The sequence below is a fragment of the Mus caroli genome, unplaced genomic scaffold, assembly GCF_978045245.1.
Source record: "Mus caroli unplaced genomic scaffold, Mus_caroli_1 scaffold_5, whole genome shotgun sequence".
Classification (NCBI taxonomy): Eukaryota; Metazoa; Chordata; class Mammalia; order Rodentia; family Muridae; genus Mus; species Mus caroli.
The window spans coordinates 133,338,816-133,398,701 of NW_028227260.1; the positions used below are offsets into that span (position 1 = coordinate 133,338,816).

The window sequence follows — 59,886 nt, forward strand, 5'->3', positions numbered from 1 at the left end:
CCAGAACAAGGGCTTGTTTTATTTTCCCATAGATCTTTTTAATATAAAACAAAGATAAAACACATCTCAATTCTGCAATCTCCCAGCATGTCTTGTTTCTACAAGGTACATGCTAGACTGAGGACTACCATAGCAAAAAGTCTTTAAAAGCATTTGGTGGGAAAAAATAGAAAATGCAGATCTCAGAGAAGCCTGGGCATGCCTGACCACCGGAGCAGTTCTTGTCTTTTCAGATCTTCGTATGTCTTCTTGTTCACAACATTTCCACTGGCATATTCATATTCGTCCTCAGTGTCAGATGGCCATAGTTCTGAAGCCTTCTGCAGTTTTAGCTTGGCCTACAAGGAGACAGCATCTTGAGTCTGTGTCACATTTGCAAAGTGAACAAACACTTCATGCCATGAACATGACACCATTCAGCAAAGTGCTGGAAGGCCTTTGGCCCTTGGTATGGTATGGTCTCCACAAGTCTCACAATTGTAGTTGATATCCAGGCCATGATGCTTATACAGCCAGTAGGGGATGGACTTGCCATCCTAGCCCAGAGGTGGGTTTTTGTGGTTGTAAATGATCTCATTCTCTTCATCCTCACTTTTTCTCTCTCTGACTTCCCCCCACCCCATCCTCACCCTTACCTGTACTGGCTTGCTTGCGGTGTACATTTTCATGAGTGAGCTATTGCTGTTCCCTGAAAATCTCCATGTATTCATAGATCCAGGCTTCCAGAAAAGCAATATATTTGTTTCTCTTAGTGGGAGATTTACTTTTTATGTGGATTTATTTATCCTTTTTTTCCTCACCTAATTTAACATTTCTTCCTGTATTCAACTTCATTTAAATTCTTAGTGCCCAAGGATACCCTCAAGCATATTGTAAAACAATATCACATTGTCTGCATGATATGTGTGTTTATTTGATTTATTTATCTCCTCTGACAAAAGGCATTTGTATTCAGTATCGCCAAGCTGATAATTAACAGTTAATTAAGATTAACAGTATTATTCTTTAAATGTTTCTCTTGCCTAATGGTCTCTGGATTCCTTAGCTGGATGCCTTTCATCTCTTGGAAAGATAAAAGCAAACATTGACCAGCAGAATATAGCTTTCCTAGGGCAACAGAAAAAGCATTATCTTTCAAGTTGAAATTTTAAACATGCCTTATGTGGATAAATATACCTATATTTCCCCATTTCTCTTTAAATAACTTTAAGTTGGGTGTTTATTTTTTTAATTGCTAAGGACATTCCTATTTATTATGAAGCAAAAACCTACATAGTATCTTTAAGGAAAAAATATGTCACTTAGTATTTTAGACTGACATTTGTGAGGAGCTATATTAGCAGAGAATCTCTCCCTGACTTAATTGTTTTGTGGGAACCCCTTGGCCATTCTGCTGTTCTAGCTCAGACAATCCTGGACTGCTTTCTTGGGGTTCCTGTCTGCCCACAATCTCAATCCCCTGTGTACTGCCGTGCTTGGCCAGGCTGGAGCCTGTATTCTCAATCCATGATGATAGTGGGCCAGTTGCAGGATGGGACTGGAGCCTTTACAGTCAGTCCTTCCAAACCCTTTGCATGGAGCTTCCCTGCTAGCATGCTCTCCTCTCAGAGAGGTACACAGTACCTCAGCAATCTGTTTGCCTCTTGTGAACAGCTTTGCTTTGGCCCACAGAAGAACAAATGGATGCAGAAAGGAATAATTCAACTGATGCTCAGAGGTACATAAAGTAAGGTTGTCTGCATACACTGTTGATTTATTATATTCAGGGTAAGCACATAAAATTTAAAAACTGAAAATTCACATCAAAAGGTGTGTGTGCCATCTTATTGTTTATGAGAAAGCAATATCGAAAATGGTCTTCCTGAGCAGAGACACTGACAGGTTCAAACTCATAAATGTTTCCCTGTACTGTATTCTAGACAATAGTGTCTGGAGTATATCTTAAGAATGTGCTTTTGTGGCTGGTTTGATGGCTCTGCCCAGATAAAGGCAGGCTCCAAGCCTGGTGACATGCTGTCAATCCCTGGAACTTGGCTGGTGGAAGGAGTGAACCCACTGTCCCAAGCTGTCCTCTGATCTCCACATGAGAGTTTGTTCTCTACACTCAACCACAGAAGAACAAATGGATGCAGAAAGGAATAATTCAACTGATGCTCAGAGGTACATAAAGTAAGGTTGTCTGCATACACTGTTGATTTATTATATTCCTATAATTATTCATTTATCTTCGTGTGTGTGTGTGTGTGTGTGTGTGTTGGGGTTGTGTACATGCCACAGCACACACGGATTTCAGAAAACAACTTTCAGGAGTCCATTCTCTCCTCTCTATCTCAAGGCCTCCCCAGATCAAACTCAGGGTGTCAGGCTTGGTGGCTAGAGCCCTTGTGCACTGTGCCATCTGACAGGCCCTGTGATCTGTTCTGGTCATCTGCTTCTCTTGCCCATCCTCTTCTTGTTCCTCAGTCAACTCTCATCTACATGCAGGCCTCATGGATTCCCCTAAGACGTATTACTTTCTTTCTGCTGGGATTATATATTCCTCCGCTAAGGCTGCAGCCCCAAATCCACAGTTGTCTGTAGCCCAAATCACGAGTTGACAGACTCACCATCTGCTTATTCAACAGGCTTTTGAGAATCTGGCAGGCTTCCTTCTAATCAGGGGGAAACCTGCTGTAATGACAGAGAAACAAGCACAGCAGGCTGAGCATAAGAGGCTCCAGGCTCCTTTGCAAAGGCCTTGTGCTGTAGAGGGCAGGGCTTGTGCCTGAGGAAGGCACCTGGGCATTGAGCAGAGGTCTGGCCTTGCAGTGAGACTGTTGAGCAGCCTGTGTCTGTTGACCCTGAGAGGGAGTAAGAGCTTGCACTGCAAGAGGAAGAAAGAGTGAGAGAGAATGCAGTCACCAGCTGGGAACAAAATGTGCAGGACAGGACTCCAGTGACAGTCCAGGAGATCAGTGCTCACAGCAGCCATCCTCTTGTCCACCACACTGTCTGCTACAAGTCAGGCTTTTCTCTCCTCCCCCAAAGCCAAACCCAAGCACTTGCAGGGGCCCTAATTACATGCCTTGGCCTCTCTGTTTATGGGCCACCATTGTTCTCACAGTGGTTTTACTATTTCCCCTGTTCCTACTCTTCCTTCCCTCTTTGGCGTGGCCACTTCCCAAGCTGTGAAATATTTTGGGACCACACTAGACTTCCATTTGACTCATTTCCTACCATTGGGTGTGTGTGAGTGCTGCTGATGTTTGTCCTTCCAGTTCCTGGTCCCAAGGATCTCTTACCTTTCACTTTAAGCTCACAGGAGCTTAGAATGTTTTGTTGCAGTAGGTGGTCTCCAAGTCTCCCACACTAGAAAACAGAGCTGTAAATCAAATACCCCTAGAGGCACCATGAGGTCATGAGATCTGTGTGCACTCAGGGGTGGGTGTGTGTGGGGTGAGTGAGAGTGTGGGAGGAGGGTCTTTGCATGCAATCTCTGTCTCTGTCTCTCTGCCACTCTCTCTTTCTTTGTGTGTTTATTTCTCCCTCCCCATCTCAGTCTCCCTCTCTGACTCAGTTTCTTTGTCTGTCTCTGGCTCTTTGTCTGTCTCTGTCCCTGCCTGCCTCTCTAGGTCTGCCTTCTTGCAGGCTCCTAGGCACAAGCAGATGGTGTCCTTGTAAAGGAATGCCCTGATTTACTCAATCCCCACCCTGAGGCTGACATTACAGGAAGAGCTGACTTCAGGCAACTGGGACTAAGGGCAGAGTTAAGCCTTTCCACAGTGTTTTTGTAGGAGTCTCCCAAGAAAAACAGGACCTAGAGAGACTGAATCATCATCATCAGAGGCTGCTTTGCTCTACTATTTAAACTTCTGAGGATCTGAGGATCACACAACTTGCCTGAAAGTTTCATCAATTAGAGGCCCCAGGTCACTACTTCCCTCAACCCCCAAATAGAAAATATGTTAAATTTGTTTCTGTCTTACTCTATCATCCTCCTCCCAGGTCTCAAGTTTCCCTAAGCTCGTGAAGCAAGGATCCAGGTTAAAGCTTGGGTGTCTTATAGAACATAAAAGCCAAGGAAAACTGAGTGTTACAAGTATAGTAGAGACTGGATTCATGGCTCATCCTTTAAGAACAAGCAGCCTCTGAGGACAAGTGCTGCTCTTCAGGAGGAAAAGGGTTAGTTCCCAGAACCCGGGTGGTATCTGTCAACCCTCTCCAACTTCAATGCCCTCTTCAGACACCAGGGACCTGGCGGAATGTGTTGAAGACAGACATGCAGGCAAAAATGCTTACTCTCTTAAAATCAAAAAGAATAGAAAGGTTTGAGGATAAGACTGTGTATCAAAGGGCAGATAAATGTTTCTAATTATAAAAATATAATTTTTATATGGTAGAAACCAGGATTAGCAGGTAAAAGCACCCATTGCTTTCCCAAAGCATCCACGTTCCTTCTGAGTACACACTTGGTTGCTCATAGGGGCTGTAATCCCAATTTCAGGGTATCTGGACCCATCCCCTGGGCTTAATGCATATTGCATGCCTATGGATCACAGCGACACATGATAGCAAAACACTCATAAAACTTTTTAAACGTATGTTTTGTTTGTTCCTTATTTATTGAGTCGTGCTCACCTGCACCTGAATGGTTGGTGTGGAGTGTGACTCAATGCAGGATATGTTCAGAATAAGAGAAGGTTTTGGAAGAAGGGGCCAGTGTAGACTAGAACATTCTCTGACTCAATCATTCAGGACTAAGGAAGGGCACTCACTGCACAACTGTTGCTTCAGCTGTATTGCTGCTGAAGAGGATAGGATTGTCCAAAGGGTAGATCTTGAGCCACCCTACTCACCTCTCCAGACAGCATAGCCCTTGGTAGGTCACACGGAATATGCCAGACTCTGACAGAGGCTTCCAAACATTTCCCAAATTGTCTAGGGGTATCTATTTAAAATTAAAAGGATGATTAAAATCACTCTTCATAACTCTTCAACAAGTTGAATGCAGGCACATATTTATTCGCCCTTGACCTGACTTAGGTTTCAATGTTTTAGGATGCTGTGGACTAATCCCAGGATCTCATGTACTAGTGCTCCACACTCTGATATTTCTACAAGCCTGCTTTTCAAACAGCAAACAACCAACCAAACCCAAATCTTAAGAATCCAGTACAGCATTGAGTCTATTTCATGAAACACTTTGGCTTTTCCATTTAATTTGAATAATACTATGTTTTATGTACATTTGAGGTGAATTTGCCAGTGGCAGCACTTCTGAGACAAATATGACATATTCTAATATAGAGTCGATGGAGATATGCACCACTGCATGTGAGAATGGCCAAAATTTCCCTGTTCCAAGGAAGGAAAGGAATAAACAGGAAGAGATGCACTACAGTATTGCGCAATCATATAGGTTCAGGAGAACCACCAAGTATATTAGCAAGAAGCAGAATACATATGATGCTGAAAGGTGACTCAAGGATTATCCGGTTGTATTGGGATACTAATTTTTTCTAGTAATATAGGAGATAGTAGATTTGTTTCAACATAATAGATTTAAAGAGCAAGGAAATATGAACAGTAGTTGTCCCTTTCCACTGGCAAAAAGGGCCTTGTATTACACCGGGGGTAATCAATTAGATCTGGATCTAAATGAATAAGCAGTCTGGCATTCAAAATTTCATATCCCGTAGAAGCATGTTAGCATGTATGTCCATGGTTTTATTAACACACCAGTTCAATTCAGCTGGATCTGTGAATGATGGATTACATACATTTTTAGACTTCAGTGACAAATTTGGTGGTGTTTGGTTTGCCAATTAGCTATTATTATCCCCGTGTCTTCAGTCTCTTTCCTATAAGGAACCATTTCAACCCAGAGATACCTTTATGACTTTTAGCCTGCAATGGGGAAAAGTAGATGAAGGTCCATCTCCTGAAGGGCATAAAGGTCCACCATCTGTGACTGCCTAGCAGTAAGGCTTCCACCAAGGTGGCTACCAGCTGAATCTCATATCTGCAGTATGCTGTGAGAATGAACATCAGGCCACGAACATGTCTTTTACTAGACATGGATCCCATGTGCAGACACCTGCAGGGGAAAGGTTGTGGGGGAGGGGTGGTAGGATGCTATACTAAGTAGGACTCCATTTCCTTTTAAATAGCATCTGATGTTTATTCAACGTGAGGAAAAGGCTTCTGTACAGGTAGAGCAGACAAGAAGGAAAGAGCACAGGGGCTACTGTGTTGGAAAAGGCATACACATCAGAGAAAGAGCTGCAAGCTGGTTTCTCAGGAAAACCAGCTAGTCCACAAGACAAAATGGGAGACAGCAGGTTTCTGGGAGCAGGGAGGGGAAGGGTCCCGCTGAAGATGAATCAATGTCCATGGGCCGTGGGCCCCCCAGGTACCTCCCAGGTGAGTCCAGATCAGTTAAGGGCAGCAGCCAGTCCACAGATGGTTTGTGCAGGGGCTTGAAACGGCAGCGTCAGCACAGGCCTTATGAGTGGAAGCTTGCAGTCTGTCCACCAGATAGAAAGCAGTGGACAGCAGCGTGACATGTCCATCAGGTGGCAGGTGATCTGTCCATTAGGTGACAGGAGCCCATCTTGCAGCTGGAGCCTGGGACAGTGTCCAAACCTGCCATGGATGGGCTGAGCTGTCCACAGTGGGAGGCCTTGTGCTCTCCAGAGCCAGGCCCAGCAGGGACAGCAGCAGGGGCCTGGGGAGCTATTCCTGGAACAAAGGCTAGGACACAGGAGGAGACAGGGGCGCGCGCATGCGAGATCTCCAGGCAGGGCTGGCGCGGGAGGTGGGGGAGTTCTCGGGGGGCAGGAGGGAGGCCCGAGGGGGTGGGGAGGGTGCACTCGGAGACCCTGGCTGCAGTCACAGGACAGCACAGCTGCAGCCCACCCTCCCGGAGCCCCAACCCCAGGCCAGGCTTGCCAGAGGCCTAGAAGTCCTCATCCTCCTCCCACCCGAACACCCGCTTCATCTCATTCAGGAAGCCGTTGTAATCATTGAGCAGGGGGCTGTCGATCTTGATGTAGGGGATCACCCACTGCAGGGCCCGGCCCTTGAGGCGGGTGATGAGGAACGTCACCTTGAGCTCGTCGGTGTCGAAGGTCCTGTCGTCCACCAACATGTAGGAGCCGGTCTGCACGATGAACTCCGGGAGCTTGTCCATCTCGCCATCAAACAGCTCTGGAAACGGGATGGGGTTCCGCCGACGGCGACGCCGGTTGTGCCTGAGCATGTAGGCCTTCGGCCTCTTTACCTTGCCTTGTTGGCCTTCCATGACGCTGCGCTCTCTGGGCTGATCTCGCCGCTTGGTGGCCGGGCTAGCTGACAGCTCTGCGGACTCTTGATGGGGTCAGCTGGGCTTTGCTGGATCTGCAGAGCACAGAGATTGTCAATTACAAGGCGTCGCCGGAAGTGCGTGGGAGAAGAGGAGGGACTTGTGCTAGGATGCTTGTGGGTTGGACCCCAGTTTGTCTGTACTGCTGCTGCTGCTGGGTCCACAAACCTTAGTGGTACCCAGTGCGCAGGCGTGTTTCTGGGGCGAACCAGGAGAATGCTTAAGGGGTGGTTTTATTTTGTTTTGTTTTGTTCACATGAGCACAGCCATGATGCAAAGCCCAGGGAAGAGGCCTGATTGTATCTAGGTTCTTATGAGACAGGCTCAGAGACTTTAGGAGGATGCTGGACTCCTAGCGTTTTTTAGGTGCTGGTGCAATTCCCTGTCACTGCAGAATAAGAGAGCGATTATGGAGTTCGCCCATGCCCATCCAAACCCCCTCCCTCTCCAGCCGCTGTGTTTTCCTTCCCAGACCCTAGGATGTGGACACCCTAGAGGGCTAGCTGCTCAGTGGCCAGTTGCCTGCCTCTCTCTGCCTATGTGAGAAGGAGTAGCTCTCACTTTGAGAGGCTGTTTTTGTAGTCAATAGCAACCCCTGAAATACTAAGGAGAAGACTACAGAGCTGCCCTTTCAGAGAAGGATGCACAGTGAGCGCGCAGTATCCGGAGAGTGACAGGTCAAGGAATCCCTAACTGTGATGCATTACGGTACCAAGAGATGGAAATTTAGGTAGAATGTCTACAAAGACTGGTGGGAAGAGCTTACACAGAGCTACATGATGCAAGGCAGTGTGCAAAAATAGAAGGGGAAAAAAGATTTTTCCAAATTTGGAGAGAAGGGGAGGTTGTGTGATTGTATGCCTTTTGTATGATCCCAGTTGTCAGCTGAATACATAAATAACATTAATTCCCCAGCGTCTTCCTTTGTACAGAAAATCACGTGGTACATGCTGTGATTTACTTAAAACCCTATCTGCCAGGCTATTAAAGCAGGGCATAGGAAGAAACCATAGGAATCATAAACTGGGAATTAATTTTGAATGCTTGAGGTCAGAGAAGATAAAGAGCAGTCAAACAAATGGAAAGAGACCCCTCTGCTGAAAGAGGATGGCTCATCATCAGAAACCTGGTCATTTCCCTGAGGTAAGGAGAATATGGGGTTGTGAATTTCCTAACCACCTGCGGAGTTGTGAATGATAACCCAGCAGCTAATGTCCCATACCAACCAGGTGACTGCAGAAATCTTCCTCTCTCTGTAGGTGTTTCCTCCTTAGCCAGGGCCACAGTGACCTTTTAAATGCTAATGGGAAACTTCTCCTCTGCCCCTGACTCTGTCCTCTGAAGGCAAATATTTCACAGGGCATAGTAATCTGCAGTGCACTAGATATCCTGCAATGCAGCCTTCAACACTCTGTAGTTCAAACAAAGCTGGCCTTTGTGCTTGTGCTTGGCTGCTTTCATGTCAGCAGGACACTGCTGGTGCTTAAAGCTCTGCTCAGTGGGAGGCAGTTAGAGGAGGACATGAAAGTGGCTACCTCAGGATGAGCTAAGGTTCTGCCTTTATCCTAAGGAGCAGCAGGGACCTTGCTCTCCTCAGAACCCTGTGAAGACATACCCTGTGACAGGACAGGGGGGAGGGGAGTGCAAGGCAGGAAGAGGGTGTGCAGGACAACCTAACTACCCTGGCAGGCTCCTCTCAGACATGCAGCATCAACAACTCTGAAGAATAACATCTCAGCTACCCTGTCTGAGCTAGGTTCTAGTGGCAGCCCAAGCCGACTAACACACTGCGGTTGTTTATGAGCATTTCTATTAAAAATATACAAGGAGGTTGCGGGGTCTCCCTTCTGTGACTCCTGCACTGGGAATCAGAGGAGGAGCCATTGGAGGAATGAAGGCAAGGCAGGCTCCACACTCAATTCTATGGTACCTCCGGCTACATATACTGTCAAGGGATCATAGGAGTCATATTACTAACTGACCTGAGACAAACCATGTTGAGCCAGTAAGGTATCCATGGCAGGGACAGTTACAAGGATTTCCAAGAACAAATAAGTACCCAGAGGAAGGGGAGCACATTAGTAGTATTCACTAGTAAGGTAAAATTACATGAGGGACTTGTTCAGATGACAGAGACAGTGCTCAAGTTACTGTGTGGTCCATGAGAACAGTCTGGCCCTGCTGCTGGAGGGAGGCAGAGGCAGAGGCAGAGGCAGAGGCAGGCAGGTCTCAGAGTTCCAGGCCTTCCTCCCTGATCTACAGAGTAAGTTCCAGGGCAGCCAGGGCTACACAAACACACACTGTTTCAAGAAGACAAGTGCAGTGGGAAGGGGAAGGGAAGGGAGAGAGGGACAAGGGAGGGGGGAGAGAGAGAGAGACACTTGCACTCTTAGACTGGCATGGCAGGCATATATCCTGACTTCCCGGATTTGGAATCACAGACCTGTAGATCTCTGAGTTCCCACCCAGACTGTTCTACAGAATGAGTTCCAGGAGACTCAAGGCTACACAGAGAAACCTTGTCTCAAAACCCAAAGGGGATTGGGGGAGTAAAACACTCTGTAAGGACAGTGTGCATCAATCTCATAATGGTGGCTTGGCATGATCTATCATTCTTCTCACATCCTTGGGTACTAGCTGTACAAGGTCCCTTGGCTATGCCAGGATCCATAATGTCTATTTGTAAAGCCTGTCAGACATGCCACACCTGGGTGTTGCAGCACCAAAGATTCTGATGGTATAACATGCTTGGCCACTAAAGTGGTACATTCTTGCCACTTTTCTGTATGTATGTATGTATGTATGTATGATTGTATGTTATGTATGTATTCAGCGACTGTTCTATAGCATAGACTCCAACAGAACATTCTACAGCTGATACTGTAAGCCCAACGAAGTTTGTCACTGGAAGGCAGCATGTCCATCATAAAGATCAAAACAGACATGTACAAATCTAGAGGCACATACATTTTTATAATTCATGAAGAACTTGCCACAGGGCAAGGGAGATAGTTTTGAAGGAGATAGTCTTGTAGGTCGGTGCCTGCTGTGTCATCAGGAGGATCTGAATCTGTCCATTTTAACAAAATAAGGAGAGTGTTGTAGTGGTACTCACTTGTAAGCTTTACTCTGGATAGGCAGAGATCAAGGAGGCTCAGGTACCTGGAGAGGGGCTGCCTCATGAAAATCAACAGCTCTCATGGAATGCCTAATGAGGCATGTCAGGAGAGCCACAGTTCTGTCCCCTGAATCCTCCTTAGTGTGTGACTTAAGGACTGACATCCAGGGATGGTGACAGCCTGCAGAAACAAAGACTTCCTTCTTTTGGACCTCCCCTGTTTACACACCACCCCAGGCAAGGGCACCTTCTGCCTGTGTTTAGAGTTTTAGATTAAAGGACTACTCTTCTAGGTTTCTTAGTTGTGTTCACAAAAGGGTGAATCCCAGCCTCTCTCCTTCCTTCCCCAAAACATACACCTAGACCCCAGAGGACAGTTGCCACACCATCCTCTTTGGCAGTAGTATGAATGTGTGCCTTTAAGTTAAAAGGAAAAGGGTAAACATTTTTTAACAAAATAAATTTTTATTTTGTATTTTAAAAAATTATATTAAAATTATATAAAAATTATATTAAAACCTAGTATGCTTCCCAAGGGATGACATCCTACAAGCTTCTACCATATCAACACCCATGTCTCCAGGCACCGAAGCGCGTGCGCGCACACACACACACACACACACACACACACACACACACGGTACACATATATATGGTACCTACTTGTAAGTGACATATCCTGGAATCACATGTAAATAAAACGATAATATATAGTTCTACAGTCTGTTTTATTCCATGACTATGGCTGTAAGAGAACCCCACTTTAGAATTTCCTACTGGACCTTAGGAAAGATCCCTGGGTCCCCCTTGCTGCCCAGCCAATTAATGAAAAGGTCACCAGAACCATCCCTCAATATGTGTCTAATTGCTGTTGCAATAATCTGCCCTCAACAATTTCATAAAAGGCTTATGAAAGAAAGAGAAGGGGTCACTTCTCCTGTGGGTGTGGGAGGACCCAAGAGCGCTGGCATCAAAAACGCCATTCTTGCGTCTCATTTCCGGTCTCTCAGTAGCTAAGGCTCACTTTGGGTCTTACCATTGCAAATACCACTCAGTGTAATCTTTTATTGGAAATAGAAACATATGGAAATTGTTCCTACCATCTGTCTGTATATGCAAGCAAATCAATGTGACACTGCTCCTCCACCATTCCTCGTAAGAATTCCCATGTTCACAGACCTTTTGCATTCCCAAGGGGCAGCTATGAAAATCTCTAAGGAACAAGATAAATTATGGGGAACCTCTGGAAAAGTTTCTGAGGGGATGACAAACGTGTTTACTGGCCAGCAAGTTTTGTAGTTAAGCCATAGGGAGGGGTAAAATAACTCTAGAGACAGAAATGGAGTTAGAAGGCCCAGGAGGGAGGAAGATGTGACTATCTATCTACACCCAACAAAGTGCTCTATGCAGAAGAACAAAGAAGATCTTCAACTGTGCTGCTTGCTGCAAAATGCAGACAAGTCAGGTGTTTGTGTGCAACCCAGAGTTGGTGTCTGAGGCAGGAGGTTCTCTGCAAGTTTGAGGTCAGGCTGGTCTCCAGGGCATGTGCCAGTGCTCAAGAATAATGACTTCAAATGTTCATGGTCACATAAAAAATAAAGTAGAAATAAACTGAGACCATCCAGTTTGCATTAGACCAAAGACTAAAAGGAGCGGTCTTGGACTGGAAATATATGTAGCAAACAAGGGCAGGAAAATATATTTACAACCGCATGTCAATAATAAATACCTGCCAAAATATTGCACAGCAGAAATATACAATCTCAGAATTCAATGATCTACAATAAGGCAGAGAGGTCCGTTCTTTCTACTGATAAGAAGTTGTGTTTAACAATATGAACTAACCAGTACCCCCACCCCCACCCCGGAGCTCTTGTCTCTAGCTGCATATGTATCAGAAGATGGCCAGTCGGACATTAGTGGAAAGAGAGGCCCATTGGTCATGCAAACTTTTTATGCCCCAATACAGGGGAATGCCAGGGACAAAAGAATGGGAATGGGTGTGTGGGGGAGTGGGTGGGGGAGCGTGTGGGGGACTTTTGTGAAAGCATTGGAAATATAAATGAAATAAATACCTAATTTTAAAAAAAAGAAGTTGTGTTTAGTGTAGGGTGCAATGGTCATTAGGATAAAGACCAGGCACCCAGCCTTGGGACCAGGATCCAGGAAAGGGTTAACTAGGTAGGGTCAGGAACCACGGAAACCAACTATGGACCAGCATGAAGGTGTGCATCTCCTGTACTGTGGGTGCAGCTGCAAGAATTTTTTTAAAGGTATTTAACCTCAGTCCCACCCTAAGAAGTTGTATTCATTTGGTTTTACTCATCCACTTTCTTCTTTTTTTTTTTTTTTTTAGATTTATTTATTATATGTAAGTACACAGTAGATATCTTCAAACACTCCAGAAGAGATCATCAGATTTTGTTAAGGATGGTTGTGAGCCACCATGTGGTTGCTGGGATTTGAACTCGGGACCTTCAGAAGAGCAGTTGGCGCTCTTAACCACTGAGCCATCTCGCCAGCCTCAGCTGCAAGCATTTTGTATGTAGCGTTGGAACAATGGGAAACCCACATGACTTCTGCCATAGTTCACCATCCCATTGTCACTTTGGGGAGGTTTCAGGCTGCCAGCATCTGAGGGCACTTCAGTAAAGCCTGGGGCTGGGCAGGCGTAACCCTGATCCTGGACACTTCAGAGCTTCCCCTGGTTAGCTAGTATTCTCTATTTCATGTCAAGCAGCCTACTAGTGGACAGGAGCACTAGTCCTATCATGACAGATGGACCCCTGCCAAGCATCCACTGGGCCATCCCCAAGGGCCACAGCACCCACAATTCAGGTGTAGAGAAATGTTTGGTTTCTGAGGCGGCATTTACCAGAGAGCAGCAAATGATGCCGCCAAAACTGAGTATTCATATGACGCTAAGGGAAACCCAGTCTAGCTCACCCCACACAAGGGTCAGTTCCGGGGACCTCTGCTGATCTTAGTGTAAGTAAGTAGTCTAGTTCATGGCTTTGAACACGTTCATGATCTGGGAATGGGATGAAACCTTATGTAACTGTACACACCCATTATCTCCTGAAGTGTTGAGCACTGTGCCAAGGGCCTTGACGAAGCTTGTCAAGTACCGCATCTGCCTGCCAAGTACATCTCCAGCCCTAAAATGTTTTTAATGTCTTAAAAAAAAGTATTAACAACCAATGGCCCCCAAAGGGTATGAATTTGTGTTTGCTGAAAGTTATTTAAAATGGAATTTAGATGTTACCGTGAGTGCAAGTCCTTGTATCTGAGAACAGAGTGGGAGACTGGGCCAAGCCAGTCACAAGTCCTGCAAGTAGAGAGGGATGAAATGCAAACTAAATGTGCATTGGAAGCCACCAGCAGATATACCTATGAACAGCTTCTGCTTGCTCTCCCCCATATATGAAGACGTTTCAAAGGAGAAAAGGAAAAGAAGCAAACACAGCAGTAGAAGAGGCTGCAGCGCTGAAGAGGATGAGGGTCAGGGTAGGAGAGGGGACAACAACCTAGAGGCTAGGCAAGCTGTAATCACCCAATGAGCATGTGTGGAATACCTCTCACCCTTATGGTTCATCTCCATAAATCAGTACAATTTAAAACCCAGAAACCAATCAATGAGGAAAAGATCAAACTTAATAGAAGCAAAGAAAGGGCTCACAGAGGGCCAGAATTTGCCTCCCAGTACCAATAATACCACCAAATCAGGTGGCTTTCAGAACTACCTCCTCCTGTCAACCAGTCTAACACAGTACATCCTCTGCCCTCTTCTGGCCTCGTCCGGTACTGCACCCATGAGCTCAAAAGGACACAAAACTGCACATCAAAGAAAGAAATCTTAACAATAAAGTAGGCCAAATACTTGAATGGGCAGCTTAAAAATCATGAAACTCAACTTCACAATGGAACTATATGAGGGATCTAGCAGCTTTTGTCTGAGAAAGATGTGAAGCAAAACCAAAATGAAGTATGTTTTTGCATACCTATCAAGACTAGCTAAAATTTAAAAATATTCACAACACAGGTGAGCAAATAAATGAGACATTTGAAAACGCTTTTAAGATAGGACTGGGAATGTTAATAATATATGCCAAAATGTATACCCATGCCAGAAAACTGTGACTGGACTCAGGGTGTAGCCCAGATGACAGAATGTTTGCCTCAAACCCTGGGGCCAAGCTCAGCACAATATTGACTTCAGGCTGGATGGTCTGCACCCGTGGTCACAGGGCTCAGGAGGAGAAGGAGAGGGAACCACAAGTGCCAAGTCCTCGTTGGTGCTGTGTGACAAATCTTTTTGGGGGGAGAGGCAACATGCACGCACACACACACACACACACACACACACACACCTATTCACTCCAGATAGGAAACCCAAGGGAGACTAGAGTACAGATACCACCAAAGGCCAGCCTAGGAAACGCAGTTTTACTGGGGTTACTTACAGGAATATGGGTCAGGTGTTACTAGCTCTAACAGAATGACGCAAAGACAGCTGCATCACCAAAGCCCACCCCAGCATGGATGAGACAGAGCTCCCAAGGCTGGGAACCTGGAGCACACAGCCTGCAGGCAGTTCAACAGGTTGGACAGAGTTCTGGCCTCAGTGGGTCTAAATGCCTTCCAGGCAGCTCAGCTGAGCTCTGCTTCTTCAAGGCAGCTGGTCTCAGAGCAGCCTTTGCAGCCTGCCTTGTCTGTGAAGGACTCTCAGCCTTTATTGCTTACTCTGACAGGTTGGGGGGCTCATGAATCTTTTCAGTTTCAGGGACTTCCCGAAGGTCTTTTGACTTCTTTACCTTCCTGCTTAAAGGGTTTCCCTGCATGTTGGAAAGGTTCAGTCTCATGTAAGTGTTATAAAACCCTTTGGTTTTGTTGTGAGTTTGCATTCGGCCTTAGCTTCTGGAGACTGTCTTTTTTTTTTTTTTTTTTTTTGTTTCTTTTTGAGACAGGGTTTCTCTGTGTAGCCCTGGCTGTCCTGGAACTCACTCTGTAGACCAGGCTGGCCTCGAACTCAGAAATCCACCTGCCTCTGCCTCCCAAGTGCTGGGATTAAAGGCATGCGACACCACTGCCCGGTTGGAGACTGTCTTAAAGGAGACTTGGAAACAAGGAGAACAACCAACAGCCGAGAAATTCTGTTAGTGTTTTATGCCTCCATAAACTGAAGGACAGCTCAAGCACTGGACTCTTTCTTCAGAGTCAGGCAATCTGCATATGCCTGCCCAAGTTGATACAGAATTGACCAGGAGACCACTGTGACCTCCATTTGTGGTGAAAATTTTTGTCGACCGCACCCTCGTGGTAGAAAGTTTTAAATGTGTATTAATAAGTGGTTGTCAAAGCAGGGTGAGGCTCATGTGTGTATTCAGCTTATACCCAAATAATTTAGGAGCATATCTTTTGAACTGCAGGGCTCCAACACAAGAGTCGAAGGATTATAGTCCTCTTGTTGGCATCAGGATTTATTTGGGGACGGGTTAACCTGAAGGAACCCTAGACCAGCCTTGCATGGTCTAGGTAGGCGATGGAAGAGCTTCATGTTCCTCCAATTCAAGGGAGCTGATGTTGTTAAAATGCCTTATGAATGAGTCTGTTTGCATTTGATGGAATTCTGTCTATACCTATTGTCATGGTCACCTATATTAAGTATCTCCAAGGCTACTAATGGGCTGCTGGGATGGCTGGGTCTAGGGTGAGGTTTTTGGATGCCTAGTACACAAAACCTCCCCAGACTCTCACCAATGGAGCGACCTTTGCCACAAGCTTTGGGGACTAATTCAGACTCTGCTAGGGTTTATGATGCTGCCTGTGAGGTTTTTACAGCATCCTGAGGCTGCTGCAGGGAGCCTCTGGTATGTTCTCAGGTGGTCTGCTTCCTGAAATCCACTAGTGTTCTGAAGGTAGCCCTGTTCTCCTCATGTTTTCAGGCTGTCCCTCTATTGGCACATGCCACTGATTCTCCAGAGGCCGGACATTCAGTGTTAGGTTAGAGGAATCCCCACTGTTCTGGCATCACTAACAGTTGGAGAAGCTGAATTATTTACCAGGGAGGAAAGGTTGCAGTCATCTTAGCAGCTTCCCAGGAAAAGTGGTGCTTCTGTCCACTGCACGAAGGCTACAACTGAACATTCCAAAAAGCAGAGGTGTTATGGGAAATTATCAGGCTTTAGCAATGGTAAGACAGAAAAAGCAGCAGCAGAGATGCAGCCAAGGTCTTCTTGACAGGAGTCCCTCATTCCCAGGGGACCAGCAAAGAAAGAGGAGCGCGTGACCTGCTGCAGAACATACAGGAACCCATGGCAAGACACAAGTGGACCCATGTGGAGCTGGGGAGTGACAACTGCATAGTGATTGCCAGGGAACTGAAACACTCCCTTCTGTAATGAGACTTCAGGAGTAAATAAAGCTAGCCTCACAAGGTGGACACTTCTAGTATGCACAAGGCTACTTCACAGGGTTATACAATATGTGGAGCACTTCAGGGTGGAAGAGCCTCTCTGGCCTACTTGCTGAGTTGCCTGCAAGTCATGCAGGAGGACACAGGGTTGTAGCCCTCTGACCTGTCACTCATGTGTAGGGGGCCTTGCGGGGAGGGAACAGCTGCCTTTGAGTCATTTATGCTCCTAGCAGTAACACGTTGCCTATGGACCTGGGTGGACCCAAACACAATCACTGGTTAACTCAGCTGGACTTGTACTGAATGGATTTGCCAACTATGGCTGCTGTCTAGACATCTGTTCACATCTCTCGAGGAAAGGTCATACAATTGCTGGTGACTGCCAGGTGGCCACTTGGGCTATGCGGGTGACACCATGCTTGCATAAAGGGCTGTTCGACCTTGAAGAGAGACTTGTGGGCTCTTCCTGATACAGAAATATTTGGGGCAAGGAGACATGCTTTACTGAGCTGCATGTAAATCCCTGCTGCTTTAGAGTCTAGGTCGGGAAGTTTGAGAGTTCAAGCCTGCCCTGGCAAATTAATGAGACACTTTTGTTAATATAAAACAAAATAAAAAGTTGTTGGATGCATTTCCCCCCTAGACCATGTTGTTAGGTCTCAAAAGGGGGACAGATGCCTTAATGAGAAGCTTACTGATATATCTAATCTGACTCTGGATGCCAGGTACTCCCTGCATCTCCCAGTTACTGCCTCTTACAGAGTCCTCATGGCTGCTGAACCCAGCCCCCTGTCCTAAGTTTCTTCAGAGCAGGGATTGTGCTGGCCTCCTCTTAGCCAGCTTCTCTTCCCTGTATAACCCAGATATCTTGTCTATGACTGCCTTTCTTGCCCATTGGGGCCCTTGGCCTCCTGGATCATCCCTCAGTCCTCTCCTCCTGGGTCCCAATTCAGTCTGATGGTCATGTCCATCCCGGGTGCTCCCAGTTGTCTCAAACTCTGGCCATGTTCTTCCTTGTATCTACAAAAGTCTTTCTCCTCTACCACACCTGGGAAAATTAATGTCCTTGTCTTTTCTTTTTGTCATTTATCTGGGACAAATCTACAGGCTGGAAGTCTGCCTTTTTGAACCAAGCTGCTGGCCTGGCTCTCTTAAGGTAACAGTTTCTGAAGGCTGCCTTCTTGGCTACTTCTCCCCTCCATGTGCTCTGACCATACCTCCCATAGACATGTCTGTTTTTAAAATCAAACTATTTCTTTGTGTGTGTGAGGCTTTTACTCTGCATTCCTGGCTGTGTGTCATATGAATTCAACACATTTCAAGGCCAGGAGAGGGTGGCAGATCATCTGAGTTTGGAGTTACTGTGTGTTCTGAGGATTCCTGGTGAGTGCTAAAGTCCCACCCAGGTTTTCAGGATGAGCAGTCTGCTCTCTTAACTGCTGAGGCCTCTCTCCATTACCCACAGTCCCTTCTCATGGGGCCCAGCTGCTCTGTTTGATGGCCACCCTCACTCTCTGGAGCCCTGTAATAGCTATTCCTTTGTATATCCTTGTGCCTCATGGAGAAGAACCCCAAAGAAGGCTGATAACTAACTAAACAGGGTAAGATCTGTTCACTGACCACACTGTATGACAGGCACTGGACTTCTTGGAACAGCATCCCACAGACTGTGACAGTGTGTAACAGTAATATAAGACCTCACTTGGAAGTAAGGTCCTTGGAAGTGTAATTTAAGTGAAAAGGAAACAACAGTGGATTAGAGAAGGTCCTAAATCCGATGAGTCAAAGTCTCAGGAAAGTCAGGATAGTCTCCAAAGTCAGGGGATATGGATATGGCTGAGCAATTCAGAGCGCCCTGGCTCTGTCAGAGGCCAGGAATCTGGGTCCCAGTGCTCACATTCAGCTGGATTACACACCCAGTGACTTCAGCTCCAGGGCTACTGATCCCCACTTCTGGCCTCAAAGAGCAAGCCCAAAAGAAAGGCATATCCCCACCACCACCACCACCTAGGCAAGAAAAGCCATAAGAGTGGGGAGAGATTAGCAAATTCAGAGTGCTGCAAAAGTGGGAGATCCTGGGAGGCCAGACAGAACATGGCTACACACACGAGAAGGTAGAAGAGGCAAGTGGCAATCGCCTCCTTGAGCTTTCCAGCAAGGTGATATAAATCACTCCACCTTGGAGCCAGCAGAGCTTGGAGCATATCATCTGCCCATTTTCTCAGTCATCTGCTTAGTCAGAATTTCTTTCCAGAGCCCTGAATCCTAGAGAAGCAGGGCTGGGCTGAAGGGTTTTTACACACATGCATCACTATCCAGACACAGGAAGGAAAGCCCACAGAGCGTCCAGATCATCCCGCTCATTATGAAGCAGGGAAGGTCATGCTTCCCCAATATCCTCCCCAAGGTCTTTCAGCCTGCACTGTGAGTTCCTCTTCACAGTAAGGCCTGGGCTACAGAGTAACCTGGACATGTCCAAACATTCTGGGGTCTTCTGGACACACTTTGGGGACTACCCAGCACATAAAAGTCCCTCACTGTGTTGTCTAAACATTCTGTGGTTCAGGCTTCATTGGGAATCAGAAAGACACAGGCATCTCTTGAGTATCTTTTTTTTTTTTTTTCAGTAAAATCCCAGCTCTGCCTATTTGTTTCAAAACACAAAACTCTATATCTCGTTGCTTGTGACTATGCAGAAATTAGAGTTGATCAAAGCTGTTGGGATAGCTGCTCTTTGTCTCACTCCTCAAGATTCCTTCTCTAGTCCCAACACTGACATCAGCAGCCACTCCCTGAAGGTCTCAGATCACAGCACAGGAATGAAAATGAGGCAGACAGTCAGGGGGAAGGTGTGGGACCACAGCTTCCCTGCTGTGATGTGCAGTCATGTGTCCTGTAAGAGCTTCTTACAACTGAGAGCCCTGGATACAGTGGACTCAGCAATGAACACTGCTTTGATCACCTGTGGGAATGCCGGAGAGTGGAGGGCCAGAGCCCTCAGGGTCTCCGCAATATGCTCCAACATCTTGTGAGCAGGAGTCCCTGGCCACCCTTGTTGTTCCCAGGACCTTGCTCTGCCTGAGCACAGGCAAAGCCTCGAGAACAAGAAAGTAGAAAGAGGTACCAGAGGCTGGAGTCAGGGTTGGGTGCCTTTCTGAGGGAGACTGATTTCACTGTGATCAGAAAGGCATTAAAGTTCTCCAGGTTACAGGGCTGTAAAATGACACTATGCAAACATCTGCTTCATTGTAGATAGCTGCCTAGCCTTGACTGGCACAATCAACTAGGGTCCTTGCTACACATCTCCCGAAGTCTCCTCTTATCCTGGGGGACGTGAAAAAGACACATCTCTGTCCAATGGACTCTGTACTCACTTCTGCAGTTGTGGCCTGTCTGGTTCTTCTAGAGTCATTTCCTCCAGAGGCAGCCATTCTTCCCATAGCAGTCCCTGCTTCACGGGGTAGATCTGAGCTCACACTGCTCCATACCAATTCTCAAGGCCCTAGATACCCTCTCTGCTTGTGTGTGCCTAGGACTCCTTCAGCTGGTCCCATGGAGGATCTGGGCCCAGATCTTACCTCAGAATTACCTCTTGAGAGTCACCTAGAAGAGGATGTGAGCCACCTTCAGGGTGACCTGGGGTTTGCAGCATTTCTGAGTTTGACTGGGTGAATTGACATGGTTACAACATATAGGGGAGCAGGAGAAGGCCCTGCAAGTGGCCAGCAGCTGGTTCCTGGGTGAGCTGAACATATGATCAAAATGGCATTGTTGATCACATAGTCAGCCTCTTAGGGCCATGTAGAATGCGTGCGCTGGTGGTCACCTTCAAGGGATCCTTCTGCTTAAGTTTGGGTGGTACTTCTTGGGTCAATTCCATGTCAGGGCCTCCTGGGCAGAACTTGGAGAGGCCCAGAGGACCAGGACAGAGGTCAAAAAGTAGCAACACTGCCACTATCATAGCCAGCAGGCCACACTGATGCATGAGTAACTCTCAGCAAGGCATTAGCATGAAGGCAATCTGCTCCATTAAGCACACAGAGCCATGAACATGCCAGGTCAGACCTGTGAGATGGCATGCCTCTGTTAATCTCAGTGCAGAGACCCAATCTGCTTCCTGTAAGAAGACTATGCCAGGGTAAAGACTGTCCACCACCAAAAATTGTTCTCATCGTGGGGTGGCTTATCCTCCATGAAAGACAATTTCTTTCTTTTTGTCTGTACTCGAAGGGAACTTGACTCGGAGGGTCATCTCTGTGTCTTCAACCTTATACAGGGATGACAGATCTCAGGCATCACAGATTCCAGGATAGATACGCCCTGAGTGAATACCATGCCTCTGTACAAAGTAAACAAGTGACCCACAATGAAGGTGGGACAGAGAATGCAGGCCACCTGACAGGTCCCGTGTTTTCCACCCAAGCTGACCGTCCTCTTGACATGAAGCTGCCAGACAAATGACCCTGCCTTTCCCCCTTTGACATCAACAGTGGATTTTTCAAATGTGTTCTACAGTTTAGTGTTGTGCAACAGGCTTCTGTGTGCATATGGGTCAAGGGGAAAGCGACCATATTTTCAGAGATAAACATTAGAGAGGATTTTAAAACGTCTTAACATGACGAGCTATTGATAGTGGAACACCCAGCTCCCATAAAATCCAGAACTGTGCCCTTAGCAGCAGACTGGGGGACAGGCAGTTTTGACTGTAACAGTGTTTGGCTACTGTCTGCTGGGAATTCAGGGGAGCTGGTCTAATGTTAGTTCCTGGTTCCAAAGGTCAGACTCTCATGGTGAACGATGCCCTAAGGCTCTGGTAGACCTTGGACCTCCACATTTCCTCCAGATCCCATGGCCTAAATCAGGCTGCACTTCCTGCAGCTCTCTGTGCCAGAGTCAAGAGGCAGTAGAGTACAGGATGGGACTGAGAGCTCTCAGTCTATGGTACTAGGCTTCCCTACACTTCCTGTCACATAAGCCACCCTGAACTAAATCATGTGATGTGAAACATGCTTGCCACCATTACCTGGTTATGAAGGGTCGGTCCTTGTATTCTTTCTTAGGATTGGTTTGAGATTCCTCAGGGAGACTCTTAGTGGATTTCACTGGAGATGAAGAAGGCTGCTGTGGGAAGCGCTCTTCTGACTGCCCACCTCCCCTGCCATCTCTCTCCTGTTGGCACTCTCTCATGAGCTTCCCTTTTCTATCTCATTTTCGGTCATTCTCTCTGCTTGTTGAGAAGGAGTCTGACTACACAGGCTTGGCTGACCTGGAATTCACTGTGAAGACCATGTTGGCCACAAACTCCTAGAGATCATTCTGTTCCTGTGTTGATAGTGCTGGAATGGCAGGCATTTACCCCCACATCCAGCATCTTCTCACACTTACGCAGGTCCAGCACATTCCTGCGCTTGATGAAGCTGTTCTCTGGGCGTTAGAGGGAAGCCTCCCTACTGCTTATTGCTCTCCATGGATTCCTTTTTCCCACCTGTCTAATGCTCTCCATTCCACATCAAGACTCAGTCATGACCTTTAAGTCCTGTTGTTCTATCAAACCTCATTTCTGAAGGGAATTTATGGTCAGCTTTTAGGACTTAACACTGTGGGCCTTCTCTTCTTTTAGTCACCCTTAGTATCCAGTGGGCTTTCTTTGGGGTCTCAGGAAGTTAAAGCCACAGGGCCAAGACTATCACCTATTTAATTCACTGTTTACATGTTAGAGCCTTGGAATTAGTGGCCCACAGGGAGTCAGTTGATAAAGGAATGGGTAAAGGTACATGAGGTGTCTTGCATACTAAGGCTACAGGTGAATTGTGGTAGCAATGAAGATTAGGAGTTTCTATGATAATGCAGGACTGCCCTCCTTCAAAGGAGCTCTAGTATGAACACCGAGTGTTAAGATGATTGTGACCTGCTAACAGGACCCCAATCCCAGTCATGGTGAAGGGCCCCAATGTGAACTACATCCAGGATCCACACACTCTTCAAGAAAACACTACCTTGCCAAACACTCCCCGGCTTACTTACAGGAACCCCACCACCATTGTTGACACCCTCAACACTACCACAGAAAGCCCCTGTTGAACATTGTCTAACCACTGTTTAACCAGTTTTTATTCTGAACACATATTGGATTTTGTTTGTCCACACAGAGACACATTGCTTCCACATAGCCTAAGCCAGAGCTCTAGTTCCGCCCGCCGCCCCCCCCCCCCCGGCCCAAATCATTCCAATAATCTCTTTCCAGCATTCAGAGAACACTCCAGGCATCATCGGACAGTACATTTATATGTTCTTGCTGTGCTAGAGACAAAATGCATAGGAGGATCCATGTTTCTCCTCCCCATGCTTGCCATTGGCCAGAGGAGCATTGTGAGCGCATGCTGCGCTCCCATTGGTTGGTTTGTGGAACAATGCCTACTGGTTACCAAGCTCTCAGGAGAGGCTGTGGGAGGGACTCCTGCTGAGCTGCTGGGGTGGCAAGATGAGCTGGGGGTTCCTGTGAGTCATCTGGTACCACTTCCCAGGAGTGAGGCAGGTCTTCAAAAGGTGGCACCATGGAGGTCACAACATCCCAGCCTTCATGCTCCTGCTGCTGCTGTTTCTCCAACTGTGTTGGCAGATGTTTACTCAGGATGATACTTGGGGTAGTGCACTACTTTCAATGGGAAGTGCCATCCGTGGAAAGAGACCAGATACGCCAGGAAGGTACTCCTCAGGTCACTGGTCTTCTTTGCATGAAACACCTCAGAAAGGCCCTTCCTTAGCTCTGAGCACAAGGCGGTGTGTGTGTGTGTGTGTGTGTGTGTATAAGATCATGGCCTGCAGCTGTCCTCAGTGGCCGCTGAGCTGGAGGGTGTCCCCAGGTGCCCATGAATTGGGTGAAATTGAACCTCTGCCAAATTCTCTTGGTAGGCCAATGTGGGAAGGGACTTTGTCCAGTTCCCACCATCAGGGATACAAAGGGCCCTTTAGAGTCTTTCTTCTCCTTCCAGGAGCAGGGAAGCACTCTTAGTCTGAACAGGGACTGCCCCTTGCTTCCACTCCCAGCCTGTATGTGGAAGCAAGAATGAATTCAGTCCAAGTTGTTTGCCATGGCTGGATGTTCAGGGGCCATGATTTCACCTAACTCCCTTTGTTCCCTTCAAGTCAGGTCTCAGATTTAATCAGCCCTCAAGAGGAATGAGTAGAAGGCCTGTTGGTGGGTGGGAGTCTAGGGCAAGGTTGCCAAGGAGTTGTCACGTATGTGCTGGTTAATGTGCGCAAGAGAAATCAGGAGACACCGATTGCAAAAGTGGTCATAGACTTTAAGAAATGTACTTGCCCTTATGCAGAGCACCAAGGAAGGACACTGGGGTGGTAACTGAGGCTCTCTGGGTCTCAGCCCTTGCTCTTCACTGGGATCCTTCTGTGAGGAGCATGGCAAAGCCAAGATTGAACCTTGACATTGTGCCTCCAGGATCCTGCAGACACAGACCCCATAGTGCTTCCAGTCCTAGCCATGTGCTATTTGCCTTGGAGATTAATTCATGGCACCTGTGGTGTCCTCTCTTCACAGGTGAACTGAATACTAAAATTGTGATGGGCACCGTGACGAGTTTTGGGAATGATTATGGCTGGATCGAAGACTGTATCTTCTTCAGCACTGATGCTGTAATTGGCTCTATTCCCCTGCATGCTGGAGACAAAGTCCTTGCGTTTGTGGAGGAAGACCCACTCTCCCATGAATTGAACGCAAGAGAAGTAAGCTTTGCATAGATTTGGGAACCCATGGGGTTTTTGTGTGGTCTTGTGGTGCCCTGGCCCAGACAAGCCTAAAGTGCAATGGATCATGGCCTGGGGAGTACTGGGAGTGGCAGTAGACAGGTAAGTGCCTCGTACTTCATGCCTCAAGGAAGATCAGTTTGAGAGAAATGACCATGGAATTCATATTGACAGCTAGAAAGGCCCCAGAGGAGAAAGAATTCCCAATAAACCAAGCTGTTTTGCAACAAAGACTGATGACATAAACCTGGAAGGTTGGGTTTCCAAAGGGTCATTCCTAGCACAGTCCTTCTATGGGCAATGTTTTAGACACACAGATTTACATTTTATTTTTGATCAGTTTTTTACAGCTGCAAACTTCTCTTCTAGGTTTGTGTTTCCTCAGAAGAGGGTGTGTCAAAGGACGCTGTCTCCAAGGTCAAAGATTTATCTGTTTGTGTTTCCCAAGTGACAAAAAATACTATCTATATTGGAGATGAATACTACTTCTATCTAGACAGCATATCTAAAGGTTTGTTTCAAATATTAAATGTGTAATAGTTAAGAGCACATATTTCTCTGGCAGAAAAACTGAGTCTGGGTTCCTAATGTGTGTGTGTGTGTGTGTGTGTGTGTGTGTGTGTGTGTGTGTGTAGAACTGGGGACAGAGAGAGACCTGCATATAGGCAGAGGATGCAATGCATACAGGGACAGGGGCAAGAGAACAAGAGAGAGGAAGGGAGAATGCAGTGGAAGAGATGGAGTGTGTACGGGAAAGAGAGGAATGGAGAGAGAGAAGAGAGAGGTATGGAGAGAGGGGATGGGCAGGAAGGGAGGAAGAGAAAGGCAGGTAAAATTAATGTGATTGAGGGGGAGAGGGAGAGAAGGAAGAAAGGGAGAGAGGCAGTTGATAAGGAGAGAGGAGGAGATGAGATAGAGGGGGGAAGGATAGAGAGAGGAGACAGAAATTAGTAGAGAACAAAAGAGAGAGGAGAGGGGGAGAGAGGGAGAGAGGGATGTAAAGACAGAAGAAGGGGAGAGGATAGACAGGGAAGGAGACCGCAGAGGAGAGAGAAGGGAAGGGGAGAGAGTTTGCTAGCTTGAAGTCAACCTGGGACCCTGAGACCCTGTCTCCAGAAAAGGACTCTGAATGTGACCAATTAAGCAATAAGTCCTCGGGGTTCTCGAAGAAACACCTGTGATGCCATTTTCCATTTGCCCAGTTGACTTTGCCAAGGGAGTGGAGGAAAACCAATGTCTAAGAAAGATAAGTTTCCATTCTGGGCAGGAAGTCTCCTGCACTTTACACACCCAATGCTTGCTTGATCCCAGTCTTGCAAGTCAATGTAGCCAGTGCAAATCTACTTGACAAAAGATAAAACATAATTGCTTTTATCCAGAACACTGCAAAGATGAGACTGGAGTCACATGTAGAATTTTCAACTCGATTTTCTTTTAGCCATCTTAGGTTTTATGCCTTGTGAAGGGGACTGGTTAGATATTGAATACTCTGTGGAGCAAGGATCCCCCAAGATCACAGTGCACTCAGTGAAGGCCACACAACGTAGGCAACTGGAAAAGGTAATCGGTTTCCACATCGTTTGGTTGCTGACAAACTTCTTGTGGTGATATGAATGACTAGCTATCTGTTGGGTGTGCTGGCATATGGAACTATGGAAGCATGCATCTTTGGGCCATTTGCTTCAAGGGTAGACTTTGTAAGGGAGTAACTAGGGGTAGCAGAGAACATACATGGACATCCTTCAGTTCTGAGGCACAGGGATTCCTCTCTTGACTGTTACTTTGGATATTCTAAAAACAACAGGAAGAAATAGGAGCAGTCCCAAGAACATTGCCAAGAAGGCTGGAATGCCAAGGGGGCAGAAGGTAGGGGTGGGCCAGTGGCCAAGCTAACCTGAAAATGAGTTTCCACAAAGGTACAGAGGAAACCACAAGCTTGAAGAGTGTCGCAGGGGCAGGGGGAGAAATAGTCCACTTTATGCTGTCTTTCTGTTTCAATCAATCCTTGATCTGACAATATTCAGCTACTGGGGCTAATGGCCACAGATGATTAACGTTTAGGACAAGGTCTCTCATGAGCAGGACAGCTCGACCAGAGAGCCTCCTCTTTAATTGGTTTGAGGTTGGATCTGGGGAGGGCAGTGGGGGGGGGCACAGCAAGCCAGTGTTGTCAGTATAGCAGGCAGGACAGGAAAGCAGAGTGTGGTCAACAGGAGGTTCCTGTCAGTGTGGACGGGCAGGGGATAAGCAAGAACTCACACTCACCTCCACCCTTTCTCTGACAGGTGTGCGTGACCAGTATCCACAAGAGAAAAGGAATGTTGAATCACACAATCTTTTTCACCTTGGACTCCCTGAATCTTCCCTTGGGATACACCCCCATTCTAGGCCACATGGTCAACGTGGTGATAATTCAGAGCACCCAGCACAAATACAATTGGAGAGCAATCTCCATGACCCCAATTTCACGAGCAGTAGACGGCATAGGCCCTCGGAATTCCTCCTCATTGTTATTTTTATACCAATAGAGGGCCTCATTTAGTGCAAATGCTTAGGTTAGGAATTCTAAAGAAAATGTCAAACATGAACTTTCAGGACAACCGCCTGCCTAGATCCATCTCCAGAAGGCTTGCCTCAGTGTGGCAGGGGGCAATCGTCCCATGCTAGACTCTGAACTTACTAATCATCGTCTTCTGGGGAAAGAATCCCAGACAACCCTCCACCTGCAGTGATAGATAACAAGGGCAGAGTTCATGTTATTCATTTTAATAAATGAAGTTTTGGCGCAGCCACAGTGCTTATCCATGACTATGTCCAACTGCCCATCCAGTCCCCAGGAATGGAGTTGGTCAGCATCCCAGTAGAGCCGAGCTTAGTTTTCACAGGAAGTCGTCCATAGGTCTGGCATCTGGTTTGCAGGGACTGTGTGGTCCTGTTAAAATCGGAGGGACACTGGGGACCTGGCCTGAAGATTGGGACAGAGCAGCAGAGCTCAGGAGCTTGGGTATATGCATGTCCTGGCAGATGGTACAAGAACCACCACCAAGGCTGCTGGGAACACTTTCTTGTCAGTGTCTCCTGATCCCCAGGGAGCTCTTGGGGACAAGCAAGTGTCACTTGAACACAGAAATCCAGGCTGTTTTGGAAAGCCAGGGCCTACCTGAGTCCCCCAGGAAGCCCCCTACTTGGGAAGTATTGGCCCCTCTTTTCACATCCTCCCATTTTTTCATGGCCTCTGGTCTTTGTCACACATGAAACCGACTCATCTATCTACCCAGTCTTCAACCTTTACCCTCAGCCTTCTGGATTCTTCCACACCCTTGTGCTCTGTTCCCTGGGACCCTAGCTTCCTCTCAAACCCTCTGCCCTTCTATCCAGCCATCTCCTCATCTCCACACCATTTCATGAATTCCCTTACACTCCTTGGCTCCTTCCTGCCCTGCTGCTCTTCAGCCTTTTGCCTTCTTCCCCTAGTCTCCTACCTGCTTTCTACTCCATGTCCTACTGCCCCTCTCCCAAGTCTTTTCTTTCCTTCAGATGCCCTGCCCTGCCCTGCCCATCTACCCTGTGCTCTGGCCCTCAATTGAGTTCCCAACTTTTGAAGTCTCCAATAACTCCTCCTAGCTTCCTCTCCCTTGCTCTCTCCAGAATCCTCTTCCCCTACCCTGAGCCTCCTGTCCTTTGTCACTATTCCCCTCCCCTCAGCATTCCTCCTAAGCCTGTATATTCCTCACATACCTAGGACATCCTGAAGCCTCCTGCACTCACCCTGGACCTGCTTCATTGCTTCCCATACCTTCCCAGGGGGTTCCTGCATTCCTCCACAGCACTTTGACCTCCTCTTCAACTATCAAACCCCTTCCTAATGCACCCTCCCTCCTCCACCTCTGACTCCTATACCCTCCCCAGCCCACCTGGCACCCTAACCATCCTTCTGCCCTCTCAATACTGCTGTCACTATTCAGACCCATTCCTCCCCATGGGGCCTTGCTTCCCCAGCCTGGAGACTCTTGCCTTCCTCCTTGCTTTTATGCCTGTACCCACACATCATGTGTCTGTCTGCTTTCCTACAGACTTCTCCCATGCCCAATCCTTCTCACATCTATCTTAGCCTTGTGTCTCATCCAAGCCTCTTACTGTCTCTTTAACCACTGCCCCCTTCCCCAGTGTGTTGCACTCCTCCTGAACCTTAAACCCTGCCCTAGCTTCTCCCAATCCCAGTGCCTTTTGCTAGCATACACACTCCTAGGGTCTCCCTAAACTGGTGCCCAGATTCCCACTCTCCTACCCTTCCTTGAATACCTTCCTTGAGCTGCACTCATAATCTTCAGACTCCTAACACCTAGATGGACCACCTCTCCTGAACCCAGCTTCCATTCCTCCTCAGAGACTTCTGCCCTCCCCAATAAATTTGTACTCTACCTCCACTCTAGCCTCATGAGCCTCTGCCTCTCCAACTTACTTTCTTCCCCCAGGCACCCACTGTCAGGCTGAGACTCCTGTCCTACTCTGAGACCATCTGCTCTGAGGCTCACATCATTCCCTAAGGCTCATGCTCGATCTCCTTAGTCAACTTCCGGCATCCTGCACAGGTTCATGTACTGCCAGAGTCGTCTGCCCTCTGCCAGACACAGGCTTACCACAGAAACCTGTTACTTAGGCCTTCTGGTTCCACCCAACACAAGGCTACCAGCTCCTGTCCTTCCTGGGCTCCCACACCAAAGCTATCTATGGCCCTCTAAGACTTCCACATCATCTTCCTGCCTTCCTCCTCAGTCTTCTGTCCTCTTTCACTTCCTGTTCACTATGGCTGGCTGGGCGCACACTAACCCTCCTGCCCTCTTTTCCAATCTCCTCACTTTGTGGAACCTGCAGCCTTCATCCACAGCCTTCTAAGTTCCTATTCTAGATCCTGTGGTAGTCTCCAGTCTTCTGCCATTCACTAGCCTCCTAACATCCCCTTGAACTTCCTGATCTCCACCTCAGAGCTCTCTGCCTTTCCCATATCCTCTGGTCTTCGTCAGCCTCCAGCTCTCCTACTTAGGCTATGTCCTCCCGTCACATCAGGAATCCCTGATCCTCCTGAGGGCCTATCTAGCCATCAATGGTTTGCTCGCTTTCTCCTCCAGCCTCCAGCCACATGCCTAATCCTTACAACAGATTCTGCCCTCCAACTGAGCTTTCCACCCAAATTCATGTTCATTTGCCCTCTGAGACTTCTGGCCCCTTCTCCAGTATCTTCTATTTTTCTCTCAGACTGCTCTCTCTCTCTCTCTCTCTCTCTCTCTCTCTCTCTCTCTCTCTCTCTCTCTCTCTCTCTCTCTCTCTCTGAGACAGGGTTTCTGTGTGTAACCCTGGCTGTCCTGGAACTCACTCTGTAGACCAGGCTGGCCTACTTGAACTTGAACTCAGAAATCCGCCAGTCTCTGCCTCCCAAGTGCTGGGATTAAAGGTGTGCGCCACCATGCCTGGCCAGACTGGTCTCTTAAGCTGTGCCACTTTGTAAGCACTTTGCATTCCTCCTTGGGTTTATCTTCTCTTACAGCTTCCAAAGTTCCCCTGAACTTCCTGCCCCTCTCCAACTCCAACCTCCCCAATAAGCTTCTTCCCTGCTCTTCCTAGTTCCTAGTATCCCAGGCTACAACTGAGCTTCCTTGAGAACTTCACGTTCCAACCAACAGGAGAGTAAACAAGACAGTTCCCAAGCTTCCTATCCAAAGTTCCCACCTTGTGTCATGGGTCAGGCTCCGCCAGCCTCCTGAACCTCGTGTTGTAATCAGCACCATCTTAGACAACCATCAACCATTCTGGCAACTGCCTCTAGTTTCCAGCACTCCCTTGACCTCCTGTCCCTCCTCCCCAGCCTGCTACCACCTTCTTCATCCTGCCCCATTCTCCAGACTTCTGCCAGCCCTGGCCTCCCACCATTCCAGAGCCTGCTATCTTCTTCACTAAATCCTTTCCTACTCCATGTCCCTTCTGCATGTTCCAAGCTTCCATGTGCAGTCTATTTCCTCTTCAAAGTACACATCACTCCCAAGAGGCTTCTTACTCATCGGCTCATTACCTCATCGACACCTTTGTTCTGTTTACCATACTCCTTCCTGAACTTTGGTCCTTTGTGAAAGGCCTATGTGAATGTTCTGACAACCAAGTGACTGCCTGCTCCTAAGGGAGGCCAGAAGAAGGCAAAGTGTTTGCTCTCCGGGCCTTTGGGAAGGACTTGGAACTGACCCTGGGTTCTGTAGAGAAGCAGACAATTGTCCTAACCACTGAGGCATCTCTCTGGCTCCAGACTGTTCCTGTTCAGCAGACAGTTCTTGTTTTGGCACCATACTACATCCTTCTTTCCTCTCTGGCTCCAAACCTTTCTACAAGTCTTCTGTGCTTCCATTTGTCTTCTACTTACCCATTTCTCATTTCCTAGCCAGCCTCCTGCAACACTCAATCTCGTCAAGTATCTCACCACCACTGCCACCCCCATTCCCACCCCCACAACCCCCTGCCTGTTGCTATGATGCCCTAATGCATCCCTAATCCTGCCTTCCCCTAGACTATGTAAATACTTGAGAATGCCACTGGCCACCATCTTTCTGAACTCCTCGATCATCCCCTTTGCTGTTCCCCTGTCTTCCTGATGAACTGCCAAACATGCATCCCTCCTCTACAGTACTGTACCCCCTTCCTGTAGTCTACTCTACCACAGCCTCCCCTTCTCATTCCTGGCCTCTGTCCTCTTCCTGACCTTCAATGCTCCTAGTCATCTCAAGTGTCCTTAAGCTTCATGTCTTATCCCCCGTCTTTTGTTCTTATGTTGTGTGTCAACTATGTATGCCCTCGGAGAGCCTTGAAATTTCACCCAGGCTTTAAAGTTTCTGTGAATATCCTGCTCTTCCATAGACTCCTAAACTCTCACTTATCTTCCACTCCAGAGACCTGAACTCAGCCTGTGATCCTTCTAGCCTCCTACCATGCCCCTCTAAATCCTGACTTACTCTGTCCTTTTAGGTACACTCTAGCCAATGTCCACCTAAGCAGACATTGCCATCCTCCCAAGATGTCTCCCCTCCTTCATAGTCTTCATGGTCTTTCCCCAGGAACCTTCTAGCTGTGTCTGCCGGTTCCACCCAACACAAGGCTTCCAGGTTCTATCCTACCAGGGCTGCTACACCCAAGCTGTCTTCTGCCCCCCAAGACTCCTGCATCCACCCTCATCTTCCTGCCATCCTCCTCGACCTAGTGTTCTCTTTCACTTCCTGTTCACCTATGGCTCTGTGGCTCTTCACAACAACAACCCTAATACCTAGATTCTGAGCTGGCCTCTGACCTAAGAGTTCCTTTCCTCATCTTCTCTTCCTCTCCTGCAGTTTGTTCTCTTGCCCCAAGAGCCTCCTGTATTTCAAAACAGGAATTGGTCTTCACCCAGTCACCTACATTGTCCTAAGTCAATCTCTTTCCATCTTCCTTCTGCTTGCTTAGACTCTAATGGACCCTCCCTGGTTGATGCCCAGATTCTTAAGCATTCTGGGACTACTTCTAGAACACAGCATCCCGATCTCTTGCAGAAATTTCCTTTCCTTGTCCCACCCTGCTCATATGCTCCAAACAAACTATTCCATCGTGAGCACTCTTCACCCACACCCAGCATTTTTAGCCTTCCAGACCTCTGCGATCACTTTTGAACTCCTGCTCCACCCGTGAATTCTGTTCAGTCACTGTCCTCCTGCATTCTTAGTTTCTTGTAATTCCACTGTGTCTTCTCTCTCCTCACACTTTCCTCACCTGTTCCCCAGGACTCTGCTTTTCTGGACTTTTTCTCCTCCTTTGTAGAACTCTTCACTTACCTTCCTTCTGCTTTCCCAGGGCACTGTATGGTCCTTTTGAGCACTGAGCCCTCAGACCTGGCCTCTGACACCCCTGATACCCTTCCCAGTCTACTCACTTCCTAATGTCCCTGGGGAGCTATGAGGCCTATCACTTTCATTCCAAGCCTTCTGCCCTCCTGTGTAGACCTTGTGCCCCTCCAGAGATTCTGGACTCAACTATGGGGCTGTTATCCTCTTCCACAGGTATCTTTTCCCACAGAAGAGCCTCAAATCCCAGCTTTGATCCTCAAACCTTCCTCCATAGGCACCTACCCACCTTCCACCGTAGTCTAAGATCATTACCTCAACATTGACTTCACACTGCCCTTGACCTCCTCCCTTCTCTCCAAGTCTCCTACCTCCCTAGATACTCCTCTATCCTTTATTTAGAAGCCCTCCCTCACCAGATGCTTCTTTCAGTACTCAGTTCTCCAACCATCACATGTGTAGACACTCTCCCAAAAGGATTAAAAAAATGCCTCTCTGAAGCATCATTACACAGTTTTTTTTTTTTTTTTTTTTTTTTTTATGAACGGCTGTTTTGCCCGTGTGTGTGTTCTAAGCAGCAACTGCATTCCTGGTCCCAGAATACGGCAGAAGGGTGCCTCATGTGCCCTGGAAATGGAGTTGTGGACCACTGTGCATCCCATGTGGGTATTTAGCATCAAGTTCTGGGCCTGTAGAAGAGCAGACAGATGTCCTGAGTGCTGAGACACATGACTAGCTCCAGAGTCTCCCAGCCTAACAGAACTTGTGTCCCTACTCTCCAGCCCATTTTTCTACAGCAAGCTTCCATTTTCCCATGAGCCTTTTCCCCTCCCTCTTACACCTGTCTTCTCCACTGTTCACCACGATCCCCTCATTATCCTGCCAAACCCGGGCCTCCTATCACTCCCTCATCTTCTGTCTTTATCCTTCCCCACATTGTCTTTTGTTCACCTGCAAATATTCTTGTCCTCCTGCATAGCTTTGTCTCTTCCAGCCACCTTACCATATACACAAAGCACTTCCCCTCCTGCAGAGAGCATAGCAGAGAGCATAGCAGAGCTCCTGCTCATCCCAGGTTTTGACAGTTCCTGCACACTGGAGCTCTTGTCTCTACCCCTCATTTTCAACACTCGTACCTAACCCAGCATAGTGCCTACACCCCCTGGTTCATGATCCTCTCTGCAACATACATCTTACCTTCCTCTCAGACTACCTCCCCGCCTCGCCTTGTACAACAATGGAACTCCCCTGGCTTTTGTCTTTCATCCCCTTGACTACCTCACTTCTGAAGCCCTGTTCTGCTGTCCTGCCAAGCATGTGGCCCTCTGTCCTGTACTCTGTCCCATCTTAGCCTCCTACTGTCTCACAGTCTTCTCTTCTTAACAGCCCCTGACCACTTCCCTGTCTTTTGCTAACTGATGTCCTCTCTTCCTTTCTACCCTATATTTTAAAGCCTCCACTGAATTTCTGAACATTTTGTTTACTTTCTAAAACCTCCAGAATTGCTTCTGAAGCCCAGTGTCCTTATCCTCCACAAGAACTTCTAGCCTTCTCACCTACCAAAACCCCCTTCACTCTCTTGAACATCATTCTCCTAGATGCAGCATTTCTAGACCTTTGCCATCACTTCCAACCTCCCCCACATGACATTTCCCCACCCTGTCTGTCCTGCATTCCTGTTTCCTGCTTTCCCACTTTCCTCCTACCCTGTTCCCCTCTTCCATTCCATATTTTCCAATCCTTCTCCTCTCTTCTAGCCAAATATCTTCAGCATTTTTCTGCTTTCTCATAGCCTTCAACCCTCAGGAGCATTCATCCTTCATATCCAGTATGGAACACTCCAGACATTCTCCATATAGTCTATTCATCTCCCCCATGGCTCTCTTACTTTCACCCTGAGACACTTTTCTTCTTGCCTAGACTTTGTGTCCCTCTACAGCTTCTGGATCTACCAATGGGCATCTTGTCCTCCTCCAGATACCGTGCCTACCCCTGAGCATCTAATTCATACTCTGATCCTGAAACCGTCAGAGTTATGCTTTGCCCTTCTGTTTTCTTCTTTGTCAATCCAGTCTAGTTTCTTGTCTCCCTGGTTAGTAACCCTTTCTGTAGGATGCATCTTGCCTTTCCTAACATCTTCCTACAACATTCAAAATCACCTGGTCTTAGTCTCCCCATTCCCCAATCCTCCTCTCTACTGCAACCTTATTCCCTCCCTATCTTGCTAAGCATGAACCACTTTCTCCAAGACGTCTGCAAGCAAAATACCCATGGCTTCCTATTTTCACGTCTTCTCCCATGCCTCTGCACTACTCTCTGACCTTCTAGTCCCTGAAGCCTCTCATGTCTCCCTAGATACCCTGCCTTAAAGCCCAGTCTTTTGTCCTCCCTGTGCAGTCCTGCCCCACCCCTACCCCCAAGTAGGTCTGTGCCCTTGAACAGTCTTTTAAGTTCCAACACCAGCTTCTACACTACAGGCAATACCTTATGCTTCCCACAGCCTCCTAAGCCTGAAGATATTTATCCTACAGTTTGGGAACATACACTGACCCTGGCTACGACCCTCTCTCCCAGGTTCCTGAGTTCCTCTGTTCTCCCAGGCACACTCCTCTCCTCCCATCCTCCTCAACAGACTTTAGTTATCTTCCACAGACTTCTGCCCTCCTTTACCATCTCCCTGTCCAGCCCTGCATGACACATCAATTTCTGCTTTACCTCAGCCTCCAGCCTAGGACTCTGGAGACTCGTACTCTTTCCCGCAGCTATTTGCTCTCTTGCCCCCAAGCCTCCAGTGTTCCATGCAGACGCTGGCCTTTACCCAGTCACATACTCTGCCTCTAGTCAAGTGATCTCTTCCTTTCTGCCTTGAATCTGCTAAGGCTCCACCCAACTCCTAAGGCTTGGAGCTGAAATTTCTAGACACCCTGGGGCTGCTTCTAGAACCCAGAGTCCTAATTTCGCAAGGAACTTCCTGCCCTCCTCACAGCCTTCTCAACTGCCCAAGATTCCTACCCTCTCTTAAGCATGCTGTCTTTACAGCCAATATTTATAGTCTTCTGGGCATCTGCCACCACTTCCAACCTCCTACACATCCATACCTGCGGCATCTGCTCAAATCCTCCTGTGTTTCCCCCTTAGTTTCTTTCAGTACCTCTGTTGTCTCCAGCCCTCCTCCCCATATCCTCCTAACTTGTTCCCTAGGATTCTGTTTTCCCCCTCCTCCCTCATTATTTATCATCCTTCTGCCTTCCTAGGCCCTCCTCAAAAGCATGAGTTCCATCGTGCCCAGACTGCAACTGTCCTGGTATCTTTTTCAGTCTCCTCACTTCCTCATGTCTCAGGACTTCCTGGAGCATCCTACCTTCACCCCAAGCCTCTTTTCCTCTTTCATTGACTTTTCCCCCTTCCATAGCTTCTGAACCTACCAGTGGGCATCTTAACTGCATCCAGAGTCCCGTGCTGACACAGTGAGCCTCCAATTCTGGCTCTACCAGTGTAATCTTGCTTCCCGGGCACCTGTTCTCTTCTCTAGTTTGGTCTATTGCCCTAACATTCTATGCTAAGGCTTCCCTTGACTTCTTCTCTTAAGACTCCTATCTTCCCCAGATGCCCCTCGAAACCTGATTTAGAATCCCACCCTCAGCAGAGCCTCTTTGCAGTATTCAGTTCTCCAGACACCATACACAGAATCTCTATTCTTTTCTATTAGTATAAACAACCCACTCTTAAACATCATTACACTTCTCTTCGAGTGGCTCTTTGGCCTATGTGTATATTCAAAGCAGCAAGTGTACTCCTGGTCCCAAATAGGTCAGAAGAAAGCATCTGATCCACTGGGATTGTAGTTGTCAATTGTTGTGAGACGATGTGGATGCATCAATTCAAATTTCCAGCCTGTGCAGGAGCAGGCAGTTGTCCTGAGTACTGAGACAGATGTCCAGCCCCAGACTCTCTCAGTCTATATGTCTCTCTGAACTTGTGGCCCTGTACTAGAGCCCATTTTCCTCCCAGCAAGCTCCCACTTTTCTGTGAGCTTCTGCCTCCCTTGACCCTGTCTTCTCTTCCACAGTTGATCCAGATTCCCTCATCCTCCTGCCAACCCCTGGCACCTCTTACTCTCCTGCCTACATCCTCACTCTCCTTATCTCCCACAGCACCTCCTGCTCATCTCCACATACTCCCACCCCTCCCTTGGGCTCTGCTCTGTCCCTCCTGCCATCCTACTGTATCTCAGAGCCTCTTCCCATCTTGCGGAGAGCCTCTTGGCCTCTCATCTGGCTCCTTGCCTCCTGACCACCTGTGATCCCCCTTGAGCTTTTCCAGGCACCTGTGCTTTTCCCAAGTCTCCGACCCATGCCTTGATACTGACATCCTGACTTGCCTGATACTGACATGCCTTGAGAGACACCTGCCCTCTTCTCTAGGCTAGTCTTCTTTCCCTTACATAGTATCCTAAGCTGCCCTTGATTTCCTGTCCTCATTGCCAGCCTGCTCCCTTCCTCTATCCCATACTTCGTACCTCCACTATGTCCTCCTCTACTCCCTAATTAGTACCCCACCTTTATCAGATCTGTCTCCTGCACTCTTGTGTTTCCATCATGACTGGAGTAAACAACTTCTTCCCTATTGTTAACAATTCCCCATGCTCAACATTTTACAAAATATTTTTCTATGAATGGATGTTTTGCCTGTATGTGTTCTGAACACCAAATGCATCCATGGTCTCAGGGGAAACCAGGAGATGACACTGGATCCCTGGGACTGGAGTCACGGATGGTTGTGAGCCTCCATGTGGGTGCTTTGAATAAAACCTGTTTCCTCTGGAGGAGCAGAAAGCTGTCATAACTGCTGAGTCATGTCTCCAGCCCCAACTCCCCCAATTGACCTGAACCTTTGGCCCTATTCTGCAGCTTTTTCCTGCAGCTGGAACCCACCTTTTCATGAGCTCACTGTCCCCTGCTCCCCATCCCTGAATGAGCGCCTCAGCCTGTCCACCAAGGCTGGCTAACAAAACCTCCTTCTCCATCCCACACCCTTCCCCTTCCTATTGTGCCTTGTGCTCACCTTCACACCCTTCTGCCCTCTCCACTAGCCTTCTTTCTGTCTCTCCTGCCATGCGCCATCCATCTGAGCCTTCCTCTATCCTTTACAGAGCCTTTTGTCATTTTCCCTGGCTTCCTGACTTCTTCCTCAGCCTTAACTCTCTCCCCAGCTGCCACCCTTTCCTCCTCTGCACTTCAGCCTGGCAGTTAATGTCTCTGCTTCAGTATCCCGTGAGGAGAATTCAATCCTGCTTTTTGCTTCTGACTCTACACCCCCTGGTATAACACATGGCCTTCCTTGCCCTTGTGTCCTGTCCACTTGCTATTCTGCCAAAAAATGCTGCCCCATTCTCTAGCACTCTGCCTTCTCTTGGGCTTTTACCCCTTAGCCTTCTCTTCTCCTCCCTGCCCGCACTGCCATCTTCTCTGCCCTTCTTCCCTCCTAGGCTTCTAATGTCTCCCTGAACTTCCTGCTTACTCACCAGTCTTGTATCCTCCCCATGAGAAGAGTTCTGCCCTCTTTAGCAGCACTGTGCTCGCAGCGACTCTATGACTCTCTGCCCAGGCTTCTGCCCTCCCAGGAACTCCCTCCACTTCTCTGTAGCCACCACTGCCTTCAGCCTCTCCCCTCCAAGGTAGGGACTTACCCTCACTTTAGCTATTCTGTTATCTTCCAGTCTACTACCCTCTCTCTCAGCATGCTGACCTCCTCTGGCCTCACAGGCTCACCATGAGCTTCATGTTCTCTTGAGTAGAAACTTGCCAGACTGCTCAGACATTTGCCCTCCTGTGCAGCTTCCACAGGTAGTCCAGGTACTGAGACATCTGCCTGATCAGTGTCCGCCCCAGCAGCCCTGCCTCCTCCCCAGCCATTTCCACTCTTGCCCGTTGTCAGCCTGCTCAAAGCTCACACTGGGTTTGACTTTTCATCAGCTAGTTAGTTATGTGTGCTGTCACTTGACCTCCAGTCTAGACTTTTGCTTCCCTCTCCCAACCCTCCACTGGCTCCTCCAGACTCCACACACTCAGATTCCTATACACCTTGGGACTACACCCAATGTCCTGCCCTTGCCAGTCCCTCCTGGTCTCTTTCCCGTCATCATTCCCACCTGTCCCATCTCCTACTGTTCCTAGCATAGCCATTTCTGATCCTCCAGATTTGTGCCATCATTTCCAGCCTCTTGCCCCTCCTCATGACAACTGTTCACACTCTGCCGCTCCTGCATCCTTCTCCCTCAGCCTCTTACCCTGCTATGGTGTCTCAGGCCCTCTTCCCCTTCATCCTCCTGATTTTCATATTCCCCTTTGGCCCTCCCTTTGCCCCCTGACCTCATCATCCTTCCACCTTCCTACAGCCTCCTATTCTCCCCCTGGTCATGTGGCCCCCATCGCTAACCTTCAACCCTCCTGAGAGCCTCCTCAGCCTATCTGATGCTCTACTGCTGACCCTTGGAACTTGGGGCCACCTGGTACCCTCCCCAGGAACTTCCTGTCTTCTTCTTTCCAGACTTTGTACCTTTCCTAAGTCTCATGACCTACCAGTGTGTCTTGCCCTCCTCCCTAGACACATTGCTCACCGGGGCCTCCGACCCTCACTCTGACACTGAAATCCTCCTCAGCAGGTCCCTTTCTGCCTCCCTAACCTGGGCTCCTCTTACAGCATTCTAAGCTGCCCTTGGCTTCCTGCTCTCCCAAGGCCCCTACCATCCCCATAGCCTTTTATTCCCTATTTATTCTCCTGCCCCATCCCAGAACACCCCTCCAGTACTCATGTTCCAACTCTCACTGCAGTAAAATGACTTCTTTACTGTTATTAAAGAGATTGACCATTCTTTAAGACAATTAAAAGTGTTTTGTGGCTAGCTCTTCAAGGGCCTGTGTTGTAAGTAACAGGTGCACTGCTAGTCTCAGGGGAGGCTGGAAGAGAACACTAGATCCCCTGGTACTGGAGATGCCAGTGCGTTTGAGACTCCATATAGGGGTATGGAATTGAACCTTGGAATTCTGAAAGAGTAGACAGCTGTCCTGACTTCTGAGCCACGTTTCTAGCATGAGACTCTCCCAGTCTGTGTGTACTTTTGTGCAGTCTTCTTTCCTATCTTCAGTTGGCTTCAAACGTTTTATGAGGCTTTTCCTTCAATCTTGGCTTTTTTCCTTCCTTCCTTCCTTCCTTCCTTCCTTCCTTCCTTCCTTCCTTCCTTCCTTCCTTCCTTCCTTCCTTCCTCTCCTTCTTCCTTCCTTCCTTCCTTCCTTCCTTCCTTCCTTCCTTCCTTTTTTCTTTCTTTCTTTCTTTCTTTCTTTCTTTCTTTCTTTCTTTCTTTCTTTCTTTCTTTCTTTCTTCCTTCCTTCCTTCCTTCCTTCCTTCCTTCCTTCCTTCCTTCCTTCCTTCCTTCCTTTCTTCCTTTCTTTCTTTCTTTCTTTCTTCTTTTTTTGCTTTTTCAAGACAGGGTTTCTCTGTATAGCCCTGGTCCTAGAACTCACTCTGTAGATAGCCCTGGTCCTGGAACTCACTCTGTAGACCAGGCTGGCCTCGAACTCAGAAATTCACCGGCCTCAACTTCCCAAGTGCTGGAATTAAAAGCATGCACCACCACTGCCCGGCTCTTTTAACCTCTTGTGTTCCCCAACTTCATCATCAGCCTCCTGCCAAATGCCAGACCTTCTACCATGTTGTCTATCACCCTGTCTGTATCCTCACCATCCTTTGCTCCTGCATGCTCACTTCCACAACCTCTTGTCCTCCTTTCTAGCTTCTCCATCTTTCCTGCTATGCTACCATCCATCCAAGCCACCCCCTTCCCACTGGCCTTTCCCCTGGCTTCCTGCTCATCTCTCCCTCCTCTAAGGCTAGGACTCTCCCCTACAGCCCTCATTCCTATCCTTCCTTTCTAACCCACCCTGCTGGAAAACTTCCTGGGTTGTTTCTAGATTATAGGTGATCCAACCTACCACATCCAATTCTCTATCTCCCTAAGACTCCTAACCTCCATGTAAACCACTTGTGCTCCCCTGATATTCGGTATTCTCTCTGCACCCCTGTAAGCAGCTGCCCTCTGCCCTGCTGTCCTGCCCTCCTCTCCAGCATTCTGCTCTCCCTTAGCCATCTACTTTTCCATTAGCCTCCTCGTCTCTTCCCTGACCCTTGCCTTCCTTCCCTCCAAGCCTTCCAGTGTCTCAGTCTCCAGCCTTCCTCCCCAGTCTTCTGTTCTAGGAGTGACTGCCGTGCTCTCAGCAGCATTGCTCCCTCAGACAGTCTGCCTTTCCCTCAGGATTCTACACTCCCACAGTCACTGCACATCTTCACAGCCTCTTCCTCTCCAGTCTGGTAATCTACACTCCCAACAAGCCATACTGTTATCCTCCTAGTGCTCCAATCTCTCTCTAAACCCTGACTTCCTCTGTCCTCTCAGGCACACCCTGAGAGGACCTCCTGTCCCCCTGAGTAGAGTCTTACCATCCTCCCCAGACATTGGCCCTCCTCTAAGTCTCTTTACACAGAGCTCATTCTTACACTTCTGACTCCTCTGAGCCTCTGGCCAACAAGTCCTGAGACCTTAACCTTCCACCCCAGCCATTTGCTCTTGTACTACTGAACCTCTAACATTTCAACCCAGACATTGGTCTTCACCCAGGCTAATGTAGCCACCTTCCTCCTTCCTGCCCTCTGCCTCCCAAGCTGAATTTGGATTCTCAGGCTGATATCTGGATTCTCAGGCTGATATCCAGAACCTAGACACCCTGGGACTGCTTCCTCCTCTTCTCATGAACCTCTTTCCGTCCTCACAGCTTGCTTGCTTCCTTCCTTTCTTTCTTCCTTTCTTCCTTCCTTCCTTCCTTTCTTTGAGACAGGGTTTCTCTGTATAGTCCTGGCTGTCCTGGAACTCACTTTGTAGACCAGGCTGGCCTCGAACTCAGAAATCCGCCTGTCTCTGCCTCCCAAGTGCTGGGATTAAAGGCGTGCGCCACCACGCCTGGCTCCCTCACAGCTTTCTTAACTGCCCTAGATTCCTACCCTTGATCAAACCTCCTACCCTGACACTAAACATCTCCAATCTCCCAGAATCTTGTCATCACTTCCAACCTCCCAATCCTATAAATCACGTGGATCATGTCCTGTCCTCGTATATCACCCCCCTTGGTTTCTTGCAATCCGTGTTTCTCCTGTCCTCCTCCCCATCCACCCACCTACTAACATATTCCCCAGGCCTCTGTTTCTCTCTTTTCAGATTCTTCTCTTTTCTCACCATTCTTCTGCCTTCCCATAGCCTCATACAATCCCCAGGAACATTCACTCCTCATCCCCAGTCTGCAATTTCTGGATATCCGCTCCAGTCCACTTACTTCCCCTGACCCTAGGGACCCCTTGGAGCTTGCTACCCTTACCTCGATTCCCCTGCCCTCCTGCTCACACTTTGCATCTTGCCTTCCTCATAAGATTTCTTTGCCCAAACCCAAACCTCCACTTCATGCTCTGTCCCACCTTCATAGGCAACTTCCTTCCGGTCACCTCCAGGCTTCTTAGGTTCACATAGCATCCCAAGCTGCCCATGACGGCCCCTCCCCTTCCCTACATCCTCCTCTAGCTGCTCTTCAAAATACCACCATACAACCCATCCTCACTCCAGTACTCTGTGTTTCAAGCTTCCTAGGCATAAACTACACTCCCCATTATTAGTAAAACTTTCTCATGCTTCAAAATCATGAAGTTTCCTTCAATAGCCATTTTGCCTGTGTGCATGATTTTGGCGTAGAGTACACCATTGATCCCAGGATAGTGTAGAAGACATCGCTGGCTCCTCTGGGACTGATGTTGCACAGTGTTGTGAGCCCCATGTGCATCCTTGGGATCAAACTTCGGGCCTGTGGAAGGGCAGAGTGGTCCTGAGTGCTGAGCCAGAAGTCCAGCCCCAGATTCTCCTTGTCTATCTGGAATTGTGTCCCTATTCTTAAGCCAACATCTCTACAACAGGCTCCCTTTTTCTGTGAACCTCGACCTTCTCTGCTACGTGTCTTTTCCCTCTGCTCTTCACCCTGATTCACTCAGCCTCCAGGCTAAATCCTTCTGTCTGTCATTGCTTCCTGCGTACTTGTACACAATCCAGTCCTGCCTAGGTCTCTGTTTCCAGACATCTTACCATATATGTGAGCCTCCTAGTCCCCTGCAGAGAGCTTCCTGGTCTCTTCCCAGGCTTCCTGCCCCTACCAGCTTTTGACACTTTTTCTAGACTGGACCACTTCTCAGCATTCCTCATCTTCATCCTTTTTATAAATCCAGCCTAGTGTGTACTCTCTGTAGTTCATGGTCCCCTCGGAAACATGCAGCATGCTTTCCCCTAGGCCCCCAAATTACATGAAGAACATTGAACTTCACTGGACTGATTCCTCTCCATCTCCTTGAGTCTCTTCTCTGCTGCAGCCCTGTCCTCCTGATATCCTGCGACACCTCTAAACTTCCATTCTCCCACGGCCTTCTCATCTCTTCCTTGGCCCTTGTGTAGTACCCTGTCCTCCTGACCACCTAGGCTTCCCACTTCCTATCTTATTCTCCAGTCTTTTGTATTCCCTGTGAGTACCCTGCACTTCTCAACAGCACCATGTTCCCTCCACAAAAGCCTGCTCTTCTTTACAGAGTAACCTGAATTTGGTCTTCCACCCTAGGAGACCTATGCTCAGCCTAGCCATCCTCTTCCTCCTAGCCCCCTCCCCTTCCTCTTAAACTCCTGGATTCCTCTGGACTCCAAGGCACTCCCCGAGCCTCCCATTCTCCTGAGACATCATGCTGTAATCCCCACACTTCTCCCCGCTTAGAACTCTGCCTTACCTTCACCTCGGAACCTCTACTCTGGAGACCAATCCCTCCTCCCCAGACACTTGCTCTGTTACTCACAAGCCTCCAACACTTCAAACCAAATGTTGCCCATTACCCAGCCAGCTACCAAGCCCTTAGCCACATTACCACCTCTCTACATGTCTATCCTCCACTGCCAAGCCACCACTGGAGTTTGCTGGCCTGGGGAATCAGGATTCCTAAGCACCCTGGAAACCAGTGTCCTAGTCTCTTCGGGAACTTCAGTTTTCTCCCATCTTTCCCACTTGTCCAAGACTCCTACCTTTTCTTGAGAATCCTACCCCAAGACAGATTATTTCTAATTTTCCCGACCTCTCCCATCACTTCCAACCTCCCGCCCCTCCCCATGACATCTGCCCACCCTGCCCCTTATTGCATTTTGCCTTCATTTATTACAATTCCTGTCTCCTGCCCTCCTCCCTATGATCCCACTAACACACTCCCCAAGATTCTAGTTTTTTCTAACTCATTCTTCGCTAGTCTAGCCCTATATCCTCAACATCTTTCTGTCTTCCTGGATGCTCTTAAGCTACTCAGGACTATTTAGCTCTTGTTCCCAACCTACAACTCTCTGGATAACTTCCCAAGACTAGTCCTCTGCTCATGGCCCTTGGGACCTCTTGGAATCTGATACCATCAATCATAGTGTTGTATCCTCCTGCTCAGATTTTCTGTCCCTCTGTTGCTTATAGTAAAATAATAGAAATTATTATTATTGTTGTTGTTGCTATTATTTTGCTTGTTTTTATTTTCTTATCTTTTTTTTTTTTTAACTACATGGTTTCTTGGTATAGCCCTGGTTATTCTGAAATTTCTCTGTAGACCACGTTGTCCTCAAACACAGAGATCCACCTGCCTCTGCCTTCTATTTGCTGAAGGACCTAAAGACATGCACCACCAACCAAACCTGCCTTCCTCCACTGGGTCTTGTGTCCACTTGGCACACTCTGAATCTCCTGATCTCTTATAAAGTCCACCCATCCTCCCAGACTTCGGCTGTTTCCAGTCTCTGTATGTGGCCCTGACACCTAGATTCCTACCTTACCTCAGCCTCTGATCCACACTTCCTAAGACTCTTGCCTTCATCTCCAGCCATTACTCTCTTTCCCAAGTTTTTGACATCTTAACCCAGGCATTGGCCTTTGCCCAGTCACCTACACTGTTATACACCCTTCTAACAAGCTACTTTTCTGTTCTCCCTTTTTTGTTTTTTGTTTGTTTGTTTGTTTTTGTTTTTTTCAGAGACAGGGTTTCTTTGTATAGCCCTGGCTGTCCTGGAACTCACTCTGTAGACCAGGCTGGCCTCGAACTCAGAAATCTGCCTGCCTCTGCCTCCCAAGTGCTGAGATTAAAGGAATGCGCCACCACTGCCCATCTGTTCTCCATCTTCTCAGTTTCAGCTGGACCCTCTTGGTGTGGGACTCAGATTCTAAGAAAACCTGGGACTGCTTCTGGTCCTTGGTGTCTTGCTCTCCCTGGGAATACACTTCCCTCCTATCAAACTTGTCAGCTGCAGAAGGCTCCAACCCCTATGCACAGAGCTGGCACTTCCAGTATTCTAGACTTTGGCCATCTGTTTCCTACCTCTGGCTTCTGCCCATGCCATGTGCTCACCCCATTCCTCCTGCTTTCCCTCTTAGTCCCAGCAACCCTGCTGTGTGCCCTGCTCTCTTCTCCATCATCCTCCTAACCTCCTCTCCAGGCTTGGTCTCTGGATCTTCCTCCCCTTCTCTTTTAAGCCCCTGTCCTCAGTACCCTTCTGCAGTCCCAGAGCCTCACACTATCAAGAACTGTTGAACCCCATTCTCAGTCTCCATCCCTCATGACACCATTCCCACATGCTTCTGTCTCTGGGGACCACCCGAAGCTTGACATCCTCACCCTGCACCTCCTTCGCTTCCTGTCCAGACTTGGTGACCCTCCATAACCCTTAAGACATCCCCTTGAGCCTCTCTTCCCCAGACTTCTCCATTTCGAGAGCCCATGGCCCCCATTCACTAGTCCAACATAACAAACAGTTCACCTCTTCCCAGGTCTCCTCTAGTCTAGGATACTCTCCTACTCTCCTTCTCTTGTCTAGGATACTCTCCTACTCTCCTTCTCTAGTCTAGGATACTCTCCTTACCAATGGCTGCCTGCTGTGTCTCCTGACATCTCCACTTATCCCATGTCCACAGTATTCTGTCACCTCCAACATCATGGCCTCAGCTCCATCTTCTGTCTGCCCATATCCCTCTAACTCTGCATAGCTACTTGTACTCCTTACCCCCTCCAGTGTCTGCCTTCTTGCCTGCACCTCTTCCTTCTCCCTGAGCTTCCTGCTCTCTTCCCCAACCTCTAGCCTCTAGTTGCTCACCATTCTCCCCCTGTGTGTGTTCCTTCTCTCCTTTTATTCACATGTCCTCTCTTGTACCTCTCTCTAGTGAGCCACTCTCCCCCTGTGTGTGTTCCTCCTCTCCTCTTCTTCACATGTCCTCTCTTGTACCTCTCTCTAGTGAGCCACCAGCATCCTCACTATCCGCCACCCCTCCAGTATACTGTACTTATCTGTAACCTCCACTCTCACCTCCAGGCTCCATTTTGTTTTCTCACCAGAAATCTGTCCATCTGCAGAGATTCTTGGAGTCTTCCTAAGACTTATGCCCTCTTCATCCTGCAATGTTTGCCCTGAGTCTTCTGCCCTGCTGCCTCACCTTCCCATCCTACTTCCTACTCGCTCCCCTACCATCTTCTGTAGACATTGCTCTCTATTTCCTCCCCTTATGCTGAGTCTCTGACCCCCTCCTCAGGCTCCTACAACCCTTGAGTGCTCATTCTCAGGCATTCTGACCTCTAGACCCTGTTGCCCTCCCCAGATTCCTGTCATGCCCCATGCTCCCTGAATTCTTACCCTCACACCATCCTCCTGCCCCCTGCCTGGATACTAGTGCCCCTTGAGCCCTCTCATTTCCTAGTGTGCCTCAGCTCTCCCATAGCTTCCTGCCTCTCCTGTAACTTTCTACCCCATCCTGATCCTCCTACCTTCCTCCCCAGATTCTTACCCTCCACTTCCCATTTCACCTCAGACTCTTCTCATTTGCATGTGTGCACTATAGCCTTGGACTTCTTCCCTACCAGTTGCTTGGCCTCTCCCTCTTGCCCTGCAATTTTTGCTCCTAGTCCTTACAGCTTCTGGTCCTTCTCCTCCTTGTCCTCCTTCCTTCTACCAGCTTCATGCCCTCCCTTGAGAAGCCTGCTCTCCTCACTATACACACCCTCTGACCCTGCCCTTGCCTCCTTTCTTTCCTCTTTCAGGCCTTCCTGTAGTCCTCTGTGTCGGTCACCTCAGGTCCATCCTCTGCTCTCTTCTACACAGCCCTGTCAAGCCAGCTCTCTCTGTTTCTTCTTCCTTTCCCATGAGCCTCTTGCACTCCTCCTCATTCCTGGACCCTCTTTTAGTCTCCTACCATACCATATGCCTTAGCTGCTGTCCTATCAGCAGCTTCTTCCAAGGCTACTGATATATACATCTTCTGGATCATCCACTCAGCCTCTTCCCTTTCTGTGCTTTGACCCCTCCACCTAAGCTCCTGCCTTCCTCCTCACCATCCTTCCTCTGTCAACCTCCTTATCCCGGTCAGCATCAGGCCTGTGTTCCCAGACTATTGCCCTGCTCTGCCCACATATCTCCTCATATATCCACCCCCTCAATTCTACCAGACCCTCCATTCTAGCCTACCACCTTACCTCGTGAGCTATCTGCCTACTATAGCATCTATCTTTATGTGACCTGCTTGCTATCTCCCTGATCTCTACCCTGCTTTTCCAGCTTCGGTCCTGAACAGCCTATTGCTCCCTGCCAGAGTCTCCTGCGAGTCTACCTAGGTCCTGCTCCATCTTACCCATGCTTTCTGCCTTTCCAGAACCTCCTAAACTCTCCTAAGCCTCCTCGCCAGCCTTAGCTCATCATCCTAGGTCTGGGCATTCCTCTAGCCTCCTCCTACCTCCTGAGTTTCCTGCCATCCTCCCCATCCTCTATGAGCCCTCTTTCCCTCTACCCCATAGCCTCCTGTCCTTCCCCTCAGCAGCTTGCCTTCTCCCAGCCTCTGGCATCCCTCAACCTTCCTCTCCAGCCTTCTACCTACTTCAAGAATTTCTGGAATCTCCTGAACCTCTGTCCTCAGCCCCCTCATCCTTTTATTGCCCCAGATTTCCCTACTGTTTCCTGGGCATCGGACCTTTCTCATCAGCTTTCTAGCCTACAAGTGCACACCTGAGGTCCTTTAGTGTCCTGCCCTCCTCTCAAGGCTTGCTGTCCTTCTCCTCCTAGAATGCCTGCCCTCCCTGAAGTCTCATCTGCTGCATGTGCTTTCCCTTCTCTGATGGGAACCACCCTATCCTCCCCCCTTTGTCTCCCATCTTGCTCCCCGGCTTTCTGTTCCTTGTCCCTAGATCTCTTGCCCCCTCTAGCCACCTATGTTCCTCTAAACTCCCATCTTCCTTTGCCATGTATTTTCTTTCTGCCTTCCTCCTGAGCCTGCTGCCCTCTTGCTCTGCCTTCTGGGTCACACAGACCCTTCTGTTTATGCCTCTGGCCACTGTCACCTTTCTACTCTGTCCCTGTCCCTCTGCAGCCTTCTGCTACCCTTTAGGCGCCTCCCCCTTACTCCTGGCTTGCTCAGACTCCAATCCCACTCCCTAGCCTCAGGCACACTGACTTAGCCTTCTGCCCTTCCACATCTGTTGCTCTCCCCCACGACTCTCCTGCTCTTCTTAGTAGATAGCTACCCTCCCATAGTGTCATTACTTTCCCACACCCTCCTGCCCTCCTCACCTCCTGTTTGTCCTTCTCCTGCCATTTAGGGACTGTCCTCACCAGCCTCAGGCCTTACCTCCTCTGTCTGCCCGAGTCTCCCCCTCTCCTGCCTAGACTTCTGCCTCTCACATCCTTCCTGTGTGTTTCCCTCCTCACCCCTGTGCCCTTCTCCACAGCTTTCCATTCCCTCTGGACTTTGGCCACCTCTCCTTGGGTGCTCCTTGGGTCCTGTTGTCTTTCTAGCTAACTCCTCAGTTTTATCCTTCTTCCCTCCGTGCTCCAGCCCTCTTGCTCTTAACCCCAACCAGCCTCACAACCCCCATGACACTCTGCTTGCCCATTCAGCAGACTCCCCTCACAAGCCCAGGCCATTTCCTTCCCAGATCAGCTTCCTGCTATGCCTGCCATCCCTTGGGCCTCTTCCAGCTCATGCCTTGTTAGTAGATTTCTGCTCTCTTCTGATCCTCTGTCCCACTGAGGAGCTATTCTTCCTGAGTGTCCTGCTCTCTTCTCAGTCTGGGCCTCCCCTAAACCTGTCCTCTCCAGGTATCCCTCTCATCCCCAACTTCCGCCTGAGTCTGAGGCCTATCTAGCCTCCCACTCTGCTGCTCTATGAGGCTCCTGCTAGCTTCACAATGGAGCGTCTCCTCAAGGCTGCTGCCCCTTTAGAGTTTTCTGCACCCCACACCCTCCAGTTATCCCCACATTCTACCATGTCCCCAGCCTGCTCCCACCCTCCGCAGAACCTGAGATTTCCCTTGAGCTTCCTGCCTTCTTCTCCTTTCTTCTACCTTCCTCTGCCGCCTTTCCTCCCCCACCCCCATTCCTACCCCAGCCTTCTGTTGTCCCACAAGAAGCTCGTGGCCATTCTGCCCATCTTTTCAGGTTTTTGTCTGTTCCAGGGAGACCTCTCCCTTCCATGGAGTTTACAGTTTCCCTGAGCCTCCTGCCCTGCTCTACAGTGAGCCCTGGCCTCCTGCCCTGCTCCTCATGTCTACCCTCCCAGAAAAATCTCCTGACTCCCTCCTGTCTCCCACAATGAATTTGTGTGCCATGCCCTCTTTGATGGTTTCCTGTACTTCTTGAGTTTTGTCTCCCTTCCTTCCCAGTCTGCTGCCTTATTACTTCCTGTTTCCCTGCTGAGGGGACTCTTTACAGCCTTGCTGTCTGACTTCCTCTGGCTCCTCCCACTGAGCCTCCTGCCCTCTTACTAAGCCACACCTCACCTCAGCCCTAGAGTTCTGGATTTTCTGGTAATCTCTCCTAAGGGAGCTCTGAGAGCCCAGAGGTAAGGCCAGCATCCAGCTGCAGCATCTGGTGGGTGCTTTATCTCCTCAGCAGTTTCTAGCAAGCTCTCTGCCAAAAGGCACTGAGGACTTTACCACTTACTACTGCAGCAAGGACTCTGGGCTGCATGCAGTGGCCTGTAGAGATTGGTTTCATTTCCCCTTCCTCTTGAGGTTCAATATGCATTCAACACCTTGAGTCCAGACCTAGAAGGATAGAGAAGCCTTTGATTCTGTGACTCAGTTTCTGTCTCTGAACAATGTTCACACTGAGACCAAGGGGAGCCTTTGGAGCCTGGGATGCCCATTTATGGTATGTGTGTGTGTGTGTGTGTGTGTGTGTGTGTGTTTAGGGGGGACCCATACCCCACCCACTTCCTTACCCGGGATAAGGTATGGCACTCAGCAGAAACAGGAGGGAGCCAGGCAGTGCTCTATTTACAGAACTCTAGGATTTTCTTTTACCTTTGGGAGAAAACAACATGTGACAACTTCAAAAATCACATCTCTGACCAGACAGTGCTGACCATGCAGAGTCCCATCGCACATGGAAATGTAAACATGAGGATGTCAGGTCATCCAGGTTATGTCTGAATTTGTTGAAGCTCTCCTGCCTGCCTGCCTGCAGTACAGACTGCAAATAGCGTGCACCATGATATCATACAGCGAGGGCACCATGGAAGACCAAAAGTAGCCGAGGGGATGGGAAAGCAGAAGCCCACAGACTCATCAGGACCAGAATGGGACATGAACTCACTGCTGAGTCCTAGCTCTGCCCTGTCCTGGCTGACACCACTGGCCCCAAAGTCTACCTAATATCAGTGTCTCTGATCTCACACCATAGCCCATGCCTGAGCATGGCCAGGGAAGGGCTTCCCTGTAGTGTGAGGTCTAAGAGGAAGGGGCCTCGGACCTCATACTCATTTCTCCCAGTAGTCACGTGATCCTTCCTGTACTTGGAACACAGGGGATTCTCAGGAGCTTCTCTCCCTAGCCAACGGATCCACCCCCATCACACATATTTACAAACAAGCCCGCATGTGCACACACAGATTCCAACATACATAGGTGGACTACCGGTGAAACTTGGGAGAAGGAGGCCATCAGTCCTGCCCTATGGTGAGTAGCAGAGGCCATGTGGCAGCCACCTTTCAGCTTGTGCCCTTTGGGGGAGACAAACTGAGATCTCCTTCTGGGTCCCTGACTCAGAGTGGGCAGTTGGGCCACTCTGTCCTGGGACTGGCTGGCATGCTGAAGGTTTCCATATCAGGGATGGAATGCATAGACCTTGAGATACCAGGGCCAGAGGAGCTGGGGGAGTGTGGGATAAGAAGTAAAAGTATCCCTTGGGCCATCCTTGGGTATTTAGAGATCACAACTTCTAGCCTACATAGGGACTCCTGGACAGGCTGTCCCCAGCTTATCTGGATGAGGTTTCCCATGTGATGCCAGGGACAGGCCTGCAAGCCTGGGAACAGAGAAACAGGGCCATAGCATGGGTCTCAGCCCACATCTCCTCAACCTTCCAGTGACGTCATGACCCTATAAACCACAATGCCATCCTCACTGCAGTTTGCTAGCACACAAGTGCTCAGGAGCCCTTGGTCAAGCACCAGAGAAGTGGGGGGCTTGGTTCTGGTAGGGGACTAGACATTTTAGGAAATTCTTGAATCTTCCCCTTTGTTTATGAAATAAACTGTTCACCTACCTTCCAGACCACCCCAAGGAAATGCAGATGCCTAGCTCGTCTATCTCATGCCCCCTCTTTCTCCTTAGGTCCCTTGGTAGCTCTCCACTCCCTCCCAACCCCAATGTCCTGCCAGGTCATGAAGAAACTGCAGAAAGGGTGGAGGAATGCTGGTCCAGGGCAGGCTGAGCTCTCTTCTCTGTGTAACAAGGGCAAACCCCAGGCCCTTCCTTGAGCCCCATGGAGTTCATGAGGTGGAAGAACACATCTCCCTCATAGTGTTGCCAGGAGATATCAGTGTCCAAGTGTCCACCCTTTTCTGTGGAGGGACCAGGTGACCTGAGCCACCTCACCCCTCTGGGCTCACCAGAAAGGCCCTTCTTCTTCTAGGCAGGCTCTTCACTCAGCTGCTAGCTGTGCTGCTACAGAATCAATGGCACCTCTAGGATCTGAGTTGAAATGTTCAGTGAAGGGCTGAGCCATCACCCAGAAGACCAATGCCTGAAAAAGAGAGAGAGACTTCAGAGTAGGCCTCCTGTGTATTCCCCTTCTCTACCCGATTCAGAGAGCAGCTGCCTGCTTCCAGAGTCCTTCCCACTTCCCCACATCCTGTGGCACACAGCAGCCTTGCTACTCATGGCTGGTAGATGGGCTTCTGGGTCTCCAGTGTGTCACTGCAGGTCCTTCAGGGAGCCTGGGCAGCCTGGGAAGGGTGGGAGAAACAGCTTGTGGGGGAAGAGATGGCTAGAGCCAAGTATTTCCTGTTCTTCCCTGTCTGCAGATGCAGAGCCTCAGGAATGTCCTCAGACTGGGTTAGGGGAATAAGTGGCTGAGTCCAGTCCCTTGCCCCATCCCCAACAGTGCTCCAGGCAATTTGGGAAGGGCTGTGCACAGCTGCAGAGAGTATCCTTGGGCCTCCCTGCCAAGAAGGGGACAGCCTTCGGATTGGCTCAAAAAGATCTGTTCATTTTATCTGCTCACCTGACTTAGGTAGAGATGGATGGATAATCTTTACTGTCTAGGGCCTTCCTGAGACCTCACTGGCCCTGTCCTCTCCCATTCAGGTTTCAGGTGACATCTCAGGAGTCCTCTGCATAAAAAGGGGTTGGATGCCTGGAAGGTGGGGGAGGGGGGCGGGGGGGTTCTCTGACAGTGTGCTGGTGATGAGCTGACTCTCCAAGATGCCCCTCGCCCCATCATGAATCACACTACCAGGCAGCTGGTGTGCCCAGCTGCATTCTCTCTTTCCATAAACCAGTCTGGGTATTTAGATGCTGTGGCCACATACTCACCTCCCCCCCCTTCCCCCATTCCAACCTGTGGTCGCCAACCTTCAGGCACAGAGCCTGGTAAATCATCCCTTTTGGGGGGGCTCTCCTGCTTTCGGCCAATGGGGAGGCAACAGGTTTGCCAGACTCTGGTGATTCTCTGGATGCAGAGGAAAAGGACTGGGCTATGAAGGTTTATGCGGTATGGGATGTGGTTTCTCAGGCCCTTCGCAGAGATCTAAAATGGAGGGACCCCGGCCGTGCCGCCTGCGCGCCCCCCCCGCCCCCCGCCGCAGTCTGGAGGCACTGTGCGCCCCGCTGTCCTTACTGTGGCCGCCAGGATGGCGCGGAAGGCGCAGATGGCCCTCTCCGCCATGGCGGAGGGCGTTTGCTCACTCGATCCGCACCTGCAGGCGGAGGTGGAGCATCACCGAGGCCACCATGTAGAAGTAGGGGAAGTTCACGCGCAGGCGCCAGGCTAGGTGGAAGAAGGTGAGTAGCGTGCACGTGAGCCCCTTGCAGAACGCACCATAGGAGCTGCGTGTGGCCGCCCAACGCGACAGTCGCACTGCCAGGCCAGACAGGGCCTCTGCTGCTGCCACAGTTGGGAGGGCTGAGGTCACTGCCTTTGGCCTGGCTCACATGCTCACGTGCTGCTGAAACAGCGCAATCAGCCATATGGCGTCAGCTTAGGCTGCCCGAAGCTAGGCCCTAAGTGCTCCTGGGTCTCTGAAGCCTCCACTGCTCCACCCCTGACAGCCGCCTCAGTTGCTGCCCGCCCCTCAGCTCCCCCACCAAGCCCGTGGCGCCAGACCTGCAGCTGTTCAGCTCTGCCCTTTTGATTCAGGCTTTGGGAAGAATGAGATAGCCACCCCTCCAACCCCCCGCTGAGTACTTGAAAACAGACAAGTCTCAAAGGTCTTTGTAAAGAGCTAAATTTGGTCTCCTCTCTGACCCCCTTGAACTTTGAGACCATGGCCTGTAGCTGCTCCTTTAAAGGTTACAGGGTCAAACTTCAAAAGTCCGGTAAAGGAGACCCCCTTTGCACTCCGAGGAGGTCATGGCCTGGAGCCTTTGGTTTAAGGGCCCCACTTCAAAGGTTGTGTTAAGAACCACCCCCCTTTGCTGTCTGAGGAGGTTGTGGCCTGGAGCTATTGGTTTTGAGGCCCTGAGCCTGGGTTTCTCATGGTAAGTCTCCTCTGAGCCTAGGCTGTCACTAGACCAGCATTACCCAGTAGCACACATTTTGAGTTAATCTCCACTGCCTTCCTGGCTTCACAGGGCCAAGGAAGGTTTAGAAGGTGTTAGTTTGCTCTTATGAATCCTCTAGGATAGTGAAGGGTTGGCAGGTACTGACCATTTTACTGACACTGTACAGAAATCCTATCCAGAAACCCTGGTCTATGGATAGCTCCACCCTTCTTCCACATTTCCTCAGGAAATGTGGCCACCCAACGCACTGGATCTTTCTTGAATTCACATAGAATTTTAAAACTGTACCATGGAGTACTATCAAAGATATTTTTATACAGGGATTTTTTTTTCTAGTATGTTTATTGGAAGCCGGGCAGTGGTGGCGCATGCCTTTAATCCCAGCACTGGGAAGGCAGAGGCAGGCGGATTTCTGAGTTCGAGGCCAGCCTGGTCTACAGAGTGAGTTCCAGGACAACCAGGACTACACAGAGAAACCCTGTGTCAAAATAAAAAGGGGGGTGGATTTATTGGAGCTGTTCTTTCCTTGTTGGCAAATTTCCACATAGTCCCTGGATTTCTAAGGTGCTTCTTTTTATCTGTTTATCCTGGTTGCTAAATACAGTTGCCTTGAATTTACATTTGTGCCATGTTTATGAACCCCTACACACTAGTGTGCTTAAATGGCCTCATGCTTTTTCATCTACTTGTATGTTTTATAAACTAAACTAAACCCAACACAGTGACAGTCCTATGTATTTTATAAATCAATATATCCTCATGCTTCTGTATAGTTATGTTAAAAGCAGTCACCCTGGTGCCTTTACAAGGAGGTTCTACTTGAGTATTTAGGTCCTCTCAAAAGGCCTGCTTACCATCACATTTTATCTGTTCTATGATTTCCTCTCCAACTGCTTACAGGTACCAGAACATTCTCATATACATGGATAATAGTCCTGCGTACATGGTAGAGATTTTGTTTGGTTGTTTCTTTTTTTTTTTTTTTAAAGGGGAAACCTGAAACATTGAGAAAACATAAAGAGATGATACCTATTATACATTAATTAATACATCCTTTCAGAACTAAGGAGAAATTTTGAACAGCAGATACACTCTTTAAAATGTCAAAAGAAGGGCTGGTGAAATGGCTCAGTGGTTAAGAACACTTACGGCTCTTCCGGAGGTCATAAGTTCAAATCCCAGCAACCACATGGTGGCTCACAACCATCCATAATGAAAAACAAATTAAAAAAAAAACCCTATAGGCCACAGCTAATGCTCAGGTCAGCTGAGTGGGAGAATTGGGCCTTTGGGGTCACTCACAATAATCAGCGATAATTTGAAATAACCTGGTAGTAGAAGTTATGGCAAAGACCTTTCAGAAAATTTGTCTTGATTTATAATTTGGTAAATGTAATAGTACTAGAAACCTACAATATACTATTAGTATAAAATAAAAAAAATATTCTTTAAAACAAAAACAAAAAAAACCTATGGGCCAGAGCGAGCAGGGCCCAAGCAAGAGGGAGAAGAGAAGGGGGAAAAATGTCAGAAGAATAATGTCACTCTATGATGAAAAATGAAAGGTTTGTATGCTATTATTATTACTATTATTATTCTGATTTTTTTGAGACAGGGTTTCTCTATCCAGCCTCACTTTTTATAGATAGGAACTCACTCACCAGGCTGGCTTCAAACTCACAGAGATTCACCTGTTTCTGCTTCCTGAGTGCTGGGATTAAAGGCATTCACCACCAGACCCAGTCGGCTTAATTTTTATTTATGCGTATGTATGCACCCCTGTGTGAGTTTATTGTGCCCCATGTGTGTGCCTACTGCCCATCGAGGTACAATAAGGGAGTCCAGAACGGAGCCTGAGTCCTCATGAAGATCAGGAAGTAGTTAACTGCGGAGCCATCCCTCCAACCTCTTTATGTGTTTTTTTAAAATTTTGTTTGAGAGTTGAAACCTCAAAAAGTAAATGCCATCTAACATGATGCTCTCCTTCTGCAGCTGAGACATTAAAAAAAAAATGTATGTACAAAAGGAAGTTAAGCAGGCCTCAAAGAAGGAAGACTTGTATACCACTGGTCAGAATCTAAAATGCCAATGTTAGCAGAGTGTGAGACAATAGCGTGTATATTGTATTTGACTGCATTAAATTGATTATATTGTAGGGATACAGATAAATCACAGTGACATTTTCAAAGTTTTCATGCAATCTACAAGTTGGGAATAAAATAGGAACAAGAAAATACACAGATTTAAAAGACAAAAATAGGTTAACATGTCTTACCCAGGGTCTCACTATGTGGTCCCGGCTGCCAAGTAATTCTCTATATAGACCACACTGGTCTCTCACACAAAACAATCCACCTTGCCTCTGCCTCCTGAGTGCTGGGATAAAAGACATACACCATCATGCCATCATGCCCAACAAACATTCTTTTAAATTTAATTGATCTGAATAGATCAATTAGAAGACAGACATTGTCAGAATAGATCAAAAGCTCACTTCAACATTTATTAATTTAAAATATTTAGTTAGAACAACACAGGAAACAATAAGCCAAGAAGTAGAAAAACAAACAAACAAACCCAAAATAATGAAGTGTTTATCAACTGATGGCTAAAGAAAATATGGTCCACATACACCATAGCATAGTATTCAGCCATTAAGAAACAAACCAGACCCCCTACATATTTGGAGCAGCTGTGCAGCTTGGTCTTCATGTGGGTCCCCTAACAAATAGAGTAGGTACTACCTCTGACTCTGTTGCCTGCCACTGGATCTCCTTCCCCTACCTGGACTGCCTGGTTGGGCCTCAGTGGGAGAGGGTGTGCTTAGTCCTACTGGGACTTGATGTCACAGGGTGGGGTGGTACCCCAGGGGTACTTCAGAGAAGAGGAGGGGGCAATAGGAGGAGGGACTTGATGTTTAGTAAACTTCAGTTTGACCTCCGGTGTCAGGTTCAAGGGAAAGCAAAGGTAAGGCACATCTGCAGACACATCTGCAGGGCTGCAGCAACCAACAAACACACACTTTGTCACTAAATACAAAAAAACCAGTAATGAAAAACATGACAACTGTAAAGTATCATACTTTGTTCTGTGAAATAATACCTTATACTTCATCTTGCAAGAGTAAGCCTAATCAAAGAAATTAAAGCAGCTGACATTTAAAACAAAGGCCTCAACCAGTGTGCGGTTCAGTTCCCTTGCTGTTTGTATCTTATTTTCTCCTTCTCAGACACTACAAACACTAATTTGTATTTCTAAAGCATTTTTGTTGTTATAAGCTTTTTCTTAATACACTAACAATCAAATCATAAGGGAACATGCTATTAAAACACTAATCTATTTTAAAAACTATTGTACAACAGGACATTTGGAACACATCTTTAATCTCAGTAGTCAGGAGCCAGAGGCAGCCAGACCTCTGTGATTTCCAAGCTAAGGTAGTCTGTGCAGACTCTGTCTGAAAAAAAATTAAACAAAAATAAAAATAAAAGTAAAAATAGTGATTAGGTGGTTTGGCTGTTGAAGGAATTTGGGGTTTTCGTTCATTTCCTTTCTCAGAGTATTCTTTTGTTTGTAGTCCAAAAATTTTACCTTTTTGGCACCCTTACTGCCAAATCTAATGAGCTAACTTTAATCCTCAGAACCCTCATGATAGAAGGAGAAAATCAAGTCCTCAGGTCAGATCATCCTCTGACTTCCATAGGCACTCTATGTACACACGTATATGTTCATGAACATTAAATAAATAAATAAATAAATAAATAAATAAATAAATAAATAAATAAATGTATAAATAAACGAGTAAATATAAGATTGAGAAGTTCCTGATGGTCTGATTGCTTTCATATCCTTGCTGTAGAAAAGACAACACTGAGCAGAGTCCCACTAATACTCCCTGCGAAGCTGTCTGTGATGCTGGCAGCTATGGGACCTGTTAGGCTGTGTACCAGCATGACCCAAAGCCTAAGGCACTGGACTTCTGGCAGCAACTGGAAGCCTAAGTGCCAAGAGCTCAGGTGGAAAATGATTTTTTTGAATTATTATTTATTCATTCATTTATTTGTGTGTTGCTCTGTGTGTGTGACTATCCATATGAGCACATGTGTGTGAAAGGACACACACACACATGTGCTTGCTCATGTGAACAGTCACACACATGTGGAGGTAAAAAGACAGTTTGGAGAAGCTGCTTCTCTCCTTCCACTATGTCGGCCCAGGGGTGAAAATCAGGTCTCCAGGCTTGGTGGCAAACACCTTTTAACCACTGATTTTTCCCTTTAGTACCAGTGATTGAACCTAGGATCAAGTGTGAGCTAGCTCAGCTCTCTACCGCTGAGTTACATGCCTTAGTTCAGTTTGTTTATTCTTGGATTTATAGTGTACTTCCTCCAAACAAAAAAGTCTTAACCAAAGCCTACATATAACTTTATAATGACAACAAACTTTAGAACTTGAAGATGGAGCCACCAACGTCTGAAACTGGACAGGATGCTTCCGATCATAGAGTGAAATTTCTCCTATCATGCATACCTTACTCTCATGAGGTTCCTAACCAGTTGGTGCTAGAATGATTGACAAGAACTAAATCGTCTCTCACTATAGGCCTGATGTTGAAAAGTAGCAGTTTTATTTCGTTATTTTAAGGTTTTCTTAGATATTTTTAATTCTATTATTCTGCACATGTGCATGCACATTTGAGAGTTTATTCTCTTAACAACTTCTCCAGGAATCCATGCCTGTTGGCTGCCATGCTCCCCACCATGATGATAATGGACTAAAACCTCTGAACCTGTAAGCCAGCCCCAGTAAGTGATCTCTAAGTTGCCTTGGTCATGGTGTCTCTTCACAGTAATAGAACAGTTACTAAGACACCATGTTATTCTCATAGTGCAAAGTGCATCTTTTTAAACCATAGAACTGAAACTGGACCTGGTAGCTTGCTTCTGTTATCCCAGTACTGGGAGAGTGATGCAGGAGGATTGCCATAGCCAGCCTACAGAGTGAAATCCTCTCTCACAAAAAAAAAAAAAAAAAGAAAGAAAGAAAGAAAAAAAAAAGAAAGAAAAGAAAAGTAAGTAACTTACTAAGAAAGTAAAGAAGAAAAACATATGTCTGTCTCTCTCTCCCTCTCTGTGAACTGGTCATATATTGCAGGCTACCCTGAGGCGCTCAGCAATCTTTTACCAGCAATCTTTTTGTCTCTACCTCTTAAGTATTGGGACAACAAGAACGTTCCATCATGCCTGATTTAGTATTCGGTATTTTTGACTGACTTCTTTCACGTAGAACAAAATGATCTAAGTTCAGTTTGTTTGTCATATAGTCTCATTCCTTTGGAAACATGTCTAGCAGTGAGATCATCAGGGCATGTGGTCTTTCTGCTTTTAGCTTTCTGACAAACAGCCCCGCCCAGGGTAAAGGTTGTTTTAGCTGCTCTGCCATTCAAATGGGCTCATTCACAATGCATGAGTGTTCTTACTGTTTTATACCCTTGCCAACACTTGTTAATGCCTATCTTTTTTAAAAATTAAAAACATTTAAGTAGATATGATGCAGCATTTCACTCACTGTAGTTTAGATTTTATTCTTCCTCCTTTTTTTTTTTTTTTTTTTGATTTCGTGAGACAGGGTTTCTCTATGTAGCCCTGACTGTCCTGGAACTTGCTCTGTAGACCAGGCTGGCCTTGAACTCAGAGATCTGCCTGCCTCTGCCACCTAAATGCTGGGATTAAAAGGGTGTGCCACCACTCCTCATGTTTTATTAATTTTTATGGCTAATATTCCATTGTTAGACACACATGTCATTTTTGGAGTAAATTTATTTTTAAAATTATACTTATGTGCCGGAAATTCAGGCCAGGCAGTGGTGGTGCAGGACTTGAATCCCAGCACTCAGGAGGCAGAGGCAGGTAGATCTCTGAGTTCAAGGCCAGCCTAGTGTACAGTGCAAGTTCCAGGCCAGTCAGGGCTACACAGAGAAACCCTGTCTTGAACATACCCACACTACACATACATACACAACAAAATCGGCACTGTATATTTAAGTCTGTTTAGTGGTAAGTTCTTTAGCCTCAGTTTTCTGCAGCTTAGCACTGTGAGCAACAGAGTTGGGACCCAGGATGGTAGATCTCCCTGCATTCCTTGTCATCAGTTCTCAAAACTTCCACACTTCCACCAGTTTAACCAGGGCACCTTTGTAAAGACAAATTGAATCTGTGTTAAGAGAGTGGTGCTCCATGTCCTCTTAGAGCAGCTGCCC

The 59,886-nt window shown here is 47.9% G+C and overlaps 2 protein-coding genes across 2 annotated transcripts; one reads left to right on the forward strand and one right to left on the reverse strand.

The window, feature by feature from the left end:
* Window positions 1–23,330: 23,330 nt before the first annotated feature.
* On the forward strand, window positions 23,331–27,433 carry LOC147004807 (cancer/testis antigen 55-like). The gene is made up of 5 exons (XM_085837772.1): window positions 23,331–23,580; window positions 24,431–24,615; window positions 25,006–25,147; window positions 26,075–26,196; window positions 26,922–27,433. The coding sequence occupies exons 1-5, from the start codon at window positions 23,430–23,432 to the stop codon at window positions 27,162–27,164; spliced, it is 843 nt and encodes a 280-aa protein (XP_085693898.1). The 5' UTR covers window positions 23,331–23,429; the 3' UTR covers window positions 27,165–27,433.
* Window positions 27,434–27,480: 47 nt separating this feature from the next.
* Window positions 27,481–54,257, reverse strand: LOC110287156 (small integral membrane protein 10-like protein 2A). Its single transcript, XM_085837843.1, has 6 exons — window positions 54,247–54,257; window positions 52,744–53,048; window positions 51,515–51,648; window positions 49,844–49,925; window positions 49,564–49,667; window positions 27,481–27,568 (listed from the first exon to the last, which is right to left on the reverse strand). The coding sequence occupies exons 1-2, from the start codon at window positions 54,255–54,257 to the stop codon at window positions 52,808–52,810; spliced, it is 252 nt and encodes an 83-aa protein (XP_085693969.1). The 3' UTR covers window positions 27,481–27,568; window positions 49,564–49,667; window positions 49,844–49,925; window positions 51,515–51,648; window positions 52,744–52,807.
* Window positions 54,258–59,886: the final 5,629 nt, after the last annotated feature.

Bases quoted from the DNA above. Each gene is read 5' to 3' on its own strand.
- LOC147004807 (XM_085837772.1), top strand. From the start codon at position 23,430: ATGGAGGTCACAACATCCCAGCCTTCATGCTCCTGCTGCTGCTGTTTC. The intron at 23,581-24,430 runs GTACTCCTCAGG...CTCTCTTCACAG, and splicing joins AGACCAGATACGCCAGGAAG to GTGAACTGAATACTAAAATT. The intron at 25,148-26,074 runs GTTTGTTTCAAA...ATTTTCTTTTAG, and splicing joins TCTAGACAGCATATCTAAAG to CCATCTTAGGTTTTATGCCT.